Source organism: Mytilus trossulus, chromosome 6, assembly GCF_036588685.1.
Source record: "Mytilus trossulus isolate FHL-02 chromosome 6, PNRI_Mtr1.1.1.hap1, whole genome shotgun sequence".
Taxonomy (NCBI): Eukaryota; Metazoa; Mollusca; class Bivalvia; order Mytilida; family Mytilidae; genus Mytilus; species Mytilus trossulus.
In genome coordinates this window covers 65,300,874-65,372,962 of record NC_086378.1, presented here as the reverse complement: position 1 = coordinate 65,372,962, position 72,089 = coordinate 65,300,874, and the positions used below count along the sequence as shown (strand labels likewise).

The window sequence follows — 72,089 nt, the reverse complement described above, 5'->3', positions numbered from 1 at the left end:
TGTCTGTAATTCAATAATAAAGTCAGTTGAAAAATCTAAAGTTATAAATAATAAAACCTATACCACACACAATAATATGTACCTTTTGTTTTTTCATACTTACATGACTTGTTTCTCTACTGTTTAATGATATAAGAAGACTTTTGAATATAATATATTCATACTTGCAAATTAATCGCAATCCCAATTTGTGGCACATTGCAAATAGAGGATTTCATCTGTAAAGTGTATACATTATATACCCGGTATGCAATTTTCTTATTGCTTGGTAACTTTATTTTCAAGCTTAAATTATTAACAAAGTATAGTTTCACTATTATACATGCAATATTTTTTTCAAAATCAATCTTAAGGTTACTTTTAGGAATCAAATCAAAGTACTACGAATTGTAATCTTAATTATAAGAAAAGAGGAAAAGGTTTTCACTTATTCCTCACTCATGTCTATGAAAAAAAAACATTAAAAATATCATACCTGCTTTTCTGTGAGTATCTACATTTGATTCTTTACTGCAATTATTTCGTAGAGTATCTTCTTTCAGAGCTGAAAGACAAAAAGTGAATTAAAGCTATCATGAAAATATTATGGTTTATCCTTTTAGGCAATTGTAAAAAGTTGCCCTATATGTATGGAATATACGATATTTTGTTGTTGATCATGACTTTACCACATGTTTATCATGTGAGCTGATAAAGGAAGGCTTGGTGAATATCAGTTTAAAAAAATGACTTGTCCTTTATTTCTATGGTCACTTATATTTTCATAAAGATATTTTTATGCCTACAAGAAATTACCAGCAAACTCTATCAGTCTTTTCCACTTATTCAGATAATCAGCCTACAGAGATTAAAAGAAAAGTGCAATAAATACAGTGAAATTACATTAAAAACATGACAAATTTTTTAACAAATTAATTGTAATCAATCATAATATTATTTCTATGATAATAACGCAATATTCATCAATATACATTGTAAAACAAAAAGTGTACAGTATGAGTTGTTTTGTGCATATAAATCAAAACTGACTTCTGCTATAAGCAATGATGAGACCAGTTAGAATATCTTAAATATGTTTTTCTTTTTTCATATTGAAACTTTAATTGTCAAAACTCACAATCTTTGGTTTCCTCAAGACATGTTGTTCCTGAAATTAGTTCATCCATGATGCCATCAATGAAATCTTTGGGTTCTGTAAAATTCCATAAAAGAAAATTTAATTTAATTCCTTTTACAACATGTATCAAACCCTCATAAAAGAAATGTGTCCATAGTAAACCTATGCAACCACCCCCTGATAACAGGAAGTTTTACTGGATGTTAAAATTGCAAATAATGTATATCTCATCAAATATAAGCAGCATACCATTATTTTAAACAGTAGAAGCTGAAAAATGATTGAAGAAAAATTTCTGTCAATGAATAACCTATATTTTTAAAGGGTTAAAATATCCTAAAATATCTTCCCAGTCTTATTAACTACAATCAATTCAAATACATGTACAACCAAATTACCCGCATTAATATCTCTTGATTGGACTTTCTGGAAGTTCTTTTTTGCAGCTTTTCTCTTAGTTCTGCTTGGAAGCTCTTTAAACTTTCTTCTTCCAGATGTTGTCTTCCTAAGACCTTTAGATAAGTAAATATCAATATTATCATTAAAACATCATTTGACACCAGAAACCGAATTTAAACAAATAATTTGAAAAAGTATCTTAATTGTGGCAGGCAACTTAAAAATGTCCCTAGTCATGGCAGTTGACATGTTACTTTTTGATAAACATGGTTAAAAAAATATGAAATCCATAAGTGGCAGGTTCTATAATTTTAATCTGTTTGACCATCAGTTATGTAATATTAAAGTATTCTGGTAGAAAAAACTCCAGATATGGTTTTTGCACATTAATAGTTAAGTATTGAAGATTCATATGGAATCCTACAGTAATTAAGGACTATATAATATAAGATAACAATCACAATAAATTAGCAATAACATTTACAAAGTATGATATTCAGATTGAGTAGAATATAGATTTTAAAATCAAAAATCTCAAAGTTAGACATTTGTGGACATTATATATTTACCAAGTTTGGACTTCTTTTTGGTGATATGAAAAGGTGCCTTGAAAGATGATTTCACTGTAGCCTTTGATTCCAGTAGTGGCAAATTACTTCCTGATGGCACTGACAGATGAAGTAAGTCTGTGAGCAGTATTAACTGGTCCAAGGCTTTCCTTTGAATAGCATAGGGAACTTCTAGGTAAGTTAAGCCTTTGATCTGTTCTAGTTGTTCTCTAATAGTACTAGTGAGATCTTGGTCTTCATCTGTTTCCAATTTTATTGGTGATTCAATTTTTGAAGCCTTTTTTGCTTCTTCGTATAAAGGTTCATCATATGAATCAGTTGGTACCTTGAAACCAATGTCCTGAATACACAACTCATCCAAGATGAACATTGGATTGTCTCTATAATGGACGGGTAAATCATTCCAGCTTGATTCTGGAAAATGCATAATCACAGCAAGAAGATGTTTGCATGGCCAGTGTGAGCGAAGCCAGTCCTCACACTGGCATGATGGCACTTCAGTATCACTGCCAACAGATACAACGTATGTGGTGTTCTGATCTGTAAAGCTACCGACAGTAAACAAACCATCCTCCCCTTTAACAATTTTCCCTTCAACTTCCTCTGCTGGTGAAATACGTTTCCTACAGTGGTCAATTAACTCCTTTGGTCGATTATGGAGAAATGCAGGTATGTGCTGGTTGTACTGTTTGTAGAAGGCAGATGCTTTTATGTTAACATCTAGATATCTAAAATTTCAAAAAAAAAAGAATATGTCTATAGTACAGGTATGCTCCACTATCACTATCATTTCCTATGTTCAGTGGATCATTAAATTGAAGTCAAAACTCTAATTTGGCATAAAAACTATAAAGCTCCTTGGACTTCAACTTCATCAAAAACTACCTTACTACCTTGACCAAAATATTTAACCTGAAGCGGGACAGAAACACAAATGGACAAATAAACAAAAACAAACAGACTGAAAAATATAGTGCCCCTAGGTGTAGCATTAAAATAATTTCTTACTTGGTATTTGTTTTTTTTATTTTAACCAAGATTAATTAAGTAATACTTCAATTTTAGGATGCAATCAATTTTTATCATATCTAATGTAATTCTGAATTTTTAAAGGCTCCAACCTTCACCCTAACCTTAGACAGTAAGTAGTAAAACATTTTAAAAAACATGAAAAAGACATGCAATAAAATATTAATTCAGAATGACTTAACTCAATCAAGGAGACAAGATTTTCACAAAAACATGAGTTCTTATGCTCTTGTCACCTTTGCAATGAAACCAAAAAATAAATTAGTTAAAACTTATATATTAAGGCAATAATAAAAGATAGGACTCTAATATACAAATTATTTGTGATAGAGATAACAAGTGTGGAAAAATAAATTCTTTATTTCCAATTTTAAAGAAATATAAGGATAAAGAACTTTTAAAGGAATTAATTAGTATATAAACTGGACAAAGTCACTCACAAACACTTTTATATCCTATATATAATTTCATACTTATTGAGATACAAGTACTTGTCAAATTCCTTATCACGACTTTCCCTTTGAAAGTTAAGTTACTTATCTCTTTATTTAAAAAAAAGAACTTATCTACATACATTCTAATACAGAAAAGACTTTGTTAGGGATTGTGCAAAATATTTTTTTTTTTTCATGATGGCCTTTCATACTTACTTCCTATATTGATCTGGCAGAAACCGCTTAATAACAGTGGTTAACATCCCTGTTAGAGTGCGGTCTGTGTATTTGGCCAGGAAATCATATTTAAGTGTCCTGTTTTGTCTTTCAACACCATTGTTGGTGTTAATTTTTACCAACAGACGGTCTTTCCTGTACAACCAAGCCCACATCTAAAAAAAAGTATGAACATTTTTGACGATCTTGAGAATATCTTACTTAACTAAGAAAATAAATGCCCCTAAATGGGGGTTATCCAATAAAAAAGAAAATATTATGTAAAATAAGAAAAAAGTCCCAATTTCATGAAGGAATGTTCTGGCCAAAAACATTTAAATCAGATCACATTCAAGAACATAAAGCATTCTGAATACTTAAAGAATCATCCATTTTTCTAGTATGTACGTATTAATCAACTTGTGAGGCCATTTTGATAGAACTTTCTGTCCGTAATTTTTCTCAGCTTTCACCTTTTAATTTTAAAGAAAAGAATTTCATCACCTTTACACTCTTTAACCAGGTATTATTCATCCAATCTCTAAATTCTTTGTGGGTTTTCCAAAAATAGCTCTCTTTTAGGTTGCTGATGGCTTCATCAAAATGTGCAGTTGTTTGTGCTCTAGCAACTCTTCTTAGGATCAGCAAAACATCATCAACATTCTGGTTAAGACCATGTTTAATCGCTTTCAACCACCTACTCCAGGCCTGCTCTCTGTGAAAATCACAGATAAAAGGCTGGCAATCTGAAACAGAAATATTCAGTTAAAAAAATATTACAGGATACTTAATCAGGAAGAATGGTGGACATATATATGAACACAAGTGGCAAAGAACCCATAGACACCTAGTTATGTGCACCTAATAATCTTTGGACTTGATCTTCTAAACTAGGTCGGCCTCCTTAGTTACAGACACAGCGAGAATTTTACCCTTACTGTCATCTATTTAAAACCATTGATAAAAAATAATTGCGTTAGAATTAGGGACTTTCTGTTTTGAATTTTTCTGGTAGTTTGGTATTTTTGTTAATTCACTTTATGATATGCATTGTTTTTGTCCTGACAACAAAATAACAAAAATGTATGTATAACGTACCTGGTGCTGGAAAACAAGTAATGATTGCTTTGATCTCAGCTTCACAGTTGTCTACCATGAAATATTTCGGGTTCCAGTTAGGGTTCCATTCTTTAATTTGGTTGAGAGCCTTAGTGATGGTACTACTGTTTTCATACTGACATGCAAAAACAGCTACAACTGAATAATCCACATTTGTCTTGACGCACAAGAAAAACAGTGGAATTGAATATTTTGTTGTTCTGTATGTAGCATCTAGAAGACAAATCTCATTGCCATAAAGGTTAAGCAGTCGTTGTTGCCAGGTTGATTGGTATAAGAAAAAGAAACCTGTTGAGTCTCCAGTATCTTCTGTGTTCACATCAGAACCAGAGAAAAGAAACTTATCTTCTGGCCTGTCTTTCTGCCACTCATCAACATGAGCCATTAAGTTTTCCTGATCATATTTGGCCTTCAATCCCTTCAACTTAGCAGCATAAACGAAGTTAGATATATCCCGCTGACTTGGGAAAAATCTTCTGTTTGTCCAGTTGGCACATTTCTCACCAGCAAATATTTCGTGTCTTACAAACTGCTCAAGTAATGGTCTTAAGCAGCTTGATGACACTAAACCTTCACCAACATACTCCTCAATTTTAACAATAATTCTTTTGTCCTCTGGTATGGAAACTTCTGCGGCCTGAAATTATTAAAAGTTTTAACTAATGTATATACATGGAATCTATGAACTAGGCCTTATGTCCATAAATGGGGCATAATAAAAACATTTTAATGTCACAAAATTTATTCATTTTGTGTTTGGTTCACTTACAAACTACTCTAAGTAAGGTTAAAGTTATAAAAATTATACACATATGGCCCCTAGAAAAGGTGAATATGCAAAATAGTTAACACTTGAAGGTTATTTCACTGAGGGCACACCGAAATAATTTCCGATTTTATTAATGAAAGATACTGCAAAAATGCTGATGTTATTTTGTCGGGGCAAAACAGCGTTTTAAGCATTAGGATAACATCAAACCATTACCAATGACTGAATCCTTTTGACTAACAGAAAAAATGACTTATAAGTTGTTAGCAAAATTTTAATTACCTCTCCATGAAGATGATTTTGATGTCCATTTCTTTCTCCTTGTGGCAATGATATAAAAATATGGCGTGTCATTGCCAGTTTAATATCTGTATCAGTTAAACTGCTTCTAATAACCCTGGACAGTTGCTCTTTTTTATACTTTGAGATACAGTCCTGTTAAAATAAATAATTAAAAATATATTACTCCTTCAGATCGATCTCTAAATCTATAAATCATTAAGCATTCTTTTTCCCCCTTGTAAACATATGACAATAATCATCTTACTTCAAGCCTCTACATGTAACACCCAAACTTCATGTTAACTAAGATTTCATCAAAACCAATTCAATGGAGTAGGAATTCTTTAGGAAGGGAAATTGATTGAAGGACTGACCAAAGTTCTGACAAACTGATATGGTGATCCTCATCTGAAAGGATATATTTACAAGAAAAAATACAATAAAAATGGTACATACACATACTGCAAAAGTTGTTCCATTTGAAGATATTAAACTATGTTTGTGATTTTCATCATGAGATCAATTTTTTCAACAGAAGTTTTACAATTCCTTGAGAATTTTAAGGGATCTACAAATACTATGAAAATTGTAATGAACAAATAATTGTTCTTCCACAATACTTCTATATTTCTATTCAAAAGAAATAAAAACTGTACCTATTTAATACTGTACAGATATACATGCAACAAAATAAGAAAAGGTGTATCAATACTATGAAAAATTGTAAACTAGCTAATTGTAAGATAGGAAAAAGATTATCACTACAAAATCAATAACTACCTTAAAGTCAGTAAAGAAAATCATCTCTTTCGCAATAATGGTCGCAGGACAGTTCAATTTTTTAGTTGTTTGGATGTGGAAACGTTTCTTTTGATAAGCAGAGTGATCCGATTGCTGAAATATTGAAACAGATACACTTAGTGTCACATCATTTAATAGTCATCTATTGTATAAACCATGTAAAATTCAAATGATCAGTATGGCACATTTTACTTAAAAAAATTAAATGTTCATCCTCAAAAGGACCACACATTGGACTATATATATCTAGGACAAATCTTTAAGTGTCTACAATAAAACCAGGTTCTACAGGTTAGTCATCAGAAGATACTAACTTGTAAAACCTGTTTGGTGTCTGAGTATTTCTGGTCCCTTATCTGGTCCTATGGGAGATCACAGATTGATCTATAAGTGTCTACAATAAAACCCGGTTCTACAGGTAAGTCATCAGAAGATACTTACCTGTAAAACCTGTTTAGTGTCTGAGTATTTCTGGTCCTTTGTCTGGTCCTATGGGAGATCACAGATGGATCTATAAGTGTCTACAATAAAACCCGGTTCTACAGGTTAGTCATCAGAAGATACTTACCTGTAAAACCTGTTTAGTGTCTGAGTATTTCTGGTCCTTTGTCTGGTCCTATGGGAGATCACAGATGGATCTATAAGTGTCTACAATAAAACCAGGTTCTACAGGTTAGTCATCAGAAGATACTAACTTGGTGTCTGAGAATTTCTGGTCCTTTATCTGGTCCTATGGGAGATCACAGATGGATCTATAAGTGTCTACAATAAAACCAGGTTCTACAGGTTAGTCATCAGAAGATACTAACTTGTAAAACCTGTTTGGTGTCTGAGAATTTCTGGTCCTTTGTCTGGTCCTATGGGAGATCACAGATGGATCTATAAGTGTCTACAATAAAACCAGGTTCTACAGGTTAGTCATCAGAAGATACTAACTTGTAAAACCTGTTTGGTGTCTGAGTATTTCTGGTCCTTTGTCTGGTCCTATGAGATATCACAGATGGATCTATAAGTGTCTACAATAAAACCCGGTTCTACAGGTTAGTCATCAGAAGATACTAACTTGTAAAACCTGTTTGGTGTCTGAGAATTTCTGGTCCTTTGTCTGGTCCTATGGGAGATCACAGATGGATCTATAAGTGTCTACAATAAAACCAGGTTGTACAGGTTAGTCTTCAGAAGATACTAACTTGTAAAACCTGTTTGGTGTCTGAGAATTTCTGGTCCCTTATCTGCTCCTATGGGAGATCACAGATGGATCTATAAGTGTCTACAATAAAACCCAGTTCTACAGGTTAGTCATCAGAAGATACTAACTTGTAAAACCTGTTTGGTGTCTGAGTATTTCTGGTCCTTTGTCTGGTCCTATGAGATATCACAGATGAATCTATAAGTGTCTACAATAAAACCAGGTTCTACAGGTTAGTCATCAGAAGATACTAACTTGTAAAACCTGTTTGGTGTCTGAGAATTTCTGGTCCCTTATCTGGTCCTATGGGAGATCCCAGATGGATCTATAAGTGTCTACAATAAAACCAGGTTGTACAGGTTAGTCTTCAGAAGATACTAACTTGTAAAACCTGTTTGGTGTCTGAGAATTTCTGGTCCCTTATCTGCTCCTATGGGAGATCACAGATGGATCTATAAGTGTCTACAATAAAACCCAGTTCTACAGGTTAGTCATCAGAAGATACTTACCTGTAAAACCTGTTTAGTGTCTGAGTATTTCTGGTCCTTTGTCTGGTCCTATGGGAGATCACAGATGGATCTATAAGTGTCTACAACAAAACCAGGTTCTACAGGTTAGTCATCAGAAGATACTTACCTGTAAAACCTGTTTAGTGTCTGAGTATTTCTGGTCCTTTGTCTGGTCCTATGGGAGATCACAGATGGATCTATAAGTGTCTACAACAAAACCAGGTTCTACAGGTTAGTCATCAGAAGATACTAACTTGTAAAACCTGTTTGGTGTCTGAGAATTTCTGGTCCTTTGTCTGGTCCTATGAGATATCACAGATGAATCTATAAGTGTCTACAATAAAACCAGGTTCTACAGGTTAGTCATCAGAAGATACTAACTTGTAAAACCTGTTTGGTGTCTGAGAATTTCTGGTCCCTTATCTGGTCCTATGGGAGATCCCAGATGGATCTATAAGTGTCTACAACAAAACCAGGTTCTACAGGTTAGTCATCAGAAGATACTAACTTGTAAAACCTGTTTTGTGTCTGAGTATTTCTGGTCCCTTATCTGGTCCTATGGGAGATCACAGATGGATCTATAAGTGTCTACAATAAAACCACGTTCTACAGGTTAGTCATCAGAAGATACTAACTTGTAAAACCTGTTTAGTGTCTGAGTATTTCTGGTCCTTTGTCTGGTCCTATGGGAGATCACAGATGGATCTATAAGTGTCTACAATAAAACCAGGTTCTACAGGTTAGTCATCAGAAGATACTAACTTGTAAAACCTGTTTGGTGTCTGAGTATTTCTGGTCCTTTGTCTGGTCCTATGAGATATCACAGATGGATCTATAAGTGTCTACAATAAAACCCGGTTCTACAGGTTAGTCATCAGAAGATACTAACTTGTAAAACCTGTTTGGTGTCTGAGAATTTCTGGTCCCTTATCTGGTCCTATGGGAGATCACAGATGGATCTATAAGTGTCTACAATAAAACCCGGTTCTGCAGGTTAGTCATCAGAAGATACTAACTTGTAAAACCTGTTTAGTGTCTGAGTATTTCTGGTTCTTTGTCTGGTCCTATGGGAGATCACAGATGGATCTATAAGTGTCTACAATAAAACCAGGTTCTACAGGTTAGTCATCAGAAGATACTAACTTGTAAAACCTGTTTGGTGTCTGAGTATTTCTGGTCCTTTGTCTGGTCCTATGAGATATCACAGATGGATCTATAAGTGTCTACAATAAAACCCGGTTCTACAGGTTAGTCATCAGAAGATACTAACTTGTAAAACCTGTTTGGTGTCTGAGAATTTCTGGTCCCTTATCTGGTCCTATGGGAGATCACAGATGGATCTATAAGTGTCTACAATAAAACCCGGTTCTACAGGTTAGTCATCAGAAGATACTTACCTGTAAAACCTGTTTAGTGTCTGAGTATTTCTGGTCCTTTGTCTGGTCCTATGGGAGATCACAGATGGATCTATAAGTGTCTACAACAAAACCAGGTTCTACAGGTTAGTCATCAGAAGATACTAACTTGTAAAACCTGTTTGGTGTCTGAGTATTTCTGGTCCTTTGTCTGGTCCTATGAGATATCACAGATGAATCTATAAGTGTCTACAATAAAACCAGGTTCTACAGGTTAGTCATCAGAAGATACTAACTTGTAAAACCTGTTTGGTGTCTGAGAATTTCTGGTCCCTTATCTGGTCCTATGGGAGATCCCAGATGGATCTATAAGTGTCTACAATAAAACCCGGTTCTACAGGTTAGTCATCAGAAGATACTTACCTGTAAAACCTGTTTAGTGTCTGAGTATTTCTGGTCCTTTGTCTGGTCCTATGGGAGATCACAGATGGATCTATAAGTGTCTACAACAAAACCAGGTTCTACAGGTTAGTCATCAGAAGATACTAACTTGTAAAACCTGTTTTGTGTCTGAGTATTTCTGGTCCCTTATCTGGTCCTATGGGAGATCACAGATGGATCTATAAGTGTCTACAATAAAACCAGGTTCTACAGGTTAGTAGAAGATATTAACTTGATACATTTAATTTTTTTTAATCAAGTTAAAAGCAATTTATATACATCTTCCAAAATATCATTTAATACTATATATATACCAATAAAATGTACCTGTGCATTCTGGGCTTTGACTTTTTTAGCCTTATTTCTATCTGGCCCATGATGACACTCAAATCTCTCTGTTTGTAGGACTATATAGGGATTGTCTGGCATATGAAGATTGTTCTTTTCCCTCCACTGGATCTTGTGCTGCTTACTGTCAATATCTAATAATTGAAATATTCAATACTTGATTACTACTGTGTTAATATTACAGTGTGAAATGTACATGTATTGTATATTTATCACCTAAACTCATTCAGCATGTTCAGGACAGTTACCATCTCATTTTAAGTTTTAATTTTAGAAAGAAGTGATCTTTTTTCAGTGGAAACTGGTCCACTGATACAGAGATTTTAAGCCTAGAGCAATTATATACACAAATGGTTGATAAGTATAGTGCAGAATAGTCAGTAATGATGAAATGAATTATTTTCATGCAAATTACACATACATATCAGATCACTTTTTCAAATAAAAATTAATGCTAAAATCTGTTTTACACAATTAATTTTGTTTCAGTTTCATCAATGTACTGGACAAAGAAATAACATGATGATAAGTGTCTTTCATAATTTTCTTACCCTTCTGAACCTGATTTCACTGCCAATTTTAAGTGGAGTCCATGTTATTTTTTTTATTTATTTCAACTGTTGTTGTAAACGTATTTTACTTTTCTACATTGGCTAGAGGTATAGGGGGAGGGTTGAGATATCACAGACATGTTTAACCCCACCATATTTTTGCGCCTGTCCCAAGTCAGGAGCCTCTGGCCTTTGTTAGTCTTGTTTTATTTTAATTTTAGTTTCTTGTGTACAATTTGGAAATTAGTATGGCGTTCATTATCACTGAACTAGTATATATTTGTTTAGGGGCCAGCTGAAGGACGCCTCCAGGTGCGGGAATTTCTCGCTACATTGAAGACCTGTTGGTGACCTTCTGCTGTTGTTTTTTTCTATGGTCGGGTTGTTGTCTCTTTGGCACATTCCCCATTTCCACTCTCAATTCTATTTGGTTTTATAAGTCTTTGTTTACTCGGTGGCTTTGATTGTAACTATCTCATATTTAAAAAAAATTATTGCCAATATATAATGTATTGTATTAATACTGCATTGTTTCCCTTACTACCATGTTCTTGAACATGTATATTGTAAGTTGTTTCCCCTGATTACTTTCCCCACCTCATGTTTCATTATTAAATGTGCCTTCTTATAACATGTTAGTTTTTAGTGCTTACTGGTGAATGAAAAAAACCTACCAGTGTTTCCAAAAGTGGATGAAGTTTTCACAGAAACAAAATATGATTTTGTCTCCACTTCATAGTGCCACTTAAGCTCCTCCAACTGTTCTTTTGACTCAACAAAGCCATTATATGGGTTATGGAATGTGGAAAAAAAATCACACCATCCTGGAAAAAAAGGGCTTATACATTAAAGTATTATTATTCCACTGTGTGTTGATTTTGATAGCAAAATAAACATCTGATTGGTTGAACTAAACTATCACACATGAACAACAATTCTGGATATAGGGCTTGCCTTGTGTGAGGTTACAAATGGTACATGTTTTATAACGTTATCATTTGATTGTTTTTTTTTATATATACATTTGTATAATATAGTATTTTCGTTTTTAAAAATATTTTCAGATTTAAAAACAAACAAGAATGAATCAATAATTAACTTTTAATCGCAACTGATTATCATTGTGTACGTTGTTTTTTATAGTTAAAAAAAAACCAGATAAAAACAGAAGTATATTGATTACTATATAAATGTTTTAACGAAGTAAAAAAAGGTAAAGACAGTAGAATAAAACGCTCATTTCCAAGGGCTTACAAATGTAGGAAGATATGAAGATTTGTTCATCCAAGGACGCATGCAATCATATATGAAGAGGACATCATATCTCCGTTAGGCTCAGGAGATAAATGTATAACATTCATGCATAAAAAAACATACCCCTCCGTGAAGTTAAATGATCATACCCGAACACTCACTCACTCAGTGACGGTCAATCACTCAGACTCTTTACGATGAACTGTTAAATCTACTGCCCCGGAGATCAATTTTAGAAATTTTTTAGTTAGATTCTGTGGACCTGTAGATATGATTGTTACAGGCCCGAGAGAACTTTTACAAGCCTAGGCTGCCTGGGCTGATGTTCAGCGCGAAAACAGTAACATATCACTGTCTATGTCAACATATCACTGTCTATGTCAACATATCACTGTATATGTCAACATTTCAAAAGACAGGACAGTTAAACTTTCTTTGATACATGTTGTATAGAGTTATTTTTGTATATAAGCTTTGCTTTCATTCATAATATTTGTTCAATTTTATATAAAAAATGAGAACCGACTAATGTGGTTTAAAAATGTATCAATAAAGGTACAAGTACTGTCAGAATTAGGAGTTTAACTATTCAATCTGAAGGTTAGAATTATATCATTGTATTGATATTAAATCTTCGAATTACCTGTATCCTCTGTCTGTTGGAGTGGGGGTTGTTCCATATTTGCGTTGTTCTAGTTCTACATGTTTTAACTATTTAGCTTAGCTGTTCTCTTCCCTCCTGTTCTACTTTCATTTTCAAAAAGAGCGCCGGAAATAAATACGGGGAAGCCGTTCTATTTTTAACAAGTAGATGCGTACGCATTTCTGGTTTCAAAGGTTGTTATCTAGTTGCTTCCAAACAAGTACAAAGTTGAAGAGCATTGAGGACCCAAAATTCCAAAAATTGTATTGCACTACATAGATAAAAGTAGAGGATTCCGAATATTTTATTAAAAGTCAATTACATTTCTCCATGTTCTCAAAGATCAAACAATAAATGTGAAAGTTATTTTCAATCGTTCAATCGTCTCTGGTATCGGTACTAATCTTTTAATGCAGTCTGTACATACAATGCACATACAGCAGGTTATTAAGATATGTACATTTTCTAAATAAACTGTTCAGTAGTTGTATGTACCTGTACACATTTAAGTCATACTGAATTGTCTTAATAGTACAGAGTTGCACGCAGTATATATAGATGAGTATATTACTAGTGATTGAACGAAAACTGAACATTACTGAATAATTTAGCATTCAAACGTTGCAGATTACAATCAAAATGACCGCGTAAGACTACAATGCATTCACTTGTTGTACATGTAGTCATCAGGCAATATACAGAACATGTGAATCTCTCTGATTTCAAATTATGACTTTTGTTACCAAAGTATTATGTTTTTAGCTGAATAGAAGATTTTTTTGTTCTGAGAAGTATGTACAAAATATCATAATTTTGATAATAATTATAACAAAATTTGAAAATAAAAAAAAAACATAAATGGGGACAAACTCTGGAAATAGGAATAATTAACACATTAACAGATCCCTTATCACTTATCACACATCATAATGAACATGCATACTTAATAACATATAATTGGAGATATGCATTGAGGTAAATTAAATTTAAATTTCATATTTATGAAAATATATTATATATATTTCAGCTGCCATTTCTGCATAATTTTCGTACGTAAGAAAATATAATCGGTTTTTATTTCTCTCTTATCAAAAATGTGTATTACCACACCAATCAACCATTTAGTATCTTCACATTTTCTGTGCATCGTTGATTTCTTTTTCAGATACTGTATGATTCTGCCAAACACTTTCGTAGGACACAAAACAAAGTCAGTCATTATCGCATTCAACACAATATAAAATAACATTTAGTCATTTTAATATCTGCAGTACGCATATGTCCAAAATTTACAAACTGTAAAAAGGGGTTTTGTTTGCTATGCATGTATTTTTCAATAATTGTTTTCAATTAATAAAAAGAACCAAATATGAATATATGCTCGCGATGACAGTTACCAGAACAATACTTTGAAAGAAAAAAAGAAATATGTTTGTATAACCGAGTGGGCAATCAAAATGTTTTGTTTATTTCACAGAAGGGAGGTACACTGTCAGGGTAGCAATACAAGGGCGTTCCGAAAGCCCTTGGTTTGTTTGGACATTATATGATAGAAGCCCTTTATCATACTTCAACTGGAGATTACCAGGATCATTGACGGGAGATTATTCTGTCCAGATATATGAAGAGGATCAGTGAACGGAACAACGCAATTTTGATGTAGACAAAGATTGATTTTTTTTTATGTGAGATACGATAAATTTATTATAGAATTTGATTCTAAAAACTGAAAATTACGGTAACTTTACAGTACAAAGTACTCCAAAGTATAAAAACGGTTTACTAAATTTTATTGAATATATTGTATCTGGATAGAACCGTTATGATCTGATCTTGTACGAGTGCATACTTCTTTTACAAATGCTTCGGGATTGCTATTATTTTATTTTAAAACTTTCCTATCATACGTTATTTCCTTCTAAAGAAGTATATCCCTCTCTCCCAAAATAGGGGGAGGGTGAAATAAGAATGAACGATTATATCATATTAACGGTTGTTTATCCAATTGGTGACCCTAAAAGAAAAATATCTCGTGCATTCACCCAAAAGCTATACATGCATAGTTAACGGTCCTTATATAGATATATACATCACAAGGTACTATTTAATCATTCATTATTACTTATACAATGACGTGCTATCCGGGAGAAAAATAGTCGTCATACTATTTAATACAATTTTTAGCATGATATGCACATGTAAGAGTGATGAATTTTTCAGTAATGTACAACTGATATTGTCAAATATTTCGAAGATCTTTCATATTGATAATTGCGATACCAGTTGTATATATTTGAATACTGATGAATTTATCTCAATTTCAGAATTGTATGCTAGAAGAGCAATAGTTAGGCTTATCATTTTTTGAATTTGAATGCTGTTGAATTTATCTAAATTTCAGAATCGTATGCTAGAAGAGCAATAGTTAGGCTTATCATTTTTTTAAATTTGAATGCTGATGAATTTATCTAAATTTCAGAATCGTATGCAAGAAGAGCAATAGTTAAACTAAACATTTTTTAATTTGAATGCTGTTGAATTTATCTAAATTTCAGAATCGTATGCAAGAAGAGCAATAGTTAAACTTAACATTTTTTAATTTGAATGCTGATGAATGTATCTAAATTTCAAAATCGTATGCTAGAAGAGCAAGAGTTGGGCTTATCATTTTTTGAATTTGAATGCTGTTGAATTTATCTAAATTTCAGAATCGTATTCTAGAAGAGCAAGAGTTGGGCTTATCATTTTTTGAATTTGAATGCTGTTGAATTTATCTAAATTTCAGAATCGTATGCTAGAAGAGCAATAGTTCGGCTTATCATTTTTTTAAATTTGAATGCTGTTGAATTTATCTAAATTTCAGAATCTATGCTAGAAGAACAAGAGTTGGGCTTATCATTTTTTGAATTTGAATGCTGTTGAATGTATCTAAATTTCAGAATCGTATGCTAGAAGAGCAAGAGTTGGGCTTATCATTTTTTGAATTTGAATGCTGTTGAATTTACCTTAATTTCAGAATCGTATGCTAGAAGAGCAAGAGTTGGGCTTATCATTTTTTGAATTTGAATGCTGTTGAATTTATCTAAATTTCAGAATCGTATGCTAGAAGAGCAATAGTTAGGCTTATCATTTTTTTAAATTTGAATGCTGTTGAATTTATCTAAATTTCAGAATCTATGCTAGAAGAGCAAGAGTTGGGCTTATCATTTTTTGAATTTGAATGCTGTTGAATTTATCTAAATTTCAGAATCGTATGCTAGAAGAGCAAGAGTTGGGCTTATCATTTTTTGAATTTGAATGCTGTTGAATTTATCTAAATTTCAGAATCGTATGCTAGAAGAGCAAGAGTTGGGCTTATCATTTTTTGAATTTGAATGCTGTTGAATTTATCTAAATTTCAGAATCGTATGCAAGAAGAGCAATAGTTAAACTTCACATTTTTTAATTTGAATGCTGTTGAATTTATCTAAATTTCAGAATCGTATGCAAGAAGAGCAATAGTTAAACTTAACATTTTTTTAATTTGAATGCTGTTGAATTTATCTAAATTTCAGAATCGTATGCAAGAAGAGCAATAGTTAAACTTTACATTTTTTAATTTGAATGCTGATGAATGTATCTCAATTTCAGAATCGTATGCTAGAAGAGCAATAGTTAGGCTTATCAGACATCATTCTGGTAAGCTAATAAAAAAAAGGCTATCATTATTGAAATATCAACAGGAGTATATTTACAAAAGTAGATGTGTTAAACATTGTTACTGCGAAATATTCTAAGATAAATGTTGGTTGTTGAATGTTGAAATTTAAAACTTGTTGATCTCTAATAAAAAAACTTTTAAAACCTGTTGCCCACTGATGAAACATAATATCAAATTTATTTTTTTTTCATCTAAAAACTTGATTATACATTTTAACCGAGAAATCGTTTACAAGTGTTCAGAGTTATCTCTCGTTGTTAACATCTCAATTACGAAATTGTCATAGAATAATTGAATGTGCAATCAAAATAGTGACAAATTACATCGATATTTCATTTCGACAACACGTGTTTGCTGTTTAAAGATCAACATAATGCTGATTTAGACACTGTCGTCTTCCTAAAGAATGAACAAGTTGCTTTCTTTAAAAAAAGAAATGCAATCGTAAACCCAAATGCTTGTTTGGCATTATATATATATATATTAGATAATTGTTTAATAAAGATGTATTGTTTTATATTACTTTTGTGCATAAGAATTAGAAACTGACATTGCCTGTTTACCTAATTTAATACCCGCTTCACACATCAACGTATAGATCCGACGTACGTCGGCCGTGGTAAAAAAATCATGCAAGCTCCCAATACGCTAGTAAAATTGATGCATTCAACCTGTCAATCATATCTGTATCGTGTGCACAACGACCTAAAACGTGTATTGGGTGTGCGTAAAGCGTACCTATGCGTTTCTCCTAGTCTTTCTACATTCCCGACTGCAGCTCTGTCTATATGTGAATGTTTGTCAATAAGTCTGTCACATTCGCCAGTCTGTTTACATGTTTACCAGTCCGTCTATGCCAACTGACTCGTCTACATGTTTACTAGCTTTGAAATAGCTTTCCGTAAGTGCGATTATTTCAGTGATTTGTGTCTATTGTTTTTTATGTAAGTGGTTATTGTGCACCTTACCCATATTTTTAGGGACGCGAATTGCAACTGATATTTTACAGTTTTTTTCTTGCGATGTGTTGTCCTTATGGTTTGGTTCATTAGGGAGGGTTGGGTTTATGGCCACCACATTGTTTATGTACCAATGTCCATTCTAAAGCCAGGAACATGTAGTACAGTGGTTGTTGTTCATAATTCATGTCGGTCAAGTTTTTTTCGTAAATTATTTTGTTATCAATACGGCTTTTTAGTTTTGTTTGATTTTTGTTTTTAAATCTAATAGCCGACTAAATAGAGTTTTTTTCATTTTTGGAGGCCGCTCGGTGGCCTTTAAAGACTTACTACCACGTCATTGTAACTCTGGTTGATACTTGTATCATTAGTGCTGGACCATGGTCGATCCTATGCACCTTTGAGGCAGGCGGGATATTTTTGTAGATCTTGTACAGCTGAAACTAATGGGAGTAGTTCCTGTACTTCTATGTCTTGTCCCATGTTGCATGGTTGGAGAGGGTGTAATAGTTTCTGTAGGTTTGATGAAATTTCACCCGTATCGGACTTCTCCTAAATAAAAGCTTTAAGGCGACGAGTATTTTTGTATGCAATGTGCCCTTAACGTGTCTAAAACTTATCTGTAGCGTTTTCAACGCTCGTGCAGAGTGTATAATATTTACTTGCAGTTTACAGGTAAACGCTTGACAAACGATTGAGCTGAATGAATTTTTTTATGTTCCATTAAAATTTTCCTGCAGGAAAAGCGTTCACCAAGCGCATACCTTTGCTTTTCGACGTACTTCAAACTTATGGAACGCGGGTTTAAATGCTTGCGTAGCGTTCCTCTGGTGAGCAACTAAGTTACGCATACGATGATACGGACTTTATTAATTTTCTTTTTTGACTGATTATTTTACATTGTCTTTTCGGGGCCTTTTATAGCCGACTATGCGGTACGTGCTTTGTCTGTTGTTGAAGGCCGTACGGAGACACATAGTTTGTACTCCTGTGTTATTTTGGTTTCTTGTAGATAGTTGTCTCATTGATACCAAACCATATCTTCTTTTTTATATTCGACATCTTATCGCCGACCTGGTTAAGTCTGCTAAAAATGCATGCATAATTCATTTTTAGGTTATCAGTCGTAATGAAAGTGGCACATTTAATTCGTAGTTTCATTGCTTGAAGTATCATTTCTTACATCTGCATGGTCAAATGTGGTTTCTTTTAAAACAAATTTTAGATTTAGATTTCAGTCACGGTTATTTTCCCCCTTTTCATATTGAATATCTATACTTATCAGTCGCATTTTAATGACGAAAAGGATTCAGAGGTTATTATGTGACCTCCTGGTTTTTTAAACAAAGTAAAGAATGTTGCAATATTTAAACAAAGAAAATAACTTTAAATTTGCAATATTAATGAAAATAAATACGGACATAACTTTCATAATTAATTTTAACGTTATTTTCAATAAACGAATCCTCGTTTTTACACCTTTTTGAGGCACTTATTTATGATTCCCATGTCCTTCGTCTATCCTAGACGTAAAATTTCAAAAAGTGCTAATACTTTTTTTAAAGATTTTATTTTTAATTGTTCTCGTTCAAAATATTTTATTTTTTCATTTTCAATATCTATTTAATTTTATTTTTAATAACCATTTTTTTTTTATTAAAGTTGCAACATTTAAAAAAAAATGTAATTTAATCATATGCAAGAAAGACTTCCCTTTAATTTCAGTATAAAAAACATGTACATCTTCACTTAACGTAAAATCTAAAATAAAATGCTACTAAAGCTCTTTCTAAAGATTTTATTTTTAATTATTCTCGTTTAGAATATAAAGCGCATTGTTTACATAAAATCTTATCTCATATCTAGCACAGCTGGTTACATCGTTTGACTAATTAAAATACTACGCATGTAGGTTAATATTAGCAGCTTGTAATCGTGTGCAAGAAAGTATTATATAAATTTCAGAACATACGTAAAATATCTCTATAGCAACTTAAGATGCTAATGTATATTCAACAGATTAGTAAGCTATTGCGCATGCATTTGAAAAGTGGTCATAGCTATTGCGCATGTATTTGAAAGGTGGTCATGGAAAGAACAGAAGTGTTCCGAACAACATTCGGTGTTCCGAAAGACTACATCACTCGTCCAATATATACTGCGTAAACCCTCAGGGGTTTACGCAACAAGGATTCTACAACTCAGTCGACCAATCGTCTTAATATAAACATCGAATGGTTACGGCTAGACACAGCAGTCTATACAGATTTGTATAGCATAAATACGAAAAAAATTCTTTTTATAGAAGGAAGCCATATTTAAGGTCAAAACTAAAACGCCTATGTAGACGGAAGATATACAAAATCTTGATAATGTGTTTACTTTGAAGAGTATTAGATCATGTCACTGTTTGGATATCATTCAAATCAGCATGTAGTAAAGTAGACGTGTTTTAAAAGAAGGTCAATATGATTGTAAAACATATATCTAACACCAATACCACTACAGGCTAAAGTAGGGACTGTCTCGGTACATCATCCACTATAGTTACCTGTATGGGTTTGTTAGATAATGCTGAGATATTCTCTTTTTATCAGAAACTAAAATTGATGAATCTTTTCCCAATGCTCAATTTTGTGTCGATAATTTTACAATGTAGCGTGCTGATAGAAATCAACACGGTGGAGGTCTCATTCCATATGTAAGATCTGATCTTGCAGCTGATAGAAAAATTCAACTTGAATTCTCAGATGTTGAATCCATTGGTATAGAGGCAGCAATTGGGAACAAAATATGGTTCTTCTGTGGGATATATAAACCTCCTAGTATGTCAGATGACCATTTCAGTACAGACTGTACCAAAACTATAGACAAAATTATATCAAAATCTGACAACTATATTTTTATTGGTGATTTTAATTCTAACATGTTTAACTGTGATAAGAGTGCAATGATAAGAGAAATCTGTGATATTTTTAATTTAAAGAACATTATTAAGAAAGCTACATGTTTTACATTTGATTTTAATAAATCACGACTGTGATTTTAAAAAGATAATATGTAATTTTGGCACTGAAATTAGTGATGTGCACAACTTTATATCTGTGCAGTTAAATTGTGATTTACCTAAAATTTTACCAAAAAAGAAGATATGCAGAAGCTTTAAGAATTTTGATGCTTCAAATTTTTTCATTGATTTAGAAAATCAGCATTTTGATATATCTGAATTTGATAATGTAAATACAGCATATGATAATTTTAGCAAAAGTTTCATTAAGGTAGCTGACAAACACGCACCTTTTAAGGAAAGGAATTTTTTTCCTAACCAAGTACCATATGAGCCAGTCCATGCGAAAAGGTACAAAAACGAAAAAATTACGAAATTCTAAAAAGTGTGCATAATTATTGGTAGTAGACTTGTGATTTATAAAACACATTTACTTTTCCTCATATCATCAAGCTGTGGGCTACACGCACCTGTAAGTACTGAGACCCCCCCCCCCTTTAGTTTTATCAAGATTTTTAATGAATTATTTCAAAGATTTCAATCATTTTCAAAGTAAGGTTTTTAAAAATGGCTTGATTTGCCGATTGATAATGTTAGCCCCGGTAGCAGTGGGGATAAGGCTCTCGCCTAGGATTCTGATATCAATGCAATTAAACCGGGCAATGGTTAGGATCCCATTCAACTGAGGTTGATTTATATAACTTTTTTCGTATAAAATCGTTTTTCAAAAACACTATAACAAACTTTGATAACGTGTCTTGTAAAGTACGTTTACCAAAAGGACTTTTTGTAACTTTTCGCATGGACTGGCTCATATATGAATGCAGAGCTTAAAAGTGCCATTTATAAGAAAAAAATATTTTATAATAAATTTCAAAAATTCAGTGGTAGTAAGAACTGGGAGACATATAGGCGGCAATGTTACAAAACTAAATCAAAGCGCGAAAGCGCTGTAAAGGCAGTTAATTACAGGTTGGGTGTATTTCTAGTCCAGTTATACCATTATCTTCCATAGAACAGAGGTGGTTTGTGGAATTTAAGATTCAGAGTTCTTTTGTACCTAGATCACCTATATCTATAGTCTATGTTTACAGTATATTTTCTGTGCCTCCCATGAAATGCATTTTTAGCCATGGCCTTGTCAGTTTGCTTTAAATTTATGAGTTTGACTGTCCCTTTGGTGTCTTTCGTCCCTCTTCTTTAGACATATAAGAACTTTTCCTTTTCAATATAAATAGACTATTTTTAATTATTGATTGTATACGCATATTCTATGACTCCCATAAAAAATAGTTCACAAAGATTGACTAGTCTCTGTACTGTGTTTATAGCAAGAACACCAAGTAACATAATGGTAAATGTACATAGTAACATGTCAACTTTTTTGATGACCATACCTGGCAACTGTCAGTATTTGCAGAGTATTTCCCCCATCGAGCTCAAGGCTCCCAAATGGAAATTTTGTAAGAGCAATTTTGTCGACTATTTTAAAGAAAACAATTAATTCAACAATGGCTATGAGCTTGTTAATGCACAAAGAAGCCAAAAACCACATTAGAATATATTTGAAGGGAATCCATGACAAATCGCCCCACTTTAAAAACAAGAGTGCGCACACTGAAATGTCTCGCCTTCTTTACTAATCATTGATATTATGTTGATAATCCTAATAATAAAGCTTTATTACAACTGTCACATAATCTTAACATAAACCAAGAAAACTAAACATTGACAATTGAACCATGAAAATGAGGTCAAGGTCAGATAAACCATGCCAGGTAGGCATGTACAGCTAACAATTCTTCCATACAACAAATAAAATTGACTTATTGCTTATAGTTTAAGAAAAACAGACCAAAACACAAAACTTAACTATAACCACTAAACCATGAAAATGAAGTCAAGGTCAGATGACACCTGCCAGTCGGACATGTACACCTTACAATGCTTCCATACACCGAATTTACTAGACCTATTGCTTATAGTATCTCAGATATGGACTTGACCACCAAAACTTAACCTTGTTCGCTGATCCATGAAATGAGGTCGAGGTCAAGTGAAAACTTGTCTGACGGGCAAGAGGACCTTGCAAGGTACGCACATACCAAATATAGTTATCCTGTTACTTATAATAAGAGAGAATTTAACATTACAAAAATTTTAACTTTTTTTTCAAGTAGTCACTGAACCATGAAAATGATGTCAAGGATATTGGACATGTGACTGACGGAAACTTCATAACATGAGGCAACCATATACAAAGTATGAAGCATCCAGGTCTCCCACCTTCTAAAATATAAAGCTTTTAAGAACTGAGCTAACATCGCCGCCGCCCCCGGATCACTATCCCTATGTCGAGCTTTCTGCAACAAAAGTTGCAGGCTCGACAAAAAAACTGCCCCAACCTGGATTACCAAATCGCCCCCACTTGTGAACCGTGTTAAATCCCGTTAATATTACTCCTGCCAACTGGTCCCACCTAATGGAAATCGGTGAAATCTAGATAAATATATTATTAACCAGGATGAATTTAGTAATGCCAACTCACCCCACTTATGGAAAAAGATGTTATCCCATCGAATATAAGTTCAATTCCATATATTGCATTATGATACATTTAACAGGTTTCTTTTCAATTGTTATGCAAATAACTAAGCTTCAAAACTTAGTTATTCTTCAACAATCAGGGTTTTTTTAGAATTATAATTTCAGTATATATCAATAATAGTAAGTAAATTAATTTTCGGTTTGTTTGTATTCTGTGTACATTAGTTTTCATTAAAGTGGTGCGAGTTTTTATTTTTAATTATATATATATTATTAATCTTAATATTACCGTTTTTTTATAAGTAGGGCGAGTTGGCAGGAGTAATATTAAACATGATTTAACCAATTTCACATGTGGGGCGATTTGATAAATCAGTTTGTGGCGGTTTTTTAAAAAGTGGGGCGATTAGCCAGTGGGGCGACTTGTCCTGCTTCCATTTGAAGGCCCCCTTGAAGGTTTTGTATGACTATATGAACCATCTTTCATGTAAAACCCCCATGTGCATTTTGAAAAGTTGGCAGATATGTTTCTAACTCCAGGCAAAATCTACTGGTATGAATGAAAAAGAAGTTTTCAATTAAGGCTCTGTGGCCATAACAGCTGTCTCATTAGCATTTTAACCTCTTCCAATATTTGCAATTAAAACAATAGAAGAAAATTATTCAACGCAAAATCAAAACTTACTTGTAAATATGAAATTCTCTTTACGGTATGAGTTTTTCTCATTGTTTGAGATTGTACAGTAGTACATGTACCTGTAACTGCTTATACCAATTTCTTATTCACTTTTGCTTGATTAACTCACTAAATATCATATACATTGTACCACATCTCCTTATTTTTATAAGCATTCCAATAACATGAACAATTGTAATTCAATTCTATATACCAAAGCAAAATGAACTGCACCACTTTCATTCACTAGTATGCATCTTTTGGCAAAATACAAGTTCTTAAATGACACAATATATATTTATTGATAAAAAAAGAAAAATTTAGTATACAACTCTATAAACAGGTATAAAAAAACACAGCTGTGTCATAACTTGTGAAATCTGTGCTGAAAACACAGACATTGATGGTATTTGAGTAATTCCATATGTGAAGCTCAACATTAGCTCGTCAGTTGGTGGTGGACAGTTATAGTTCCTTTCTGCAGGCTAGGATGAATGACTTTTCAGGAAAACCAATTTCACAAATCAAAACTTTCCTCTAGATTTCTCCTACAATATTCATCCAGTTTAGTTCTTTTTTTTTTAATTGGACACCGTCCTAATTTTTAATTTTGCAAACCATTCAGTCTCTTGCTTGTTCTACTTCTACTATGTAATGACCGCCTTCAACACGTTGAAGTTTACGTCACTTGTACTTGTACTATGACGCTTGCAAATGGTGCATGAAATTAGGATGGGTATGGCAGTAGACAAGTCTCTTTAAAGTGGGTTTGTGCCCTGAAAAAAAGTTTTATAACTTATTTTTTTTGAAACTTGTGCAACACACATACCTAAATAACTATAACATAGAAGAGAGCAGCATTCGTGTCAATGTTTTGTTCCTGTTTACATTGTCATTGATATTTTTTTCAGAAAGCCTGAGGCATAGCTCATGAATTCCTGTCATTACATCCTAAATTAACATAATTACTGCTAGAATAATTATCAGTATGATATACGTACACTATCATTGTACAGCCCAAGTCTTCAGTATATATAATTGTTGCATTCTTCACTCCTGTGTTCAGTCGTTCAAAAATATTTAAACATCAACAAATGAACTTTAATAAGGACAAGAAAACACTAGAAAAGATACGTACATACAACCCGTGTTTAAGTGTATTTGAGAGAAATATATCGGGTTAAACGATTTATAAAGGAGAAATATATCTGGTTAAACGATGTATAAAGGAGGAAAAATTGTAGATATTGCATTACGATGCTTTCTACCTAATAGCACGTGGATATGTTTACATATTTAGACTTGACCCAGTATGACCCGTACCTTGTAGGTCACCGCCGTCGACTAGACTACAGTCGTGTATAAGACAATAAAAAGCTTAAGCCTGTACTATTTGTGTGAAGTAAATGTGTTTTTTCTGTACATTTAAATTGTTTTACCTGATAGCAAGGACGTATATCTATCCGTTTCCTTCTCAATTCACTTTGTCAAATTCTTCGAGCTTCTTCAAAACATACGTATTACTGCGCCCGGAAGTGAGAAAAATATGAGAAATCCTCGTAAAATAATGCTATTTTCAATTTTGTGGAATCCATTTTGTTATATTTATTATACAAAGATAAAAAAAGTTACGATTAATTATGAATTTGCATATCATTATACGGAACGTTTATGGACTATTTTTTCCATAGCTGTAAAACGGTCATTTTGGCGGGAAATCATGTACACATACACACGTAGATTGGCTGGTACCCGATCGTAATGTTACACATCACATACACAAAAAGCTAATACCCTGAACGTAGTACCGGGAACCAGGATAATACGTAGACAACATACATAACTAATACCGAAATTGAAAACGCTTTACAGTTTCTCGTTCATAAACCGAATTCCGCTTTGAATTATAGAAGATGCAATATTAATCATGTTCAGTCGACTTTTCATTGTTATATCAACATCTGAACTAATTAACGAATCTTTAGATGTCAGATAACACTCGAAATTGACCCGACCTCTTTCCGCACGGAATACACATAATGATAGTTTGTAGTCAGGTTGACTGCTTATAATGCAAAATACACACTCATAACAAGTTCTATAAAACAAACAAAACACACTGATCGTTTCTTTAGTCCCCAATGTAAATGAAAGAAATAAAAACCATATCATACCATAAAAAGAAGAGGAGAAATTCGAACATTTCCGGATCTATTTCTGGCCAAAAGACCCCCTGCAAAGATTGCGTATGAAAAGGATGAACCTCATGACTTAAAAGTCAGGCCTTAAAGCACTGCCTTTAAAAATAAATCCATAAACCAATATTTTGTAGAGAGGTGTGCTGGAGGCCCGAAGTCGAAAGATTTCTGGCCAACAGTGAAACCTTTTCTTACAAATAAGGGAAATATACACCAAAAGGAAACTGTCCTCTCTGAAAATAATGTTTTAATTACAAAACAGGAGGAGGTGTGTGAGATATTTAATGATTATTTTGTAAATGTTGCAAAGAATATAGGAAGCAGTCAAATAAAGGTTAATGATGATCACCCGAGTATTTTGGCCATTAAAGATAATATTCCTGATCTTGATCAAAACAATTTTACCTTTTCCCCTATTGATCAAGACTTTGTTGAGAAACGTATACGTAACATTAATGTTAAAAAGGCCACTGGTATAGATGGCATCTCACCTAAATTACTGCATTTTGCTAAACCTGCTATTGTAAAACCCCTTACTGATATTGTTAATTTGTCATTATCATCATTGACCTTCCCTGACCGTCTTAAGGAAGCTCAAGTTGCACCTATTCACAAAAAGAATAGTGTTTTAGAAAAAGGAAATTATAGACCGGTAAGTGTATTACCGGCTATTTCTAAAAATTTTGAAAATGCCATAGAAGTGCAATTAGTACAGTACTTTGATAAAATCTTCAGTCCTTTTTTGGCAGCTTTTATATCTGGTTTTGGATGTCAGTCAACTTTATTAAGAGTGATTGAAGATTGTGAATTAGCCTTAGATCAAAATAAAGGGCGATATCTTTTTGCGCAAAAAAGTAACTCATTTGCGCCACAACTTAATTGCGCCAATACTTCTTTTGCACCACCTTATTTTCAAAAATATAGGTATCATCTGGGCCAATAAAATAATCCTCTAATTTAATTTATTTTTATATAGCAACTGAAAGATTGACTATGTACCATCAGCAAAAAAATCCTCTGACATTGTACACAGAAAATAGCCTTGCATCCTTATAAAATAATCCCGCTTTGTGGATCGTTACTAATACAAAGTCATCATCTTTATTTGTAACAACACCAATATCATCCAATATTCTGAAATTCTGCTTGATTTTAAGGTTAAGCCGGACGCAGTTTTCTTCTCTCTTTATACATAGACTGACGCACATAATTATTTTAAATCTTTCTTTTCTAAATTTTCTTCTTCAATTTTGAAGATCTCTGAATTTATTATTTTTGGAGGTCGCTCTGAAAACATATTGGTTGCTTTTCTTATTCTCGCAGATCAAAATTTGACGTTCTAATTTCTGGAGACTGATAATGAAATAATTATATTTCTTTTTACAAATGAAAATGTGGTGTTGTATACTTCCAAAATCTTCTGTAAAAATTTTCATAAAGCAAAAATGTATTTTATACTCGTGATAGTTGACTTGTATTTGTATTATGATTTTAAGAAAAAAAATGTTTTATAGTCTCTCAAAACACTTTAAATAGTGGCTGTTGTTGTTATCTTGTGTTTTAAAAAGCTGTATGTTTTAAAAGTAACAAGTGGTGAGACTTTCATAAACTTTAAGTATTTGTCTTGTCTTGTCTTGTCTTGTCTTGATATAGGTAAAACAAGTACAGGTATGATATAGGTAAAAATTATTAACAGGTAAATGTGGCGCAATTGCATTTCATTTATTGGCGCAATTTATACCTTCAAAATAAAAGAGAGTGGCGCAATTAATACCTTTTCAAAACTGCAATTGGCGCAAATTGATTCTGCCCAAAATAAATACCTTGCAGCTATCCTTATGGACTTGTCCAAAGCATTTGACTGTCTCCCCCATGACTTACTGCTACTGAAACTAAAAGCTTATGGTCTATCCAAATCCTCACTTGATATGTTATATAGTTATTTAACAAAAAGAAAACAATGTGTGAAAGTAAACCAACATTTAAGTGGTATGCTTGACATATTTAAATGGGTACCACAAGGTTCTATCCTTGGACCCATCCTATTTAATATTTTTATTAACGATTTGGGTTTTTTTTGGTAAAAAAATGTTCTTTATATAACTATGCTGATGACAATACTTTGTCAAAGTCTGGAATATCCTTACAAGATGTAATTTCTGCTCTTGAGGAAGACAGCAATTATTTAATACAGTGGTTTTCTTCCAATAAAATGCAGGCCAACCCAGAAAAAATTCAAGCTATCTCTCTTGGCAAAAAAACACATGATAAAAAGATTGTGTTTGACTTGAATGGTATTTCTATATCATGTGAGGATGAGGTGAAACTTCTTGGAGTTACGATTGATTTTAAATTAAATTTTAATTTACACATTTCAAATATTTGTAAAAACGCTGCAAGGCAATTAAATGTTTTGAAAAGAATTGGGAAACATCTAAACAAACTGAGTAAGCTTACAATTTACTTCTCTTTTATTATGTCTAATTTTAGTTACTGCCCTTTGACTTGGCATTTCTGTGGGGAACAAAATACCAGAAAAATAGAAAAAAATACAAGAACGAGCGCTTCGATTTATTTACGAAGACCATCTGAGCTCATACGAAACACTCCTACAGATTTCGAACCTTCCATCATTAAAAACTCGTATAATGCGCTCAATTGCCTTGGAGACCTTTAAAATAATTAATAAAAAATGTCCTTTATTTATTCAAGATTTAGTTGTAATAAAAAACAATTCATATAATTTCAGGTATGTAAACACTGCTGATGTACCTAGACCTAGAACCTCCAGTTATGGTAAAAGATCTTTAAGATTTGAGGCAGCACAAGTATGGAACTCACTTCCTAATGAGGCTAGACTCATGACTTCTTTTGACCAGTTTAGGAATTACATAAATTCCTGGTGTGGGGGTCAAAAATGCTTCTGCAGTTCATGTCGTTTCCACCCAGTGCTGTCTCAAAGCTGAAATTTCTTTCTTTTTATAATGGCCTTTTGCTCTGCTTTTTATGCATTTTTTTAATATATCAGCCATTAAATGCTAGTGCTTATTTTTATTTATTTATTGTTTGTATGCTTTTAGTTTGTTATATTTTATGATCTTCAAGTGATTTGCTGATTCCCCCGTTTCAATGCACATAGAGGCGCTTGCCACGTGAGCTTTGACTCTGGAGGCTCACAAATTAAATAGAAGTTTGCTTTCATTATAGTGCATGTTTTATTTGGTAGTATTTGCATGATGCTGCATGCTTTTTTATGTGATAGTCGGTTAAAGAGCTCACCAGAGCTCATGTTTTCTCTGTTATAATGTATATATATGCCGACTCTAAATAAAATTTACTTACTTACTTACTTACTTACTGAGATAACAATAAAATAGGAACAATTTATTCTATACGAACGAGATTCCAACAAAACAACGAGATCATTATTCTTAAAATTGCATTGTTTCATAATAGTACTGCAACTGACATCGAAAAAGACGCTTAGTTAACGAGTTTAATGGTCCGGAATAACACACGGCTGGAAATTGTTTTAAATGATAGAATAATATCTATATTTTAATTTCCGTCGGGTCGTAAAAAGTTTCTATGGTCAAATTTTTGTATTTTATCTCTTTAATGGGGGTACCCCTCAATTTACGGTTTTGGGTAGTTACCTTAAAATCCAAAAATATTTTTTTGGTTAAATTTCCCTGTTTTCGTAAATATTTTCTATGCACATATCATCAAGGATCATCGGAATAATGAAGACATAAATATTATACCATCTCCAAGTAAAACTTTCAAACTTAAAGTTGGCTGTTTTTAGATAGAAATTTAACACGTTTTTCTTTGAAAACGAGAAAACGTATGAATCAAAAACAGTATTTGAAATTTGAGAGGACAAAACATATTAATGCTATACTGCGTGCAAATTTTGTTGGGCAAACTCCAAACAATTTGGTAAAAAACTTAAAAATAAAAACATCAATTATACCTTTTTTAATTACGGAAATTTCCTATCCGTCAATCAACTCCAGCATTTATTTTTTCCTTCGCAATCAATTTGATAGTTTCGATGTGATAATGTAGATTTTGTAGGAGAAGTTAATTTATTCTTGAGTTATTTCAATAGTAGTTTTTTCGTGTATTGTCAGTAAATAAGTTATATTTTTGTTAATAAAATTTTGACTTTTTATAAAAGTTCACCAAATCCTTAGGATAAGAGGGTTTTCCGGATAATGACTAAAGTTGACATTGTGTGAAAATACATTGCACAGTGTAGATACTATTCTGAACGCTATCCGGAAGTCGCGATTTTCGAAGCGAGGATTTCAAACTGGCTAACAGAACGGTTTTGTTTTGGTGCTTTTTCTCATCATTTGTTTACTCCTATATCTATAAAGTGCTTTGCACATCTTAAATGTATGTATAGCATCATAAATATGAGTTACTGTAACAAAAACATGCAGTAGAATATAAAATATACGTGTGCATCACACCAACTTCATAGAAAAAAGTGAAATCGATTGACAATTTTGCTCTCGTAGTACAAAGCAAATTATCTTTTATTGCAAATATTTGCATCAGTTTACAGTTAAATATATACTGTTTCAATATTCCTATCGTATTTAAGTAGAATGTTCGTATTTCAAATAAAAAAATATGCTTTCCTTGAGGATCTCAAAATAAATTACTGTACGATCAGTCTAAAACTGACTGTATTCTAGTAGCGATTTCAGATTTTTTGTCTGTATGACCAGTCATGATTTTGAAGAAAAAAACAACAACAAATGGAAGTTTTTAACGACCATGACTGAAAAACAACGGCAATTTGAAGGTGTATACCTGTCTATGTGAAATTATGATTGTGTCCCTGGAACTATAACGTGTAAAAGAAAAGAGGGACGAAAGATACCAAAGGGACAGTCAAACTCATAAATCTAAAACAAACTGACAACGCCATGGCTAAAAATGAAAAAGACAAACAGAAAAACAAGTACACATGACACAACATAGAAAACTAAAGAATAAACAACACGAACCCCACCAAAAACTAGGGGTGATCTCAGGTGCTCCGGAAGGGTAAGCAGATCCTGCTCCACATGCGGCACCCGTCGTGTTGCTTATGTGATTACAAATCCGGTAAATAGTCTAATTCGGTAGGTCAAATTCACGAAAGGGAAGGGGATTGTAGTTACGACGTAAGGAACATATCCGATATCATTTGTGAAATGGTTATTCCGTAACGGTCAACCAACTCGTGATGGCGTCCGTAAAATTTACGAAGGGATGATTTCAACTTCACCATTTGGAACTCTTGATTTAATAGCTTCCTTGTGAGCAGTAACCCTCTATCAAGAAAATCATGATAGGAAATGCAAGCACGGGAATATAGTATCAATTGAGAGATATATACCCCGTATGCAGGTGCTGCTGGAATGTTGCTACTTAGAAATGGAAAGTTCACAATTGGAAAGCTGAAATCATCTCTTTTGAGGTAAAGTTTTGTCTTCAACCGACCCCCATTGTCAATTTCTAGATGTAAGTCAAGATATGAAGCTGACTTAACTGTATCTGTAGTATCCTTTATCTCCAATTCGATGGGATAGATGCGTTCCACATAGTCACCAAATTTTGAATTGTTTAGTGAAAGAACGTCATCTATATAGCGGAAAGTAGAGTTAAAGGATATTGCTAACTTCTTATCTTTCTTCCTAAGAAGTTCCTGCATATAGTCAGCCTCATAATAATAAAGAAACAAGTCAGCAAGTATAGGGGCACAGTTTGTTCCCATTGGGATGCCGACAGTCTGTTGAAAAACACGTCCTCCGAACGTAACAAATATGTTGTCAATCAAGAAATCAAGCATCTTGATAATATCGGTTTCAGAGAATTTTTTGTTTGAATCAGAGTGATTCTTTACAAAGTAGGATTTATCCCTCCCTAAGACAAGATACTTGTATCTACGTTGGCCATTCTTTTTTATGAAGCAAAGTAATACCAACTCTTTTAATTTGTCTTTAAGTTTGGAATGTGGAATACTTGTGTAAAGAGTAGAGAAGTCAAATGTTTTAATACTGTTACAAGATGAAAGAGAGTTAGATTGTGTGTAATTTCTTTCATCAGACAATACAAATATATTTCTGATGATTTTTGTACACGATAATAATCATATTTTTGTTCCATCAGTCTTACTTATAATGAAATGCCTAAAAAGCAATACATGATTTGCTTGTGGACTTTGTACTAGTGTGTCGTTGCAGTTATCTGTTTAACTATTACATTTTTAAAGACTATTTACACCGTCTGACGTTGACCAATTGGTGATAACATACATCAAGCCTGTCTCTTTTAAAATGACAAAAAATAGATAGAGAAAACTTTGTTTAAAAACTTTAGGTATTGAGGAAAGAATTAACGAAATTATACCCCGCCACTTCTATAGTCCATGTTTTGAAATAAAATAAACCACCAGAAAAAACTAAATTATAGGTGCACAGGGGCATCATTTAATAACGAATATGAGGAAGTTTTATTAATACTAGTATATGGTAAGTTTTTGAAAGTTGCGTATAGTAAACGGGTACCACCCAATAAGGTAGTGGAAAAGTCCTTCTCTAATTTTCGAGCTATTTTCACACTTCTCAACCGGTGTGAGAAAAATATTTCTCGTCTCTAGAGAGAAATTTGTTCTCAGCAATTGATTGGATAATCAAAGTTCGTGACCTGTCGGAAATACTTTTTCAAGGTTAACAAGAATTCTCTGCCTTCTTCGATAAACATCTTAGTAACGTGTAAACAAACTATCGAGAACTCGTCGTCTGCAATTTTCATTATAAAAAAGAAATGTCGCTCAACGAAAACTTGACAAGGGGACAAAAAGTCAGACTTGTAGGGGGGCAAATGGGAGTTATAAAAGGTAAAACAGACAACTTTGGGTTTCCGTTGTGGGAAATTCAGCTAGAAGGTGGTAAACTTGTAACTGAGGCCAGATACAGGTTTGACATTATTTCTGAGCCTGACAGAACAGTCACACACCCATTAGAACATGACTCCCCACCACATGTTCCTGATGAACTCCTGTATCTGTTTGAGCCAGAGTTGAATGAAGTTGATAAAACGCCAAATGAAGCTCCTGTAAATGTGTCAGCACCACCTCAAGCACCTACACAAAAGCCTAGTTCAAAAGCATCAAAACCAAGACAGTTTGTTCCAGTTGATGAATCAACTGTAGAACAATTTGTTAAAGATCAGGAAAATCAAGGCACTGCCAGAAAAAATATAAGTGATATGTGCACACTTACACAGTTCCTACAACAGAAAAATGAAAAAAGAGAAATTTATAAAATTCCACCTGAAGAATTAAACAGTCTTTTATGTCAGTACTTTTTCTCTGTGAGAAAAACTGATGGAGAAGAGTATGAGCCATCCTCACTACGTGGAATGATGTGTTCATTTGATAGAATACTGAGGAGCAATGATTATGGCTATGAATTAAGTAAAAGTGTAGAATTTGCTAAAACCAGAGATGTTCTTACGGCAAAACAGATAGCGTTAAAAAAAATGGGTAAAGGAAATGGTGATAAAAGAGCTGAAACACTCACTGATGATGACATTGAAGCAATGTTTAAAACTGGGCAGCTGGGCTTGTCCAATCTTACAACTCTATTGCACACTCTCTGGTTTTTTAACACAATATATTTTGGCCTACGTGGTGTAACTGAACATTATCAGATGACATGGGGGGATGTCCAACTATGTTAAGACTCTAAAAGTCAGGAATACTTGCAAATGAACGAGAGAAATACTAAAACAAGAACTGGAGCAAATCTGAAAAACACAAGAGAAATTCCTCAAAGGGCCTGGGCCACAACTGATCAAACAAAATGTCCTGTAGCTGCATACAAGCTTTACAAGTCAAAAAGACCTACAAAATATAGTAAGCCTGAAGATCCCTTCTACATTCAGGAGAACAACAACCCTGACAAGTCAGCCCTTTGGTTTAAGGCACAAAGAATTGGTATCAATAAATTAGGAAAATTCATGAAGAAAATGGCTTTAAATACAGGTAATAAAATATTGTAAACAGGTACATTTACTTGTTATTAATGTATACATTGATTCATACACTGCAACAAGTGTATTACAATATTTCTCCACTCGAGACAGTTAAATTTTATTATTTAAAGAGCGAGGCTTGCTGAGCTTTTTAAATAATTAAATTTAACTGTCGAGAGTGGAGAAATATTGTAATACACGAGTTATAACTTATAGTGTCGAAATTAGTTTGTTTAATGATTTGTATCATTCTTTTTCAAAGATTTTTAGAAACTTGTGTTCCTTTAATATATGCAATGTCATCAGGCAAGGTCGCCTTTTTTCCCCCACGTCACAATATGAAAATTCTGAAAAAAACAAAACATGATGACATCATAATCAATTTTGATTTAGAACAGATATTTTACTAGTGGTGAAAAATAGTTTACTCACACCACTCAAGAAATGTGCAGGTTTTCCCAAATTCATTGATTGGAGAAAGATTTGAGAAACCTATTTGTCAACAGTGACAGATAACTGTTTAATCTGTTTCTTTTATAAATCAGTTTAGTTTTGAAATTAAAAAAAAAATGAAAGTCATCATTGAGTATTTACCAATATGAAGGTAGAACTGTGAACAACATGTTGATAATTAAAATTTCAACAATGGTCAAATTAAGTTACTTGTACATTTTTATTCAAATTTAAGCAAGAGTAAATAGACACATTTTGACTCTACATGTAAACTCCAAGTCCAGGAATCGAACCCAGATCCCTCATCTGTAGATGAGTGTACTGACCATTGTACTAACAAGGATAGTTTAAATACATGTACATGTAGAATAATCTGTGTCAAATACTCAATACTTTGGTTGATATGTTTCCCCCCTTTTTTTATAAAAAATTCTCGATATATCCAGAAAATTCCTCAACCCTGCCGTCTTAAAATTTTGTTTAAGGTTGATAAAAATCCAAAATTAACTCTATCCTTTAACCTAAAAATAAAGATTACATGTAAGTTTTAACGCAAGCATAAAACATTTGTACATGCCACAAAGACACATATTACGTGTTATATTTCTCCACGAGAGACAGTTAAATTTTAAAATTTAAAATGCAAGGCGTGCCAAGATTTTGAATATATTTAAAATTTAACTGTCAAGACTGGAGAAATATAATACACGAGATATTCCTTTTGAGAGATTTGCTGAAAGTTGTGCTCTTTATTGGTACAATGTACATGCATAGGAAGATATGGTATGAGTGCCAATGAGATATAGATTTCACAACTGCATCAAGACTGTATTACAATATTTCTCCACTCAAACAGTTAAATTTTTAAATTCACCTAGTTTCCTGATGTCACAATAGAAAATTCAGAAGAAAGCAAAAAAAAAATTGATGTCATAATTGAAATTCAACCAATCATTTGCTGAGAACAAGAACAAATTTCTCTCTAGAGACGAGAAATATTTTTCTCACACCGGTCGAGAAAGGTGAAAATAACACGACAACTAGAGAAACAACTCTCAACCCAATCACCTTTTTTCATGACGTCACAATAGAAAATTCAGAAGAATGCAAGAAATTTTGATGCCATAATTGAAATTCAACCAATCATTTGCTGAGAACAAATTTCTCTCTAGAGACGAGAAATATTTTTTTCACACCGGTCGAGAAAGGTGAAAATAGCACGAAAACTAGAGAAACAACTCTCAATCCAATTACAATTTATAAAAGTAAACCATTACAGGTCAAGGTACAGCCTTCAACATGTAGCCTTGGATAACACAAGCTATAAAGAGCCCATATTTAAAGTGTAAATTCATTCAAACGGGAAAACCAATGGTCTTTTATAAAAACAAGTGAAACAAGCAACATGTATAAATTGCATAAACAAACAACTACTGTTGTGTTCATCAGATTCCTGACTTAGGACAGGTGCAAACATTTGCAGAGGGATTAAATGTTTTAATGGTACCAAACCTTCTCCCTTTTACTGACACAAAACTGAATAGTATAACATCACAACATAGAAAAACACACAATAAAATATCAATTTGAAGGCATACATGTAAGTGACGTCATCATGGTTGTCTTTTTTCATGATGTCACAATAGGAAATTCAGAAGAAATCAAGAAAATTTGATACCATATTTGAATTTCCCCATATAAACACTGTACATGTGTATAACCAGCATGTTCTTTTAATCACTGCTTTTAATTATTAATACTGTACATATACTTGTAGGTATTATTAAAGAACACAATCAAAATGATGAGAACCAACCTCTAGATGACAATACAAACAGGCGCCTAACCAACCATTCAGCTAGAAGGTTTATGCTTCAGAAGCTTGACGATGAGGGAATTGAACATAATCATATCAAACAGGTTATTAATCATAAAAATATTACTACAACACCACTTGACTACATTAATTACAGTTTTCATCCACTCAATTTTTGTCATGATTGAATTTTGAACAATCATCTGATAAGAAAATTTTGTAACTGGAGATATGAAAATATAGATTTCACAGAGTGTTACGAAATTCTCCACTCGAGACAGTTAACGTTAAATTTTACAATTTAAAACACAAGGCTTGCTGAGCTTTTCAATATTAAAAATTTAACTGTTGAAAGTGGAAACACATATCGGTGGAATTTGTTTCTCTAATTTTATCAAAGATTAAATTCATTGATTCATTGTTAGTTGCTTTACGCCACACAGCTGACGCCGCATTAGCACAAAAAGGCTATATAACGGCAAAATTTGAACCATTGAAATTCAATCAATCACTTGCCAAGAACAGATTTTTCACTAGTGAGGAGAAATATTTTTTCTCACACCGGTCAGGAAATGTAAAAATAGCACAAAAATTGAAGAAATCCTTTTTAAAATTGTCAGATTATTTATTTTTTATTTGTGGATCTCATTAGGGTCTAAGTGCAACCCTGAATTGCTAACTCTTTGAGAGCATGACACATGTTAGTCAAATTATTGTACTGTACTGTGTTAGGAAGTCTAGGGGGACACTAGTCCAAATAATTATGACGTCTTGAAAGGCTATTTTTTTATAATTTTTTGGACGCCGTACATCAATGTACAGCGTCCCAAAAAAAATATAAAAAAATAGCCTAACGAGACGTCATAATTATTTGGACTAGGGGGGACACAAGAATTTACAAAAAATGAGAATTGCTTACAAAGTTACATACATAGTGTAAGCGGATACAGGAATTTGACAAAACAGTAAGTTGGATCCAGGATCAGAACCCCTCAATCTGTCAATGAGACACCCTTATTTAATATTTCACAATTCTAAATTCTAGTCCACCTTTACTTCTTCCTCAGATCCACACTATTTCATAAAAATTCACATATGGTTCATACTAGAAAGTTTATGATTTTTTTACTGATTTTTTAGATATCTGGACACAAAAACATACAGAGTATCACCACTTACTCAAAACTGAACCCTCAGAAACATAAACAGATAGCCCAATGCATCTTAGGTAACCAGGATCATGAGGCTGAAAATGAACAACAAATACAGTCTTCACAGACAACGAGGACGGTTACGATGGGACGTCAATGCATCTTAGGTAACCAGGATGAAAATGAGCAACAAATACAGTCTTCGCAGACAACGAGGACGGTTACGATGGGACGTCAAGCAGTTCATCAAACAGAGACACAACTCGTGGTTGGGCAAAGCCAAAGTCACGATGCACCGCGTTCAGGAATGAACTATATCTTTGGGGCACCTATTTATGGAGGGACATTTAATATCAATATTAACAATACATCACCATCAGTTCAGCCTCCTCAGAAGAAACGCCGATTTGTTATCGAGAGTGACAGTTCACAAGATGAATAAACTACTGTGGTCAGCCGTTTTGAACTTCATTCATTCTCCTCGTGTTTATTTCAGTGAGCGGTGAACTTCATTTGACGCGAAAAAAGTTCTTTTTTCTTATCAACGTTCAATTGATAAAAACTATTTTAATGTTCTTTTTGTGATTAAATATGAATATGTTGGAATTCAAATTGAATTGGATTGTGTTTTTTTTAGATAATACTTGAAATTAAACAAAAGACTTATGTGCGTATAAATATGCTGGCGCGTAACACCGGATGACGTAGTTTAAGGCATGGTTGGGAGAATTTTTTTTTTTATGAAACTAAAATAGGTTTTTTGGTCATTAGAGAAACAGATTCTTACATTGTTAGCCAAGGCTCGGACTTAAAATTTCATAATTTAACTATCTCGATTGGAGAAACACGATAATCCACTGCTAACAATGTAAGAATCTATATTTATCATGGAAATAAAAAAACTGCTGATTTTTCGAAAAACCAAATTATTTGAGGTACACAATTGAATTAAATGATAAGGAATCTGAAAAAGATTCATTAAGTTGTGACAATTGTCTGAAGGAAGTTGTGGATATAAAATAGGTACGCCCAATATAAGGTTATGACAAAGTCCGTATTTAAGACATAGAAACATCAAAAATATTTTTACCAAAAATTCGAAATAAAAGCTCCATAATACATTAATTGATTAAAAATGGAGCAATTTTAGAAAAGTTTAACAATTGGTTTTGAGGGTCACGGTTGGAAATAACTGATGGGTGCCCCCATATAATGCAATGTTCAAGTCCGTATCTTATATAAAGTAACCCCATAAAAGATTTTTAATAAAATTCGAAAAACATTCCTTTCTTTTTTATAAAAATAAGGCCGTTAATTTTCTCGTTTGAATTGTTTTACATTGTCATTTCGGGGGCTTTTATGGCTGACTGTGGTATTGGCTTTGCTTATTGTTGAAGGCCATACAGTTATACCAGTGAAGGATTCAAGAAAATTGGGATCCGGCGGTTTGAAACTCTTGTTTAACTTTCAATGCATTTGTATGGGAACATATATTTAGAATCCTCTTTTCTCCTGGATTGGACCCCCTCTCCATTAAAAAATGTCTGGAAACCCCAATGTATATTAAGTGGTTTATAAGGAGATGCGCTTGCAAAACCGGCGAAACATGTTGTATCGGTCCAACGGACGAACGGAAAGACGGACTTCATTATCACTATTAACCTTTAAACCATCGCTTTACAAAGTGGTGTACGAAAGAGACAGATCTACATCCAAAACAAAGTGAAGGAACTGTGATCAATTATAGGCTACAGTACGGCCTCGAATGTTTGTAAATACATGCATTTTTATATAACACTTAAATCTGTGTGTTTGTACAATTTTAAGTATAACGGAGGACATTTCTGAAACTTATATAAACAAACAAACCTTCTTCTTATTTCAGCCACATTCAAACATCCTTATACTTAATATAGTAAGTCGAGTACACCCTATCAAGCTAAACATGTTTGAAAAGTGTACAGGATGTGAATTTATTAAAATATATTTGTGTTATTTAGAAAAATGCCATCTTCTAATGTATCGTAAATAACTTTGAAATCACTACTAGAATACAGTGAAATAAAGACTGATCATACAGTTTCAAAATATGCAAGCGAGACTGATCGTACAGTGCGAAATTCGAACAAGTGTAATTTTCTTATTTCTGGCTTTAAAGATCTGGCTGAAACTTTTACCACCACTTAAAATATACTTTATTTAGTAAATTAAGTCTGGATTTTACGTTAATTTGTACAGTAAGGGTGCAAAAAGATTGTTTTTAGGTTCACCGACTGATTTTCCTTAGTGATGCACTTGAAAATCTCTTGATTAAGGCAAAGATACGAATAATGAATGTGCTAAATTTAATTATAAACCATTTGTGAATATCGATGTCAGCTGAATTAATCATTAAGCAATGTACAGATGAACATCTTACCGTTTAATATAGTATATCCGACAAATTTAAAATGTGATCCAAAAAGTTCTCGCTTCGAAAATCGCGACTTCCGGAAAGCGTACAGAATAGTATCTACACTGTGCATTGTATTTTAATGTTTAACCTCAAAGCAATTAATATGCATTCAAGTGGACGGGGAAAAGTACTATACGTTTCGCAGAGATTTGGTGTGTGACAAGGTGATGCTAAAACCAGCTTCTCTTGATATTCTGCTTTTCTTTGGCGAATCATCAGTGATGTTATGAGGCTTTCACCAAAAGGCACAATTTGTGCGTTTTTTAATTAGATTGATTGATTGATTGTTGGTTGCTTAACGTCCAGTGGCAAATAGTTCATGCATGTTCAGGACGAAAACAAGTTAACCATTAAATAATAGGTAGGTTTTGTCATAATAGAGGCCATTCGGGATGATGGTCGGGAAAATTTAGACTGCCACTAGAAAATGATGGTATATAGGATTGGAACAGTAATTTGACATTGCAACAGACCTCCTACGGACCCCTCAAACAGTTGTTGCAAGGGTTTTTAACGTGCAAAGAACGTGGCACTTAACATAGACTTCAATTTTCCTGCAGCAAATATGGCATCCCCTATATTGAAGAGGAATCGGATTTAACGTCCTCATTCTGACCGGACGTGACTGCGAACTTGATACATCCCGCACAGCAAAACGGACGCCCCACTCCGTTTTACTGCCGGTCGGGAGAAGACCAAGTGACCATATTTCGTTTCCCCAGTCACCCTTGGGGAAATTTAAATTAGAAACAACAGAAATCCATATATTTGATCAAACTGATCGACATGTACCCTCACAACCTGACACTTTTATACGATCTCACGCTCAGTTTCTTTCTTGTAGTTTGGATATGAAAACAGGGTTTTTATGTAAAAGAAAAACCTTTACAAAAAAACAGAAAACTACACAAAACTGAGTCCTCTAAACGTGTTGACAGTCTTTTAAGTTGTGCTTATTAATGTGAGTAATCATTTATCCATGCATAACCAAGTACTTATTGAAGTCAACACCTGTGCAATTAAATAAAATAGTTATTGAAATTAGAATTGAACTTGCTGTCAGTTCATTAATAATTGTTAGTGAGGTGATTTGTTCTTCCATAAGAAAAAGCCTTTCTCATGAAGCACATACTCTGCATCTACCGATCACTTTTACCCAAGATTGTCTCTGATGCTTACCAAACTGCCAAACTCCAGAACTAACTAGATATTGTGACACCTTACAATTTAGACACAGGGGGCCAAGGGATATGAATTATAAAGTTTAGCTCTGAATTCAATATAGGGGATGCCATATCTGCTGCAGGAAAATTGAAGTCTATGTTAAGACATTTAGAATTACACCAAAATGTCTGAAAAAATCAAGGATACATTAAAAGAAGAACAATAACTTCACCCTGTCACCAGTGTTCTTATGAGCTACATGTATGTCCTCGTTTTGGTATTTCTATGAAATGATGCCCGCATAGCTTTTTAATAGATATTAATAATATATATAGGGAGATGTTGTATAAGTGCCAATGATACAACACACCATTCAAGTCACAATTTATAAAAGTAAACCATTCAACTTTTATTTTTGTCCATCTAAGGAGTTAAGCCTTTTCAACCTATTTTTATAGTTCGTTCTTATGTTGTTCTGCTATACCGCTGTCTCAGGTAAGGGGGGTTGGCATCCCGCTAACATGTTTAACCTAGCCACATTATTTATGTATGTGCCTGTCCCAAGTCAGGAGCCTGTAATTCAGTGGTTGTCGTTTGTTTATTCTTGTGTTACATATTTGTTTTCGTTCATTTTTTTTACATAAATAAGGTCGTTAGTTTTCTCGTTTGAATTGTTTTACATTGTCTTATCGGGGCCTTTTATAGCTGACTATGCGGTATGGGCTTTGCTCATTGTTGCAAACCGTACGATTACCTATAGTTGTTAATATCTGTGTCATTTTGGTCTTTGAAGGATAGTTGTTTCATTGGCAATCATACCACATCTTCTTTTTATACATTATAAGATAAGATAAGATAAGTTTTATTTTCCAAATTAGGTCCCCAGGGGGGCATATACACATAACATATATAGATCAAGGTCCGGTCTTAAACACGGAGCCTAGGCTCAAAAGTTCATTTGTTAGTTAATTTATGAAAAAATAACACAAAGGCGCTTCTGAACCGTATACTGCCCCTTAAGATAACAAAAATTCGTAAATGTATGGCTATTACAAAATCAATCGTTTCTGTTGCAACATTCGCCCCATTACATTTGGGATTGGCAGTGCAGATATATCATGCATATGCATATGGGAATATGTGTCACGAACATTGATCAAAATTTTGTATTCACATTGCTTTTCAAAAGCAACAAAGCACAAGGGTTAAAAAACATAGCACAGAAAGATCCATAGCACACACTAAAGGCATGCTCAGTACTAGATCTTCATCCTAGTTTAAGTAGGTAGGATACTGCATCAGTGTAGTGATATACGTTGATCTGCCCTTGCTGTAGTATATCCTTAAGTTGGGTCAGTCTGTTGTCTATGTAGGTTTAGGGGCGTTTCAAGGATATTTAAAAGAAGGGCCGGAGGAAGAACAAAAATTGGACCTTATTTTTGCCAAAAACATAAAATAAATATGTAATGCACTAATGTAACAGTTCCTGACTTGGAGCATGTATATTTTATAGTTAAAGTGTCAGGGTTTGACATTTTTTTATGCCAAACTTCCTCCATTAACATATTGTCTATTGTTTGTTAAAATGGTTGGATGGATCTTAACAGCAGAATACCAATAACGAGAAATTCCAATTCATACGGTATAACCATTACTAAACATTTCAATATTCCTAGGCCAGGATTGTCAGAACGAAAGGCGTAATTACGGTTTCCCGGGTAGAGGGTACATGGTGAAGCTTAGAAGCTCCTGGGTTTCATCAAATTATGAAGAAGCTAGACTAATAAATATCTCTCTTTTTAATTTAAAGCAATCATGTCAATGTCTAGTTCCGATAGGTGGTATATGGTACATGAATTAACATGGTGCTTGAAGTTGATGGCAAAATGTAGGTCCGATGATGTTACTTGGTTGCTAACTAATGAATATTGAAACAATATGATACTACTAAAGGCTATCCAGATTGACAAGTAAAAATGCTATACCAAATACACATGTTACTAGTATAATTGTAAATTAACGCAGAACCTCAAATGAACAAATATTACTGATATGTGGGTTTCTTCTGTATAAACATGATAAATGATAAAACATTTATTTGTTATTTTAAATATACTAAATTTTAGTTAAAAATAGTTTACATTTTATGTATGCCTATTTTATATACATGTATATTTTTTAAATAGTATAAAAACATACAGGAACAAATTTACTATCAAATTTTAGAAAGACACCTTACTATTATTAAACAAACAACCCAATAATTTTAAAAACAACCAGATGCTCCGCAGGGCGTGGCTTTATACGACCGCAGAGGTTGAACCCTGAACGGTTGGGACAAGTATGGACACAACATTCAAGCTGGATTCAGCTCTAAATTTGGATTGTGATTAAATAGTTGACACAGCATAGGTTTCTGACACAGAATGAATGTGTTCTAATGAACTTAAATTTTTTGTTTTCTCTTAGAGCAATTCACTATGCTGTTGAATATTAATCCTCTCAAAAAAATGTTTGAAGAAATTTTCTTTTTATTTATGAAATTTCAAATGAGAAAAATTGAACCCAATTTTTTAATCACATCCCCCTTTCCCTTATTCCAAAACTAATCTCAATTAAAATATTCTAATGGAGTTTGCAACAATAACTTCTCATTTAAATACATCATAAAATATTAAGATGTAAAAAAACTGCTTGTTATCACTGAATGGTAAAGATTATCCAAATTTATCAGTTGGTAGTAAAAAGTGAATATACATTGTATATTGTATATAACAAAGATTTAAGTTGATTCTGGACAAAGAGAGATAACTCCAATTAAAAAAAAATCTTGCTATTGCACAATATTGTGCAATAAGGTATTTCTTGCTTACTATTCTGGACAAAGAAAGATAACTCTAATTAAAAAAAAAATTGCTATTTCACAATATTGTGCAATTAGATATTTCTTGCCATTGCACAATTCTGTGCAATTGAAAAGACTTGCTATTGCACAATACTTAATATAATAATATTAGATCTTGATTTAGACCAACTTGAAAACTGGGCCCATAATCAAAAATCTAAGTACATGTTTAGATTCAGCATATCAAAGAGGCCCAAGAATTCAATTTTTGTTAAAATCAAACTTAGTTTAATTTTGGACCCTTTGGACTTTAATGTAGACCAATTTGAAAACAGGACCAAAAATGAAGAATCTACATACACAGTTAAATTTGGCATATCAAAGAACCCCATTTATTCAATTTTTGATGAAATCAAACAAAGTTTAATTTTGGACCCCGATTTGGACCAACTTGAAAACTGGGCCAATAATCAAGAATATAAGTACATTTTTAGATTCAACATATCAAAGAACCCAAACGATTCATTTTTTGTCAAAATCAAACTATGTTTAATTTTGGACCATTTGGACCTTAATGTAGACCAATTTGAAAACGGGACCAAAAGTTAAGAATCTACATACACAGTTAGATTCGGCAAATCAAAGAACCCCAATTATTCAATTTTGATGAAATCAAACAAAGTTTAATTTTGGACCATTTGGGCCCCTTTTTCCTAAACTGTTGGGACCAAAACTCCCAAAATCAATACCAACCTTCCTTTTATGGTCATAAACCTTGTGTTTAAATTTCATAGATTTCTATTTACTTATACTAACGTTATGGTGCGAAAACCAAGAAAAATTCTTATTTGGGTACCTTTTTGGCCCCTAATTCCTAAACTGTTGGGACCTAAACTCCCAAAATTAATACCAACCTTCCTTTTGTGGTCATAAACATTGTGTTTAAATTTCATTGATTTCTATTTACTTAAACTAAAGTTATTGTGCGAAAATCAAGAATAATGCTTATTTGTGCCCTTTATTGGCCTCTAATTCCTAAACTGTTGAAACCAAAACTCCCAAAATCAATCCCAACCTTTCTTTTGTGGTCATAAACCTTGTGTCAAAATTTCATAGATTTCTATTAACTTAAACTAAAGTTATAGTGCGAAAACCAAGAAAATGCTTATTTGGGCCCTTTTTTGCCCCTAATTCCTAAAATGTTGGGACCAAAACTCCCAAAATCAATACCAACCTTCCTTTTATGGTCATAAACCTTGTGTTAAAATTTCATAGATTTCTATTCACTTTTACTAAAGTTAGAGTGCGAAAACTAAAAGTTTTCGGACGACGACGACGACGCAGACGACGACGCCAACGTGATAGCAATATACGACGAAATTTTTTTCAAAATTTGCGGTCGTATAAAAATAAAAAGTTGGCTAAATGAGAATACCTTATTTTAAAAAGTTGGATAAATGAGAAGACACCTTTATGGCATACATTCTGGTGTGTATACAATTAACATACGTCCTTGCATTTAATTACCAATATATATTTATATAAACTAACATCTATTAAAAAATAAACAACATATATAGACGAATAATTCATTAGTTCCTCGACAAAACAAGAAAAGAAATATACTTCAAACAAATCCTAATATTAAAAAAACATATATACATATTAATCTAAAATGCATTATCGAGTAGAAGGGGCGCAACTCGTGTTATCAAACCGGTATAACGAACGGATATCAACGGGGCATTTTGAACGTATATTTGTATACATGGTCTGTTTTGGTCTGACACGGAGATGACCGACCCCATTTGTCACATTTATCATAGTGTGCTCCTCTGTCTAACAACATCTCTACTATTTCTTTATGACCATGTTTACGAGCCTTCATTAAAGGTGACTGACCACTCTTGTTACATTTATTATAGTCGGCTCCTCTGTCTAACAACATCTTTACTATTTCTATATGACTAGGTTCACAAGACACCAATGGCATTAAAGGTGATCTGTCATCTTCATCACGTTTATTAAAGTCTACTCTTGGGTCTAACGGCATCTTTAACATTTCTGTATGACCATATTCACAAGCCACCATTAAAGGTGATCTGTCATCTTCATCACATTTATTAAAGTCTGCTCCTCTATTCAACAACATCTTCACTACTGTTGTATGACAATGTTCACAAGCCTTCATAACAGGTGACTGACCCGCCCTGTCGCATTGATTACAGTCTGCTTTCCTGTCTAACAACATCTTCACTATTTCTGTATAACCATGTTCACAAGTCGCTATTAGAGGTGATCTGTGATCTTCATCACATTTATTAAAGTCTGCTCCTCTGTTCAACAACATCTTCACTATTTCTGTATGACCATGTTCACAAGCTTTCATTACAGGTGACTGATCCCACTTGTCACATTTATTATAGTCTGCTCCTCTGTCGAACAACATATTTACAATTTCTTTATGACCATGTTTACACGCCTTCATTACAGGTGATTGACCATACTTGTTACATTTATTATAGTATGCTCCACTGTCTAACAACATCTTTACTAAATCTGTATGACCATGTTCACAAGACTTCCCTAGAGGTGACTGACCCGAATTGTCAAAATTATTGTAGTCTGCTCCTTTATCTAACAACATCTTCACCATTTCTGTATGACCATGTTCACAAGCCCTAAGAAGAGGTGACTGCCCATCTTTATTACATTTATTATAGTCTGCTCCTCTGTCTAACAACATCATTACTATTTCTGTATGACCATGTTCACAAGCCCTAAGAAGAGGTGACTGCCCATCTTTATTACATTTATTATAGTCTGCTCCTCTGTCTAACAACATCTTAACTATATCCGTACGAACATATTCACAAGCCTTCATTAGAGGTGACTGACCACTCTTTTCACATTTATTATAGTCTGCTCCTCTGTCTAACAACATCTTTACCATTTCTGTATGACCATGTTCACAAGCCTTCATAACAGGTGATTCATCCCATCTGTCATATTTATTACAGTCTGCTCCTCTGTCTAACAACATCTTAACTATTTCTGTATGACCATGTTCACAAGCCTTCATTACAGGTGACCTTCTATTATTATCACATTTCTTATAGTCTGCTTCTACGTCTATCAACATTTTCACTATTTCTACATGACCATGTGCACAAGCCTTCATTACAGGTGATTGGCCATTAATATCACATCTATTATAGTCTGCTCCTTTGTCTAACAACATCTTTACCATTTCTGTATGACCATTTGCACATGCCTTCATTACAGGTGACTGAACCCCATTATCACATTTAGTACAGTCTGCTCCTCTGTCTAACAACATCTTTACTATTTCTGTATGACCATGTTCACATGCCTTCATTACAGGTGATTCACTGTTAATATCACATCCTATATAGTCTGCTCCTCTGTCTAACAACATCTTTACTATTTCTGTATGACCATGTTCACATGCCTTCAGTACAGGTGACTGACCATGATCCTTACATTTCTTATAGTCTGCTCCTCTGTCTAACAACATTTGCACTATTTCTTTATGACCATGTTCACAAGCATTCATTACAGGTGACTGACACCAAAAGTCACATTTATTACAGTCTGCTCCTTTGGCTAATAGCATCTTGACTATTTCTGTATGACCATGTTCACAAGCCTTCATTATAGGTGACCGACCACCATTATCACATTTTTTACAGTCTGCTCCACTGTCCAACAACATTTTCACTATTTCTGTATGACCATGTTCACAAGACTTCATTAGAGGTGACTGACCACTTCTTTCACATTTATTACAGTCATGACAGTCTGCTCCTTTGTCCAACAACATCTTCACTATTTCTGTATGACCATGTTCACAAGCCTCTATTACAGGTGACCGACCAATCCAGTCACATTTATTACAGTCTGCTCCTTTGTCCAACAACATCTTCACTATTTCTGTTTCACCATGTTTACAAGCCTTCAATAGAGGTGAGTGACCAAAATTGTCACATTTATTAAAGTCTGCTCCTCTGTCTAACAAAATTTTTACTATTTCTGTATGACCATGTTCACAAGCCTTCAATACGGGTGACTGGCCATCATGATCACATATATTACAGTCTGCTCCTCTGTCTAACAACATTAATACTATTTCTGAATGACCCTGTTCACAAGCAATATTTATTGGTGATTTTTCATTATATGTACACCTGTTTACATTTACCCCATGATCACAACACCACGTGACCAAAGAAATATCTCCTAAATAACAACAATGTAATAAAGAAGTGTCATAGTTATCATCATCTTTAAACATCCAGGAATAAGTTGTTTTAGACTGTTTACTAACATCACAGATATTTGCCAGTTGTCTCTGGTAAGATATATCTAGTGTATTCAAATAACTGCGAAATTTCTGTGTGAACTGAGGTATCTTCATATTGATGTTACTAAATACATCTTGAACTTTTCCCTTCGACCAGTCATCAATCATTCTCTGTGTGTACATCTGATGATACTTTGTTGGTATTATAGTGATATAGTGATCCATGTTGTCCCTTTCTTCTAATAAAAATCGTTCCTTGATTAAACCACTGTCAGCATTCTCTATCAAACAATCGATTATTTTTTGTCCATAGATCTTAACAAGAAAGTCAAATATTTTATCATGTAGAATTTTGTATACATTATATTCTTTCTTTATGAATGTCTGAGTGAGTGAGTCAAGTTGATCCTGTAATACAAGTCTTGATGTTCCCCTGTCTAATCTGCATGCCTCACATGTGTTTTCAATGATAATCCTGGTTTCTTCATTCACTTTTTCTGTCAATATTTCTTCCTTTAATTTGTTGTTAAACATGACACATAAAGCCAAAGCACAGTATTTAGCATAATACCCTTTCTTGAGAAACTTGTCAACCTCTGCTTCATAAATTGAAAAGGGTTTTTGAAAGAAATCTGCTATAATAGGTTCAGGATTATCATGGTACAATTTACATAAAAGAGGAAAACAGTCATAAATATCATACAAGTCACCTATCTCAGATGCTTTTGCATTGAGATACAACTTAGCTATTGATTTTTTTTCAGTTTTTGACAAGCAAATGTTTTTACATAAAATGTTACATACACATGATTTAAAAACTGATAAAGAATCAAACTTTTCATCTTGGTACACTTGTAACCGACATGCTGCAAGTATTTTTGTTTGTTTTTTATTAAGATGTTGTTTTATATCTTCCATGAATGGTTCCCAACTTTTTATGTCACTCTGGTCAAGTGAAAAGTTTCCACACAAATCATCAACAAGAAACAATGTTTTCTTATTTTGATTGTAAAACCTTAGAATGTCACCTGGCTCTGTCACTATAAGAACATCATATCCTTCTTCTTCTGCCATTCTTAGAGCTACATGTCTAAGAGTTGCTGTCTTCCCTACACCAGAACTAGCCGTAATAGTTACACAACTATTTTCCTTGATACATTCGAGTACATACTGGGCAGCTCTTGTATTTATAAACATTGTATCATCATTTTCCTTCCAATCTGTAAGTGTATCATTAATTCTTGCTGAAATATAGATAAAGAAATAATTTATCCTTACTAACATAGAAATATCTGGATAGTATACTGTGGATTCATTAACATCTGTGGGATACAAAGTTGCCCATGTTGAATGCATACTTTGGCAAAACAAAAACAAAATATCAATGAAAATGCAAGATTTCTTCAATCAACATTCAATGGTACACAAGAAAATAACTGAATCTGCAGAAGTTCATCGTTTCATCACAGGAATAAAAAGCTGATTGCTGTATAACATATGTGTGTATAATTTGTTTCTTGTAAATCAAGGTTTTCACGATTTTCCTTCTTAAAAATTCCTTCTTATCATTATTTATTCTATGTTTGAATGTTGTGAGCTTGCATATAGTTTTGGATTATTTTTAATTTTACAACAATAAACAATGACATTATTTTGCTGATAATAATTTTTCTCTTTCCAAAATTATTCCCATTACATTAGATCCTTAATTTCATTTTACATTTGATTGATACACTATATAACAAAATTGACAAATGTCAGCCTTTAAAAACTACAAAAAAATGAATGGTTAATCACATTCAAAGAATCAATTGAAACCCTATCTCTAAATATAATGAATCTAGATGTAACCCCAAACTGTTTACCCCTTATATTCCAAGGCACAGTATCCTTTTGAGAAGTCTTCATCATTTCCAACTCGTTTGTTACTTTCCTATGGTCATCCTGTAACATCTCATGGGATTTTATTATTTCAGTATGTGAACGCTTCAGACTTTCAAATGATTCTTTCAGTTCCCGGATTTCATTATTGGAATGTTTAATGTCCATCATTATTTCTTGGTTGGTTTGATCTAATGGTTTGGTTTTTAGATGATTACACTCCTGCTTCATTTGCTGCCCACCTAATCTATCTATGGCCTGTAAATTATACAATATGTATTTTTGATTTATTTAATGAGTTATTTCCCTTTAATCATTCTTGATAACTCGAAAAAATATTGCAGGTTCAGAGGGGAGCCCTGTTATATTTTGTCTCAATAATAACCAATGATCCATGGCAATTCGCCTTGTTAAGAATCTAAAGGACTGTGTGTGGGTAACTTCATTGTTTGAACACCAAAATGAAAATAAAGTTACATCATTGGATGGATTTCCATTGTTTAGAACATTTTTGTACACTTTTAAAAATATTACTAAGGTCAGATAGACATGTACACCTTACAACATGTACATTTATTACATGCTTTAACTATAGTTGAAGTTTTGCATGTATAATGAACCATGAAAATGAGGTCATGATCAGACATATACACATAACAATCATTCCACACACCATATATAGTTGACATATTGCTATTATAGCATAAGTAAAACAGACCAAAAAACAAAAACTTAAATTTAACACCTGAATCATGAACATCTGGTCAAGGTCTGATGACACCTGCCAGTTGGACATGTCCACCTTACCATCAGTATATACACAAATTATAGTAGGCCTATTGCATATACTGTATTATAGTACTAGAAAGGCAAGGGAAAACACAAACAAGAGTAAACACACTGAAATTTTTCGCCTTCGTTTCTAATCATTGATATTATGTTGATAGTCCAAAATATAAAGCTTTATTACAACTGTCACATAAACTAAACATTGACCAAGGAACCTTGATCCAAGGAACAATGAAAATGAGGTCAAGGTCAGATGAACCATGCTTAGCAGATATGAACAGCAGACCAAACCACAATAACTTAACACTGAGCAATGAACCGTGAAAATGAGGTCAAGGTCAAATAAAACCTGCGTGACTGACATATAGATCATAAAATATTTCCATACACCAAATATAGTTGACATAATTAACATTACAATAAATCTTAACTTTTTTTCAAGTCGGCACTGAAGTTTCTGTTTGACACATGGCCAATGTCCTTGAATGGGTTCAAGGACATTGGCCATGTGACTAATGGAAACTTCGTCACATAAGGCATCTACGTACAAAGTATGATCGAAGCATCCAGGTTTTCCACCTACTAAAATATACAGCTTTTAAGAATTTGGCCTCAGCTGCCAACGTCCAACCGGATCACTATCCCTATGTTCATGATGTTGATCATGAGCTTTCTGTGTCAAAAGTCAGAGGCTCGCCAAAAACTTAACTATCACCACTGAGTTATGAAAATAAGGCTAAGGTCAGATGACACCTGCCAGTTGGGCATTTACACCTTACAAACCTTCATTACACCAAATAAAGTATACATATTGCTTATAGTATCTGAGATATGGACGGGACTGGAACCAGAAGTTTTCATTTCATACTTTTACGACAACATGGCAGATGCCTTATCCCCTCCTCTATCTGCATGATCTATAGATGCTATAAAATCAACTTTTGTTTCAGGATGTGTTACCTTCTCGTAGGAATTAAACTAGGAAATCTAGACGCAATACACAAAATACTTTTAAGTGTACAGAAATGACAACTACTCATCTCTTCAGTATATTTACAGAATATATATATATATATACATACACTAGTTATATCTTCCCAAGCAGTATTGAAGAACCCTGTGTCTAGTTTGCCATCATCCAGATGTGCCAGGTTATTCCTGTAGTGCTTGACCCTTGCTAAGTCTGCAGCTGGTGTGGTTTCCATTGCAGTAGGTAGACAGTCAAATCCACAAAGAGGAGGGGTTATTGGAATCAAATTCCTCAGTAATAGTATCATCAAAGTCAAATCAAAAGTTTTAGAATCTGGAACATCTAGAAAATACATAAGATAATTAAGATTATAAAAGTAAAAGCAAATATCACATGTAGAAGGTCTGTTCATTAATATAATTTTAGCAAAATCAATACTTGGGAATATTCTTAATCAAAAAATGAATAGTTATAGTTCATTGATTACAGTTGTGAATAAGCGATTCAAAGGAACATAAATTTAACTGTCTTGAAAAAGTAAAATATAGTACCACTATTTATTTGAATATTGTTTTACAATATAGACTTCTTTATACTTTTTCTTTTGGGCTTGTACATGTTGTTTTGCATTTGCCTTCAGGTTTATCCTGTTTCAACTCTTCCAAAATTCAAAAGTCTATCCTAAATAAAGGTAAATTATATGGCCTTCCAAATATTGTTTTGATTCCTAACATATTTGAACATGCTGAAGAGACATTAATTGTCAAAATCCGGGTATGGTATACAAATGTTTGCACCTCATGTTTGCGGTGAACCATCTTTTCCGCAAATTAATTGTTTTCTGTTCAGTAAATTTATTAGTAATAAATTAATAAAAAGATCCATTTTGTAACATCTGGTGATCAGTTTATTTGGCAATCACCAATTAATGGCAGTCAACAGTGTCTGTTTAGGAACATCAGTTGTTTCGACCTGCTAGTCAATTGTGTTTTGTTAAAATATTATTTTTTTATTTATTTTGGGGTCTTTTGGAAACTGTTGTTTGTGCTGTATTTAGACCTCTGTATCAAGAAAATTGGTAAAGCGACTGCTGCCACCACCCGTAATGGACCAAAATGAGAAACTGAGTATGTTGTTGTCAGCTTCTGGTGCCCTTTCCCACCTGGGCATTTTCATGAATAATAGGGTCTGGGACAAGCTTTCAATCCCACTAGGTGTGGGAAAAAACTTTGCCGTATGGAACTGTACAGAAAGACTGAAAAATGAGCCCATACCCATAACTGTATAGGTACCTCAGACTTTGGATGGTCAGTGAAGTCTTCAGGTGCACTTTCCCACCGGGGCATTTTCATGAATAATAGGGTCTGGGACAAGCTTTCAATCCCACTAGGTGTGGGAAAAAACTTTGCCGTAGGGAACTGTACAGAAAGACTGAAAAATTAGCCCATACCCATAACTGTATAGGTACCTCAGACTTTGGATGGTCAGTGAAGTCTTCAGGTGCACTTTCCCACCCAGGGATTGATACGAATTGAAGATATGTATAATAGCTTTCATTCTAACTACCTGCAGTCAAGAACTTTGCCGTAGGGGGGATGGGAGTCAAGCGACTGCTGCCACCACCCGTAATGGACCAAAATGAGAAACTGCGTATGTTGTTGTCAGCTTCTGGTGCACTTTCCCACCTGGGCTTTTTCATGAATAATAGGGTCTGGGACAAGCTTTCAATCCCACTAGGTGTGGGGAAAAACTTTGCCGTAGGGAACTGTACAGAAAGACTGAAAAATGAGCCCATACCCGTAACTGTATAGGTACCTCAGACTTTGGATGGGAGTAGGCGACTGCTGTCACCACCCGTAATGGACCAAAATGAGAAACCGAGTATGTTGTTGTCAGCTTCTGGTGCATTTTCTTAAAGGGTTTTGTCTTATTACACCATTTAAATGAAAGTAAATAAAAGATTGATGCCTCTAATCACATAGATCGAAAAACAATTGATAGTATGCCGTTAGTGAAATGATTTACACTGAATCGTCAATAAATTAAAGGTTGATTAAACACAGAAAATGAGTGAATTTTATAACGGCATGATAGTGGTAGTTAAAGGAATTCATATTAAGAGATGTACAGGTAGGAAATTATTTTTGCCGACAAGCTGACGTTATCATATATCTTCGCCCTCAAATATAAACCATTACGTACATCGGATATTCGTCTTTACAATGTTTGACATGTATATTTTTATCAACATAAATATAATCCGAGATGTTCATTTAAAAAATGATATTTTGACAAAAAGTTAAAAAAAAAACCAGCAACGTAGCTCAAGTAAGACTAGAAAATTTGATTTGAACAGTTATGGAAAGCTAAACTTAAATATATTTTTGATTGACTAAATATTAATTCTTGATCTTCCTGATCTCTCAATCTTCCGAAAATTATCCATAAAGTTAACTGATATATAGATATAAATGATATTAAAATGAATTTGTATACACATTTTGTCTTCAATATTTCGGGAGGACTCAAATTGCTAATTTGATATTCAAAGTATATAGCGAAAATCTAACAGAGACCGCTGAAGTGAGACCTCCTGGTCTTTCACTATACATAACCATGTTGTTAATCTTGCCTATTTCGTATATAAATAGATGCTATCAAAAGGATTTCCAAGACAATACCATTTTCGATATGTACGGGGGGCTTAATGTGTTACTTTTCAAATGAAAATCGTAAACATACAGATAGATGGGTACAAGGCGTTGGCCAAATCTTCCTGATCTATCAATCTTCCTTATATTACACATAGAGTTGGTTAATATATAGATATATATACATGGAAAAAATTATTGCAACACCAAACTGAAATTGAAATTAAAAAAACACTCTTTATTTTTTTGTGATATAATTTGGTAAAATAGAACTAGTTAAACAATATTTAAGTATCACCTGAGTTTAATCAATAAATATCGACTCGATAAGTTTTTATCTGCAGATGCAGCTACTGTACCCGTAAACAGCAAAACAGATGTTTTAATCCTCATTGTTTTCAACACTTTAGATAACCAAGTTTTTAAAGTTATGTGATTGACACCTTGTAATGGGTCCTTGACAACTCTTAACTGCATCAAGATGGCAGATTATCAGCATAAGAGAAGAAGAGATGTCGCTGTAACAACTGCACGTATTGTTGGTCATCACCATTCCACTATAAGTCGTTTTGAGAATAAAAATCAGGCAATAAACGGTGTTAAAGACCGTCCGAGATAATGAAGACCCCCTATACCATTTGCTAGGGAAAATCAAGCATAATGAAGGTTGGTCAGAAGGAAACCCATTGCATACAAGACAATCCTAAAAAGAGAGTGGTGGTCATACAAGAGCCTTTTAACAAGAACTGTTCGAGATCGACTCATCGTTACTGGTTATCGTGCGATAAGACAATTTCGGAGACCTTTGTTAACGAACAGACACACAGTTTTCCGTATCCAATGTAGTGCAGAGCTCGCCAAAGTTGGAAATTATCATCGTGGAGGAATATCCACATTCGTTTCAATGCCAATGTTATCATAAACTATGTTTCAGTAATATTATACACATATTTTATAATATTTCATCCAAAAAAAGAGGCTAAATTTTTTCAAGTTTTAAAAAATCAAGGTGTTGCAATACTTTTTTCCATGTGTATACATGATAATTTGATATAACACGAAATTTGAATATACTTCTCGTTCTATAATTATGAAGGGCTCAAAGTGCAAGTTCGATATTCAAAATATATATTGAAAATCTACCGGAGACCACTGAAGAAATAGTGTGACCCTCCTGTTGTTTCAATATCCGTACAGTTTGATAATCTTGTCTAATTTTTGTTTATATACAGATGCTATGAAAAGGATTTCCAAGAGAAATATCATTTTCGATGTATACGAAGGGCTAACAGTGTCACTTTTCAAATAATAAGAGTAAAAAATAAGATAGAAGGGTACAGGGCGTATGCTAGATCTCCCTGATTTATCAATCTTCCTAAAATTCATACACAAAGCTTGTTAGTGTATAGCTATTTATGATATAAAAAAGAAATCGGTTACACTTTTCGTCTTCTTTATTTTTTGAGGGCTCAAAGTGCCAGTTCGATATTAAAAAAATATAGTGAAAACCATTTGTTACCGGTGAAACCTGTAAAAACATTGAGACCCCCTTTTGACATTTCACTTTACATTACTTCGACTTGCGTTTACATTTTTGTAGTGATACAGTTTTGACGTTGGGTGTCTGGAGTAACATGTCGCATCGGCTTTAATCATTCGTACATATTTTGAATATCTAACTGACACTTTGAGCCCTCTGTAACCATAGAAAACAAGAAGTTTACCCAAATTCATTTCAGTCTCGTTTTATCTTTATAAGAACTAATTATCTGCATAGTGTTGGGAAGATTGAGAGACCATGGATCTTACCATCGCCTTTTGCCTTTAACCTAAATTGTGGACAGTTTTAAGATGAACAGTGACAATTTAAGCCCTCCGTAGAAACTACATATGACATCATTCTTAAAATGCATTGCATCTTTATATATACATACTAGAAATCGAATTTTAGGAATATTGAAAGACCAGGTGTGTCTCACTGTCATTTAAGAGGTCTCCAGTAGGTTTTCGCTTAAAATGTCTTTTACGTTTGTCTTTCATAAACTATTTCTAAATGTTTCTAGCGCGGTAGGGTTTTGTTTTTGTTTTAAGAAATAATATATGTAAAGTTACATCTTTGTTGTCGTTTTTTAATAAAGATCTATATTTCAGAAACACAAATCTCGACTCACATAAGATTTTATATTTGAGGACAACGAGAGATTGCAACAGCTTGAAGGGGTCATTAGACAACTTCTTACATATCTTTTGACTCCTCTTATATATTATATATGACAATCATGCTTTTAAAGTTATCGAATATTTTAATTTAGTTTTGATTTTTAACCAAATTTCAATATCAAACCGAGTTGGATATAGAATATCGAATCACGAATAACGAAACGGCCACTAACTTCACATATATCCCATAGAACTAACAATGCCCTGGACCAATACAATATTTTGTCAGCATGAAGTGGTGGGGTATTGATTATGTCATATAGTCAAACTTTACTCAATCCGGCTGACCAAAATAACAGATTTTGCATATGGGCCAGAGGAAGAGGTAACTAAGGACAATGGCACTTATGCCAAGACCAAGTAAGAGTTTTTCAGCATAGGGTCGGAGGAACCCAGTATATCGCATACTTAAAAGTCCAACTTAACGATTGACGGCTCAACGATCTAAGAGATTCTCCACATGAGTCATTATTTCAGTGGTAGAGGAAGGGATGGATTTTGAAAATGGCAAATAGTCAATTCGCAAAATAATGTTTAGCGTATTTGATTTTTGTTTCTCGACACAATGGTATTCATATTCGACTTTGTCTATTGAATACCATTTTTTACTTGTGTACATACAAGTCACACTCATCAACACTCACTTTCACCCCCGATTTGGATTTAAAGAAGTTTGCATACGACATCGATAGCAAACTTCTCTCAGCTCATCTATCATGTCCTTGGTATGACGATATTCTTTTTCATCTTTTTCTATTCATCGGAAGTTATATTCTTTTAAGCGCTTACTAAACCTATTATTCCATGCTGTGATGTATATGTATTCTAGATTTTGCATTTATCTCTAATCTAGATTAAGAGTATTCGTTTACACTTTTATGTAAATCAGTCAAATAATTTCTTTAGTTCTGACTGGCGAGATTAATGGTGACATAACCATGTAGTTCTGACCAACACCGATAGCACATCAGACGTGAGCTCTGCTCTTTTGATATCGCAACAGTGTTCTCGATACATAAACTCATCATATATACGAGGATTAAAATTTTATATATACCCCAGACGCGCGTATCGTCTACAAAAGACTTATCAGTGACGCTCGAATCAAAAAATGTTTAAAAAAACAAATAAAGTACGAAGTTGAAGAGCATTTCTGACCAAAGATTCCTTAAAGTTTTGCCAAATACAGCTAAGGTCATCTATTCCTGAGGGGTCTTTCTCATATAGCGTTGGACGAATCGACCAAGAATAAAAAAAATCATAGCAGTGGAGTAACAAAATAAAAAATCCTTTGGAAACTATGGACGGTATAGATACAGCAGCAAATCATAGTAATTATAATCAATTAAACACGTTAGCAAACTAATACTCCGTAGACGTCATATATCTATTACTATGTATCAGTGAAAGCGAAAATCTACTGCCTCCGGTATCTATGATGAGTTTATTTACTAAGTATCCGAAACACGAATCAATTCATCGGCTTGTTCAGGGGTCGTGAAATGGAGTATATAATGTTGCACACCATCTATGTTCTATTGTTTGAAAGACTAAACGCATCTTCTAGTCGTATGTACTTGTGAGGGCGTAAATTTACTGCAGCCAAATTACAAATTAATTGATCATCTTTTCGCGATATTCGGGATATTGATGATACTTCCTATACAAAACAGTAAAGGTTTACTGAATTAAGATGATCATACTTATAATTACCAAGTTCAACATATTTGACGCCTAATCTTATTTTGTAAACCAATTATTTCCTATCCATTTTTCAATATCATTATTTTGAAATCTAACTTGTGTGTATTTAATATTTTGGATATATTTGATAGTGTCCATATACTGATGTGTGAATTTTAATGGTCAAGATGTATCTCTTGTCATCTATAGCTGACATAGCATTCCTGTCAATTTTATAAAAATATTTGGATGATGTCTCTAAATAATATTAATTGATTTGCTGTGATACTGAACATTGTTTCTTTTCTTCAAAACTTATAGTTTTTAAATGACATTTTTCTTAACAACTTTTTGCTTTGCTTATATTTCACCATCTACTATGTGGGATACATTTTGGTATTTAAACCACAAACTCGTCACTATATAAACTATCATAAATAATGCCAATTTCAGTTTGGTCATCACCTGTTTCAATTTTTCAACATGTGGGAAGATATCCATCCACCCGTTGAATAATACGAGCTACACTATCTATGTCGGTAAAGAAATGTTTAACATTATTTTCATATAATTTGCGTATAATTTTGTAATTAAATTGTTACATTCATGTTTTTGAAACATGAAAAATGCAATACTCCAAGTAAAATTGGCTAAATACATTTCAGCTTTGTTTTTTATTTATATGAACTGCTATCAACTGTTCTGTATAATTAACTCTGGTGTAAAACGTTGGTTTAGCCACTCATTTATTTTTTTCATTAATGAAACGGATCTCATGCATATATTATTTATAGGTTTAGCAAACATAGATCTTTCAACATCATGAACATATCCTGACATGGCTTTTGATGTGGAAGTTGTATTTTAGTATATATATATTTATTAAGTCATAGGGTATAAGAAAACATAAAACAAAAATATAACACAAGTCCATTTCATTCATAATGACACATATTGTTTAAGATTCCAATAATTGAGCACATACTTTTTGCGATTTTTTTATGTTGGTTAGAAGTGGATAATCATTTGGTGCTTCAAGAATTATTTTTTTATATTTAAGATCGCATACAATTATTGTCTTAAAGAACTTTCAAATTTGTTCCCTTTCATATGGATTTACCCAATCAAAGTATCCTTGCAGGTGAAGGTTGTGCCGTAGCCTTCCCAAATAAATTGCTTACAGCAGAACAAGTATTAAGTTGTTTATATTTAATCGTGGCCAACCTCAAATTGATTATAGGCTTTATCATGTTTTTGTTTTTTCATGGAAATTCATTTGTAGTTCTGGCGCTTATATCAGAAAGTCTTGCTCAAATGTTTCAAATACTGAGCATTTGAGCATATACAAAATCTTCAACACTCATATGCTCACCATTTATAAAGTTAAATGACAGAAAAACTGTACTCCGAGGAAAATTCAAAACGGAAGGTCCCTAATAAAATGACATAATCAAATAATGAAACACATCAAACGATGAACATCAACTGTCATATTCCTGATTTGCTATAGGCCTTTTCAAATGTTGAAAATGGTGGACTGAACCTGGTTATATAGCGCTAAACATCCCAGTTGTATGACAGTCGCATCAAATTTCTTTATGCAAATCTTCCTTTGGTGGTAGGTTGGTTTCCTTCAATCTGTTTTGTTATTTTATCTACACAGTCATGTGGATATATGCAACCTTTTGTATAAATACATTATGAAATACGTCAATTTCTGTATTTATTGTTTTAATAGGCCCTTTATTCAATTTTACGCCAGACTTTCTGAGGAATTCGGCATCAGTCTAAATGAGTCTATATTCGTATTTATCTTTCCTATTTTCTGTTAACAAAATAGTGTTCTATATAAAATTAATCTTTCCCTTCCTAATTGTCAACTTTTTTCAAACAAATGTGCGTTTAACCACCAAAAAGTGTCCATGAGTTGAAACTTATGATTTAAAGAAAAAGCCTTTGATCTTTATTATTGATTATCGATAATAGGTCTATTACGGATCATTTACTTTTTTTTATTCAAAGAGATAGGCTTCATCTTCCTCCTTGTAAAAACAAAATTTATACTGAGACCATGTTTAATTTTTTTAAATAAATTTTGACAGAATCTGAAAAGCAAATGCGCAAAACTTGAACTCATATACCAACAATTGTATTGTTATGAGTTACCTAAGCACTATTTGATGTGGATACAATGTCCAATATTTAATCCTGATGATAAATTGTAGTTATGGATCTCTTTGGCGATAATTTGCTACTAACGTTCGAATGTCCACCCAATGCCCTAGCTAAAATAGATTCATATTTTCTTTTACTTTTTCCATCATATAATTATTATCAATTGGCAAACCTGTTGATCCCTGCCTTTGATAAAACGTTTGTATTTTCTCAAAACTACCAATTCAGTACCACATGCTGTACATAATCCTTTGCTTGTCATGATCTGGATTTGATTTTACTTCTCAATTAAACTCAGATCTAAATCTAAATGGAAAAATCAATGTAACCTCTTGTTCCACTTTTCTTTCTCATAGTAAGTTTACTTTTAAAATTGAGAATGGAAATGGTGAGTTTCAAAGACACAACAACCGGACGAAAAAGCAGAAAACAGCGGAGGGCCACCAATGGGTCTTCAACGCCACGAGATGTTCCGCATCCGGAGGCGTGCTTCAGCTGACCCCTAAACAAAAACAAGTACCCATTGGTGGCCTTCGGCTGTTATCTGCTCTATGGTCGAGTTGTTGTCGCTTTGACACATTCCCCATTTCCTTTCTCGATTTTACTAGTATATTGATAATGGATGTCATAACAAACTCCGAATGATATCAATTAAGAGTTGAAAATCATACAAAAATCATACAAAACTAACAAAGACAACCTCACTTGGGACAGGCCAAAACATGCAGCGGGGTTGAATATTCTTTGTGAGATCTCGACTCTCCCCCTATACTTCGAGCCAATGTAGTAAAGCAAACGCTCAACAATACGCAAGGTATAACTCGGTTTAAGATAAGTCCGAGTTCGATGTCAGAAAAGATAACAAAACAAACTAAGCACAATGGCAATTAATGATACACGAATTACCAAAGGACTCCTAGTATTTCTCTATGATAAATAAGATGTGCTTTAAAAAACAGTTTCGTAGTGAACAAATGGAAAATCAACTTGTCTTAAATTATATTTCAAGAGTTATTTGTAATACCTCTATTATAAGACCTGTTTGGAAATAAAAAGTGCAATCTTAAATACTCTTTGAAATAATATTATGTTCATACTTATGTACTCTTTCGTAGGGAACATTTGTCCACTTCGAAACTGTTTCTTAAAGCACATCTTATTTCTCCCATACTTGTTTAATAGATGATGGTTTCGTAGTGGACATTTTCACATGTTTTTTCCCCACAATCCCTATATTGCAATAGTAACAAAAATAATTATTTTCATCAAAGCGCGTACTAAGCTGTGCACTGATATTTGGCATAATTTTAAAACCAGACACTGAAGGAGATTTGACCCGTTTCGTAGTGGAAATTAACTTGTGGTCCATTTGATGTGCTTAATTGTTTTGGCCAACAATTTAACTGCCGTTATAAAAGCACCACTTCTTTTGTAAGACACTTATTTTTATATCTCTTGCAAACATTAATTTTACTGAACTGTTTATTAGCAAAATTTAATGACTTCGTTTCGTAGTGGATATTCTATCAGGAATGTCAGGGACACAACTTCTAAAATAAAAAAGTCCTTTGTCAAAAGCTGTTTATTAAGATATGTTGGCTCTAAACATACTTTTGAATAATTAAAAAACCTACATAAAGTAAAAATAACATTTTTTTACAATAAGTTAGAGTATGAATGCTAAACAGGCAGTCCAGGGACATGCCATTTGGTTATTTTGAACCATTCAGGAATCAATCCCTCTAAAAATAATATGTTTCTTTGCTTCAAAATGTTAAATCTAATTCAATGTACTGACTTCACAAAAAATTACTTTAAAAGTGGGTCGGACAGGAAATCACGTTTTTATTGAAATACGTTCTTAAGATGTCTGCATGTTGATTTATATTTAAGTTTGATGTCTTTGTACCGATGATAAAACTTAATACATGTTTGATATTGAAAACCCTTGTGTAATACATTTTACAGTTATATGCAGATTTCTTTCGGTAAAAATCTAATACTTTGTTACATACATAGATATATAAACACCATAAGATAGTGACAAGGGAACGTCACCATCTAAAAATGGATTATTAACAAAAGGAAATAAAACAGTCATCATTTTAATCATAAAATCTTTAATTAACATACTCCTCGATCTTGATATCTATATCACTAACGGAAAGCTGAATACTAAAATTTATGATAAAAGAGATGATTTTTCATTTCCTATCGTTAATTATCCATTTTTAGATGGTGACGTTCCCGTGTCACCATCTTACGGTGTTTATATATCTCAACTCGTACGATTCGCTCGTGTATGTAACAATGTTTTAGATTATAACGAGAGAAAATGATGTATTACTGAAAAAATATTACACCAGGGTTTTCGATATCACATGCTGGGCAAGGCATTTACTAAATTTTATCATCGGTATAAGAACATCATTCGTAAATATAGCCCAACATGCAGACTCCTTATACGTTCAGGTATTTCACATCCAATTGTTTATGGAAATGTTCTTTATAAAGCACAAATGTGTCAGTATTCACCTCAGAAACTAACAAAACCTTTGCATAGACTTATTAATAGGGGATATAGTTACGATACTGTTGTCAGGTCATTAGGGATTGCATATTTAGGAGTTAATATGATTCACTTATAGGGTCTTTGCATCGGAACTAAACACATGTATTCAAAAAACAGTTGTTGGCATGACACGGGTTATGTTCTTCTCATGTATGTTATGATGGTGTGATACTAAACCCCTAACGGGAAGGATTGTGCCTGATGTTCAGATGATAAAATCATAATCTTTCGGTCAGTTTTATTGAAGTCTGGAGCTGGCATTTCAGTTAACTGCTAGTAGTCTGTTGTTATTTATGTATTATTGTCATTTTGTTTATTTTCTTTGGTTACATCTTCTGACATCAGACTCAGACTTCTCTTGAACTGAATTTTAATGTGCGTATTGTTATGCGTTTACTTTTCTACATTGGCTAGAGGTATAGGGGGAGGGTTGAGATCTCACAAACATGTTTAACCCCGCCGCATTTTTGCGCCTGTCCCAAGCCAGGAGCCTCTGGCCTTTGTTAGTCTTGTATTATTTTAATTTTGGTTTCTTGTGTACGATTTGGAAATAAGTATGGCGTTCATTATCACTGAACTAGTATATATTTGTTTAGGGGCCAGCTGAAGGACGCCTCCTGGTGCGGGAATTTCTCGCTACATTGAAGACCTGTTGGTGACCTGCTGCTGTTGTTTTTTTCTTTGGTCGGGTTGTTGTCTCTCTGACATATTCCCCATTTCCATTCTCAATTTTATGAATATTATTAAATATTTGTATCAGATGTTGATTCGATGGGTCTTTGCTGTTTTTTATCGATAAATTTAACTGATTACAATACAGAAACAAGTCCACAATAAGTGGTGCACAGTTATTTCCAATTGGAATTTCGATAATTTGTCGATAGACGGAATCTCCAAAGCAAACTGAAACGTTATCTACTGAATTGAAGGCCAGTTATTTTAATTTATCAACGCATTTATTTTTTTAAACCATTTTTGTTAAATGATGTTTGTAATTTTGAATGTTGGTGTCATGTTTTTGTTTTGAGTGCTTTAAAATATATTTCGTTTTTAAATCAAAATTAAACGAATCACTTTGCTTATTGCTCCATCTTATAATTTTTTGAGATAAATTATAATTATTAATCTAATTTGTTCGACAAAAATGTTGTTCTTTCTTTATAAAATTTGATCCTCAGTTTGAAACGAGTGTCTTAGAAAGTATTCCTGTTATTAGTCAATTTTAAAGTAGCGTTTCTCATAATGATACTTAAAAAATGTCCCCTTGTTACACATTGCAAATTCAGTACAAAAATAATACGTGCAAAATTTTTAACTTTCGGTATTTAGCTGACTGAACATCGCACACTCCAGACCTCCTTTGGTATATACAAAATTTAGGCCTGGTATCTATAATGAGTTTATTTACACCTGTTCTACATTAAAGATGTCACCTTTTGGACTTCAACTGGCTGAATATTGTTCATTCCAGGCCTTCTCTACACATCTTCTACATTTACGATGTTATTAAAAACTCTTAATTCAGAATTTTCTTCAATTTTATTACTTTATATCTATACTTTATACAATTGAACATTTATTTGCACTCGTATTATGTTATGGTGAAATCTGAGTTGAAAGACAACCAGATGCTTGAGTTTCAGTTCATGGATCACTATATGGAGTTTAGGCACAAGGTTCCATATCACTATTGTATGGTTGGAAATGTTTCTGGTGGATTTATCCAAGCAGTTTTGTAAGAAGAGGCGAAAAAAATTACTTTAACTGGTTCATGGAAAATGAATTGCTTTACAGACAAGAAGTAAAATTGTATAGAATTAAAATATATTTTTAGAATAAAGATCTATACCCCGATAAGACGTTTCGGATTGGTTTTGGAGGTTCATAGTGGCCACAAAGGGGCCAGACACAATCATTTGTATGGTTTTTAGAAGAAAAAAAACGGAATATAGGATATATTTCTCTGCTCAATATTTCAGCACAAAATTCAAAATCACAATAAAAACTTTTGGATAAATTTTTGGGCTTATTGTCATAGCTATTTAGGAATAAGAGCCAAAAAGGGTGTTTCAAAAAGTATTTTTGTCAGATTTGAATTGGGGACATAAAAAGCTATTTTTTGGTTTGCAGCCAACTAGTTGAGAATAAGTAACCGCATAAATGCCTATGGGCTCATTTTTCATACTTTCTGTACAGTTTCCTACGGCAAAGTTTTCCCCCATACCTAGTGGGATTGAAAGCTTGTTCTATGCTCTTCTATTCATGAAAATGCTCGGGTGGGAAAGTGTACCGGAAGCTGACAACTACTTATACCCAAATTCTCATTTTTGTCCATTGCGGGTGGTGGCAGCAGTCGCTTTATTCCCATCCCCCTACGGCAAAGTTATTGACCGCAGGTGGTTAGAATGAAAGCTATTATACATATCTTCAACTCGTATCAATCCCTGAGTGGAACAGTGCACCTGAAGACTTCACTGACCATCCAAAGTGTGAGGTACATATACAGTAATGCCTATGGGCTCATTTTTCAGACTTTCTGTTCAGTTCCGTACGGCAAAATTTATTCCCACACCTAGTGGGATTGAAAGCTTGTCCTAGGCTCTTCTATTCATGAAAATGCCCGGATGGGAAAGTGCACCGGAAGCTGAAAACCATATACCCAAATTCTCATTTTTGTCCATTACGGGTGGTGGCAGCGGTCGCTTTACTCCCATCCCCCTACGGCAAAGTTCTTGACCGCAGGTTGTTAGAATGAAAGCTATTATACATATCTTCAACTCGTATCAATTCATGAGTAGGAAAATGCACCTGAAGCCACCCCTGTCCATCCAAAGTGTGAGGTACATATACAGTAATGCCTATGGGCTAATTTTTCAGACTTTCTGTTATGTTCCCTACGGCAAAGTTTTTCCCACACCTAGTGGGATTGAAAGCTTGTCCTAGGTTCTTCTATTCATGAAAATGCCCGGGTGGGAAAGTGCACCTGACGCTGACAACCACATACCCAAATTCTCATTTTTGTTCATTACGGGTGGTGGCAGCGGTCGCTTTACTCCCATCCCCCTACGGCAAAGTTCTTGACCGCAGGTTGTTAGAATGAAAGCTATTATACATATCTTCAACTCGTATCAATTCATGAGTAGGAAAATGCACCTGAAGCCACCCCTGTCCATCCAAAGTGTGAGGTACATATACAGTAATGCCTATGGGCTAATTTTTCAGACTTTCTGTTATGTTCCCTACGGCAAAGTTTTTCCCACACCTAGTGGGATTGAAAGCTTGTCCTAGGTTCTTCTATTCATGAAAATGCCCGGGTGGGAAAGTGCACCGGACGCTGACAACCACATACCCAAATTCTCATTTGTGTTCATTACGGGTGGTGGCAGCGGTCGCTTTACTCCCATCCCCCTACGGCAAAGTTCTTGACTGCAGGTGGTTAGAATGAAAGCTATTATACATTTCTTCAACTCGTATCAATTCCTGAGTGGGAAAGTGCACCTGAAGCCACCCCTGTCCATCCAAAGTGTGAGATACATATACAGGAATGCCTATGGGCTCATTTTCCATACTTTCTGTTCAGTTCCCTACGGCAAAGTTTTTTCCCACACCTAGTGGGATTGAAAGCCTGTCCTAGGCTCTTCTATTCATGAAAATGCCCGGGTGGGAAAGTGCACCGGACGCTGATAACCACATACCCAAATTTTCATTTTTGTCCATTACGGGTGGTGGCAGCGGTCGCTTTACTCCCATCCCCCTACGGCAAAGTTCTTGACTGCAGGTGGTTAGAATTAAAGCTATTATGCATATCTTCAACTCGTATCAACTCCTGAGTGGGAAAGTGCACCTGAAGCCACCCCTGTCCATCCAAAGTGTGAGGTAAATATACAGTAATGCCTATGGGCTAATTTTTCAGACTTTCTGATCAGTTCCCTACGGCAAAGTTTTTTCCCACACCTAGTGGGATTGAAAGCTTGTCCTAGGCTCTTCTATTCATGAAAATGCCCGGGTGGGAAAGTGCACCGGACGCTGACAACCACATACCCAAATTCTCATTTTTGTCCATTACGGGTGGTGGCAGCGGTCGCTTTACTCCCATCCCCCTACGGCAAAGTTCTTGACCGCAGGTGGTTAGAATGAAAGCTATTATACATATCTTCAACTCGTATCAATTCCTGAGTGGGAAAGTGCACCTGAAGCCACCCCTGTCCATCCAAAGTGTGAGGTACATATACAGTAGTGCCTATGGGCTCATTTTTCAGACTTTCTGTTCAGTTCCCTACGGCAAAGTTTTTTCCCACACCTAGTGGGATTGAAAGCTTGTCCTAGGCTCTTTTATTCATGAAAATGCCCGGGTTGGAAAGTGCACCGTAAGCTGACAACCACAAACCCAAATACTCATTTTTGTCCATTACGGGTTGTGGCAGCGGTCGCTTTACTCCCATCCCCCTACGGCAAAGTTCTTGACCGCAGGTGGATAGAATGAAAGCTATTATACATATCTTCAACTCGTATCAATTCCTGAGTGGGAAAGTGCATCTGAAGCCACCCCTGTCCATCCAAAGTGTGAGGTACATATACAGTAATGCCTATGGGCTCATTTTTCAGACTTTCTGATCAGTTCCCTACGGCAAAGTTTTTTCCCACACCTAGTGGGATTGAAAGCTTGTCCTAGGCTCTTCTATTCATGAAAATGCCCGGGTGGGAAAGTGCACCGGACGCTGACAACCACATACCCAAATTCTCATTTTTGTCCATTACGGGTGGTGGCAGCGGTCGTTTTACTCCCATCCCCCTACGGCAAAGTTATTGACCGCAGGTGGTTAGAATGAAAGCTATTATACATATCTTCAACTCGTATCAATTCCTGAGTGGGAAAGTGCACCTGAAGCCACCCCTGTCCATCCAAAGTGTGAGGTACATATACAGTAATGCCTATGGGCTCATTTTTCAGACTTTCTGTTCAGTTCCCTACGGCAAAGTTTTTTCCCATACCTAGTGGGATTGAAAGCTTGTCCTATGCTCTTCTATTCATGAAAATGCCCGGGTGGGAAAGTGCACCGGAAGCTGACAACCACATACCCAAATTCTCATTTTTGTCCATTACGGGTGGTGGTGGCTCGCTTCTTGACTGCAGGTGGTTAATACGGAGGGTCAAACAGAAAATAGCGCATTTAACATGTTAAAATAACCTTGATGTTTTTATAAACCATCTTTGAAGGCTTAACTAGTAGTCATTTGTCTGAAAATGAGTTTTATTGCACAATTAATTTCATATTTGAAAAATCCACCGGGGCCAAAATGCAAAACCAAACTCCTATAATTGGGTACTGCTATCTACTGGTTCCCAGACATTCGGAAAAACCAAAACATGTACTAAGCAAAACTGTACAACGGGGAGCATATGCCCTGCTTTTGATTTTTTTTTCTTCTGAATATTATTTAAAAAGGATCCTTTAGTGATCCTAAGTGATTACGGTCTCATTTGATACCAAAATATACTAAATACCAGTAGTATACTTCTTGACAAAGATTTATCAATATGTATAGGCTCTATTTTGTTTCATGAACTACTTTGCATCTTCTTTTTGACCGGGTCGATATAGTAATTCTTTATCAATGTAATAGGAATAGATTATTTCCCTTTTTACTGATCAATTATTTCAGGCTGTTTAATTATTTGCTTATTATTATAATATATTTTCATTTGATTTATTCTATTCAGTATTGATCAATTGAACAAGACATTCGAGATCCTTTATTTATTTGACGTTTGCTATAATTGTGTAATGTGATTTACTTTTGCTTGCAATTTTTAAAGAACTTATTTAAATGAAGTAATTATTATATTTGAATGTTGGTAAGGGACTTTTGATGTTTGAACTGATAGTGTGCAAAGCACATGAACATTGATACATTTGTGTTGAATGCTGTGTCAAAAATCCTAAACTGGAGGCATAGAAATGGCTAGGTTAACTTGATATAGCAGTATGGCTGAACGTAGTCTAGAATGTTTTGATTTGATAAATGTTTTATTGAATATGTTTTTGTTTTCTTTCTCTTCATTAAATTGTTATTTGTTTTATTGCTTTGAGTATTATTTAAGTGGACTATACTATATTCTGTATTCAGAGCCACTTCCCTCACACCTAAATGATTTTAAAGGGAAATACTCGATATTTTAGAATGCCGAGGGTATAGAAAGTCGTTTCATGTTTTTTTTCTGGTTCCTTGTTCACTTAAAACATTTTATTTATCTTACAGTGATTTGTTCTATTTTTTTTCTACATAACTTGCGTATACACACCTCTGAATCATGAGACTTGATTTAACCGTTATGTACTGTGATAGCTAGCTTTAATTAATTTATCTATATTATATGTACGATGTAGTTTGTTTTACACGTTAACAAATCTTAGTTTAACAAACAAATAACATTCCAGACATTTTCATTTTTATTTTGTTGAACTTGTTTTTCTTTCTCTTCATTAAATTGTTATTTGTTTTATTGCTTTGAGTATTATTTAAGTGGACTATACTATATTCTGTATTCAGAGCCACTTCCCTCACACCTAAATTATTTTAAAGGGAAATACTCGATATTTTAGAATGCCGAGGGTATAGAAAGTCGTTACATGTTTTTTTTCTGGTTCCTTGTTCACTTAAAACATTTTATTTATCTTACAGTGATTTGTTCTATTTTTTTTCTACATAACTTGCGTATACACACCTCTGAATCATGAGACTTGATTTAACCGTTATGTACTGTGATAGCTAGCTTTAATTAATTTATCTATATTATATGTACGATGTAGTTTGAAAAATTTGGTTGATTATATAGGGAATCACTGAAGCATGACTGGAGCAGGCTCCCCTCTTATGAAAAGTTCTTGATGCGCCACTGAAGACTTGTCAGTGTCTATTTATCATTGCCACTGAATCAGTGATATATGTACACATAGTTATATACATGTAAGACTAAAATTATAAAGTAAATATATAAGACTAAAACTGACATTCAGTCTTTACTACATCTTCATTCCCAAAGTCAATTTCAAATCTGACTTCATGAAAAAATAAGATTCCATATCTACAACCAATGAAAATGAAATATCCCTCTAGTAGTCTAGCATTTAAATCACAGTTTTCTAAAATGGTAGCTAGGTCACTGTGGAACCTAGAACTAAAAAATTTGAAACAATATATCTTAAATATTTCAAATGCATGTACATTTAATAATATAAATTCTCCAAAATTCACTATACTTTCCATTTTTTTTTCTTCTGTTTGAGACTGTATATTGACCTCTAGATGTCTTTCAATTACATTCAGTTTGGTGTGGGTTGATGTTTGATTGTTGTACATGTTACAACCAGATGCTCGGCAGGACACAGCTTTATACGACTGCAGAGGTTGAACCCTGAACAGTTGGGGCAGGTATGGGCACTACATTCAAGCTTAGGTTTTGAAATAAGGGGGGAAATGTAACCTCCCTTACCAAAACGTGCTAACATGTTGCACATAAGATGCTCGCGTTAGAAAGTAACATGATTGCACATGAGGTTTTTAACATGCAAATTAGGTCAGCATTTTGTGAGCAAAAAATTGCACACATGAAACTAACCTAATTTGCATGTTAAAAAACTCACGTGCAAATGCTCATATGTTTCACATGTGCATTTTATCAGATTGCTCATATGAGCATCTGCTCACATGTTGCACACGTGAAAATGACCCATTTGATTTTGTTATCTAATTATTTCCGGATGATAATGATGAAAGTGTTTATGTATCTAAGGCAGCAACCATTTCATTTTCTGTGGGGGACTATGGATTTTTTTGGAAAAAAAGTTTGTTTCCAATTTTTGGTGAAAAAAATAATTTGTTTTGGACCCTGAGAAAAAAATATTTTTTGTTTCACCCTCAGCAGCCACTATATGTAATGCTAAAATTGAAATAAATAAATTGTATTCGGTTTGTCGCCAAAAAAATAGATTGTTCTTCGCCAAAGGCGAAAAAAAAAGTTTGTTCAGAAAAAAAATTCAGAATAAATAATAAATATTGAAGTCTATCTCATGCATCTAGAAACAGGCTCAAAATTATTTCTATACATGTATAAACATATTCCAAAATGTGGACAAACCTTCATTAAATATTCTACTTCAATTTGTGGAGGAGATCAAATTAAAAAGTTGCAATATATAATGGCAGTCTTTCCTGCTAAAATCCCATGTGTAGAATGTGATATACCATTTTTGAGTCTTTATATTGTCCTTTATATTAAGGTCATTTTGATACAGCAATATATAAAGAAAATGTAAACTATGATCTGGAAATTTAGTTCTTTTTCGCAAAATAAACCCAATTAAACTGAACTTTAACCCTTTCCTCCATAATGACGGCTTTTGACGCCTGTGAAGTGCCTCAGTTGAAACGTCTTACCTAAGACAAATGAGAATCAGACTTAATAAAATTTGTATCTAATATATAAAGGATATTCATGAGAAGATCTGACTGGAATTTCAGTGATGAAATATTCGTTTTACCAATGCGTTTTAATACTTTAAACCTGATGATTTTTTTTATTGAAAAAATCCTATGCGAATTAAGTATGTAAAAAATATTTCCATGGAGAAAAGAGTTAAATGCAAAAGACCCCTAAATGGCTAACAGATATTGCTATAAAGAATAGTCCATGATTATAAGGATTCATGAAATTTACACCAATTCTGTCAGTTGAATGGACTAGAATGAAATAAGTTATATTGACATAAAGGTTATGCTTTTTAAG

At 33.6% G+C, this 72,089-nt stretch overlaps 3 protein-coding genes across 4 annotated transcripts in view; 1 reads left to right on the top strand and 2 right to left on the bottom strand.

Annotated features, from left to right (window-relative positions):
• The window catches only part of LOC134721686 (uncharacterized), a 17,448-nt gene extending 4,216 nt beyond the window's left edge, over nucleotides 1-13,232 (bottom strand). The window contains exons 1-13 of one of the 2 annotated variants that reach the window (XM_063584847.1): nucleotides 13,026-13,232; nucleotides 11,803-11,952; nucleotides 10,557-10,711; nucleotides 6,715-6,828; nucleotides 5,935-6,087; nucleotides 4,863-5,520; nucleotides 4,269-4,510; nucleotides 3,765-3,940; nucleotides 2,086-2,813; nucleotides 1,516-1,629; nucleotides 1,118-1,192; nucleotides 476-544; nucleotides 104-119 (exon numbers count right to left, since the gene is read on the bottom strand). In XM_063584847.1, coding sequence (XP_063440917.1) covers nucleotides 104-119; nucleotides 476-544; nucleotides 1,118-1,192; nucleotides 1,516-1,629; nucleotides 2,086-2,813; nucleotides 3,765-3,940; nucleotides 4,269-4,510; nucleotides 4,863-5,520; nucleotides 5,935-6,087; nucleotides 6,715-6,828; nucleotides 10,557-10,711; nucleotides 11,803-11,952; nucleotides 13,026-13,062 — 2,687 coding nt within the window. In that variant the 5' untranslated portion in view covers nucleotides 13,063-13,232. The remainder of the gene's footprint in view (nucleotides 1-103; nucleotides 120-475; nucleotides 545-1,117; nucleotides 1,193-1,515; nucleotides 1,630-2,085; nucleotides 2,814-3,764; nucleotides 3,941-4,268; nucleotides 4,511-4,862; nucleotides 5,521-5,934; nucleotides 6,088-6,714; nucleotides 6,829-10,556; nucleotides 10,712-11,802; nucleotides 11,953-13,025) is intronic. The other variant, XM_063584846.1, reaches the window with a different exon arrangement.
• Nucleotides 13,233-33,426: 20,194 nt separating this feature from the next.
• LOC134721685 (uncharacterized) lies at nucleotides 33,427-38,102 on the top strand. The gene is made up of 3 exons (XM_063584845.1): nucleotides 33,427-34,162; nucleotides 36,383-36,525; nucleotides 37,562-38,102. The coding sequence occupies exons 1-3, from the start codon at nucleotides 33,886-33,888 to the stop codon at nucleotides 38,012-38,014; spliced, it is 873 nt and encodes a 290-aa protein (XP_063440915.1). The 5' UTR covers nucleotides 33,427-33,885; the 3' UTR covers nucleotides 38,015-38,102.
• Nucleotides 38,103-42,077: 3,975 nt separating this feature from the next.
• Nucleotides 42,078-52,355, bottom strand: LOC134722914 (ankyrin repeat domain-containing protein 17-like). The gene is made up of 3 exons (XM_063586549.1): nucleotides 52,113-52,355; nucleotides 50,226-50,499; nucleotides 42,078-49,604 (listed from the first exon to the last, which is right to left on the bottom strand). The coding sequence occupies exons 1-3, from the start codon at nucleotides 52,353-52,355 to the stop codon at nucleotides 45,772-45,774; spliced, it is 4,350 nt and encodes a 1,449-aa protein (XP_063442619.1). The 3' UTR covers nucleotides 42,078-45,771.
• Nucleotides 52,356-72,089: the final 19,734 nt, after the last annotated feature.

What these genes read in the sequence shown, in the direction of transcription:
- LOC134722914 (XM_063586549.1), bottom strand. Translation starts at nt 52,355, where the DNA reads ATGTATTTTCTAGATGTTCCAGATTCTAAAACTTTTGATTTGACTTTG. An exon ending in CTTGGGAAGATATAACTAGT is followed by an intron (nt 50,500 to 52,112) that starts GTATGTATATAT and finishes TATAATTTACAG; the next exon opens with GCCATAGATAGATTAGGTGG. An exon ending in TGTGCCTTGGAATATAAGGG is followed by an intron (nt 49,605 to 50,225) that starts GTAAACAGTTTG and finishes TCTATATTTCAG; the next exon opens with CAAGAATTAATGATACACTT.
- LOC134721685 (XM_063584845.1), top strand. Translation starts at nt 33,886, where the DNA reads ATGAACGAGAGAAATACTAAAACAAGAACTGGAGCAAATCTGAAAAAC. An exon ending in GAAAATGGCTTTAAATACAG is followed by an intron (nt 34,163 to 36,382) that starts GTAATAAAATAT and finishes ATATACTTGTAG; the next exon opens with GTATTATTAAAGAACACAAT. An exon ending in AACATAATCATATCAAACAG is followed by an intron (nt 36,526 to 37,561) that starts GTTATTAATCAT and finishes CTGATTTTTTAG; the next exon opens with ATATCTGGACACAAAAACAT.